The sequence below is a fragment of the Liolophura sinensis genome, chromosome 3 (genome assembly GCF_032854445.1).
Source record: "Liolophura sinensis isolate JHLJ2023 chromosome 3, CUHK_Ljap_v2, whole genome shotgun sequence".
NCBI classification, from domain to species: domain Eukaryota; kingdom Metazoa; phylum Mollusca; class Polyplacophora; order Chitonida; family Chitonidae; genus Liolophura; species Liolophura sinensis.
The window spans coordinates 18,940,998-19,001,494 of record NC_088297.1 but is presented as its reverse complement, the minus strand read 5'-3'; the positions used below and the strand labels follow the sequence as shown (position 1 = coordinate 19,001,494).

General features: G+C 40.0%; 3 protein-coding genes across 3 annotated transcripts; 2 read left to right on the top strand and 1 right to left on the bottom strand.

Moving 5' to 3' along the window:
• Positions 1–9,459: 9,459 nt before the first annotated feature.
• On the bottom strand, positions 9,460–23,999 carry LOC135463565 (YTH domain-containing family protein 1-like). Its single transcript, XM_064740866.1, has 5 exons — positions 23,808–23,999; positions 23,596–23,620; positions 21,255–21,331; positions 18,473–19,822; positions 9,460–11,479 (listed from the first exon to the last, which is right to left on the bottom strand). Exons 1-5 carry the CDS (start codon positions 23,826–23,828, stop codon positions 11,444–11,446), a joined length of 1,509 nt encoding a protein of 502 aa, XP_064596936.1. The 5' UTR covers positions 23,829–23,999; the 3' UTR covers positions 9,460–11,443.
• Positions 24,000–26,692: 2,693 nt separating this feature from the next.
• LOC135463444 (uncharacterized) lies at positions 26,693–53,443 on the top strand. Its single transcript, XM_064740704.1, has 8 exons — positions 26,693–26,831; positions 27,397–27,598; positions 28,031–28,142; positions 28,945–30,280; positions 34,222–34,229; positions 40,615–40,797; positions 44,715–47,647; positions 51,080–53,443. Exons 3-8 carry the CDS (start codon positions 28,052–28,054, stop codon positions 53,102–53,104), a joined length of 6,576 nt encoding a protein of 2,191 aa, XP_064596774.1. The 5' UTR covers positions 26,693–26,831; positions 27,397–27,598; positions 28,031–28,051; the 3' UTR covers positions 53,105–53,443.
• Positions 53,444–55,562: 2,119 nt separating this feature from the next.
• On the top strand, positions 55,563–57,263 carry LOC135463443 (zinc finger protein 239-like). The gene is made up of 2 exons (XM_064740703.1): positions 55,563–55,623; positions 56,197–57,263. Exons 1-2 carry the CDS (start codon positions 55,563–55,565, stop codon positions 57,261–57,263), a joined length of 1,128 nt encoding a protein of 375 aa, XP_064596773.1.
• Positions 57,264–60,497: the final 3,234 nt, after the last annotated feature.

Sequence of the window (60,497 nt, the reverse complement as noted above, 5' to 3'; positions counted from 1 at the left end):
ATATATAGTTTCAAAAGTAACATCAAGATCAAGCACTTTATGAAATACTAATTAAAATGTAACTGATAACGCATGGAGCCTTTTACGACGTCGACGTACGTATACATATTACGGGATATACAACTGTTGTCATTCTGAACACCATCTTCTACTGGCAGTAACTGCGAAAAAAATGTGCTATCCCATTTTTTGTAGCGTACCTGTTTATATAGGGCTTACATGTATATATAGGTCTATCACAAAACTGAATCTCTCTACATCAGTGTTAAATTATAAAGTGCAACTTCAATTTGTGTCTTAATAACCACATACACATATACTTAGTCTTCAATAACAGGTCAGGCAATATAGGTATACCTCGTACGTTGAATTCTATCTGGGATTAAGAGACGCCTCTCATTCCTACGTTATTTATACCCTTCCCGTTTTGTATTCATTTGTATTGACCACAGACTCGTACATTTACATACAAGCTTGCCAGCATATAATGCCTTTGTTGGGAACAGCACTATAAATAGGCACAATATTTGTCACCTTCTTATATAGCCAGACACACAAATAAATAGGTGTATAACGAATCTCTGTGAAGAACAAAAAAAGCAAATAAAAAATCGAAAACAATAGAGTAAATAAACAGCTGTTCACAGATTGCGAGAAACAAAAAGGAAGCGTGAACTGATAATTACAGATCATAAAAGTCATTGTATACATGTTCACTATTTAGGAATATATAAACATCCTGTACACTAAATATAATAGACCTACACATGCAAAATATGTAGGCTATACATATATCGTTTTCTCATACAAAACCAGGCAGCTGTATATTTATAACTGTACATCATGTGAACCTTAGCTATGATACGAAATAGGCCAACAACTGCTTCACAAAGACATGCGTCTGTGCTAAGTAGCTTGTATGTATATATCAAATAGATATATCTTCGTTGAGGAAATAATATGACATATATCACATAGTTTGTAATTTATGTATTTATATAAAGGTTAGTAACTGGGTGTCTGTTGTATGTATAGGCCTATGTATTACTGACTGAAAGATAATCACTATTGAAATATACATGTACAACTATGTAGAATAGTTTGGTGGTGGTGGGGGGGTGGGGGTGGGGGGGCTGAGGAAACCATAATGCCCCGGTGGGGTAATCCACCGACCTTTGGCTGACAAACTTTTAACTCGTGGGATGTACAGACTATTCGTTGCATGTACGTCATGTTGGTTGGAGACTGTGTGTCATGGAAAGTGCCTGTACATTTGTGCGGTTAGATGATTAATGCATGACACATCTTTAACATACAGCCAAAATTGTATATTCCCTATTAAGTTTCTTTTACAATCGTGTTTTCGAGAAATATCCAAACGAACTGGAATCCCCTCTAGTATCTCTGAATATGAAAAGTATAGTTATAAAACAGATAAAGAGGATGTTTATACTTTTAAATCAAGTGGGAAGGTCTGACAGCAACTTGCGGATGGTTCCTCAAACCATAACACATGCTGTCGTCGTATAAGTGAAATATTCTTGAGTAGGCCCCTACGGCGTAAAAGGGCAATCAAATAAATATCAATACTTTTAAATCAGGTGTACACCGAGATGAATTCCATGTTAAATACTACAACACATATCTGCAATTATTTATAACCTTTCCATGATTCCAAATTTTTCAGCATTCACTTTGGGGGGTAAAAATAGTTTCAAAGTACAGTTTTCGTAAGGCCCCAGCGATCAGTCCGGAAATTTGGTAGCTTGCAGCAGTGACGTCAACGGTGATACCCGTTTAGAAAGAATTCTGCAGGGGCCAGACTGAACGGGGGCAGAAGTGTGGGGAACGAATGGGGCCAGGTGTCGGGACGCGGAGAGGGCCCTAAGCTGACCCGAGGAAGCGACGCAGTGTCTGTGTACGTATCACCCTGGCCACAGACCCCCATTAATTTTCCATAAGCGACAATGTTAACGTTTAGCGCTGTACCTCAGCCCCAAACATTCTGTGACCAATAAGCTATTGTGCATACCTGGCCCAGCAAAATTGTCAAAAATCTTGACAAAGGTTAACCGTCAAAATCTGGACCTTTCTATACCGGCGGCTGGCAGGGGTGCCTAGCAACGCCAAGGGGACGTCACTCGCAGCCTCATCACCACCTATCCCCTTGTGTCCTCTCGCCCAGAATTTCAAACTTTCATCATTAAAACTTACACCTGCCCAAATCTTAGACAGTTTCCATCATTTTGACACCAAGCATGCACCTGTACAGGCTGGCAGCAAAAAAAGACTTTACACCCTAAAATACACAGAATTACATTCGCTCTCCCGCAAAACGGAAGTTATAATGGGGGTCTGTGTCCACCCTTCCTACGCTGTAGCGACACGGCTCACAGGACTCGGAGCACTTCGAGGGTGTTCACCAAGTTCCGAGAAATATCAACGATGATGTCATTTCTGGAAAAATCCCACCGTTGACGGAAAATATGTATAATATAGAGGGGTGATAAAATATTCCCAAAGTGAAATTTATTTTTAACAAAGGATTCATATGTCCTAGCTATTTCGCTTTGCCAAAAGTTGAAGTTATATAAGAAATATATATCCGGTTTCGGTGCGTATACATATACAAAGCCACATGCCTGCTTATACATCCCTATACATGTATCTAACCACATCACATAGAGCTAAAAATATTACATTTTCTGCAGTGAAGAGAAAGTGTGTAGCAGAAAAGAAGGTTTAACAACAATACAAAAAGAAAAAGTTTCTTCAATTTCTGTGCATTTATAGACGTGTTCGACTTGTAGTTTCGAAATTTTTGCTCCCTCGGGGGCCTGTGAAATACAGAAATAGAGAAATGTCTTTTCTGTTGTGTGATGTATGTAGTATACATATACATATATAGTTCCGCAAGATAGGGGAGGGTGTATCTTGTCAGGGTCACATGTAGTCTGCTCACAAAAATGTGTAATAAATATATGTATGACGGACAAGTGAAGGCATGTCTATAGTCATATATATTGGATATTGGCGTTGAATATTTCAATTCTCTCCATACATCTTTTATGTACTTTTACTTGACCTTTGGTACTGGGTAATCAGCTATCAAAGGCTGCTATATATAGAGTGGTCTATAACACTGTTATACATACATGTTATATAGGTGTGCCTAGCTGATTATACATGTAGTTGACATGGTTTGCTCACTTGGGGCTTAACACGTGTTCATGTATAAGCCACATGTCCATATAAAAATTGAATTAAGTATATAGGTTGGGGGTCTTATTTTCTAACTGTCTGGCAACAGGAGCAGTAGGAACAGCTGAAAATTATGCGCAAAATAGTTGCTTTTATACTGTCTTTTAAAATGAAGGAATGCTTGGGGTTTAACGTCGTACTTAACAATATTTCAGTCATATGACGACGAGGATTCACAGTGCATACTACATATACTGGGTCTTGTGGCAGGACTTACACTTACACCGGGCCAACCAGTATGTTTTTTAGAAACTTGAATCATATAACTTGGGCGTTTTACCTACTCTGAACACAGATTTTAACTTAAAGGAATACCTCTAAAGAGATTACATAAATATTTTCACAAAACTCTTGCTTGTATAATAAATGCAACGAAAAGGAAGGCTATGCATGCAGTGCTGTCATACACGGGTAGTATGTTTCATAAAGCCCATATTTATTTATTTGAATGCATTTAATTATATTTCCAAAGTCTACAAATATGAGAAAAAGTAACCTTGTAGATATAGATTTCAGCAGTCTATCTGTCATTTCCTTTATTCTGTTTTTCGTAATTCACTTCCTGTCCCTACCGACCCGTATTTCCTTTGTGACATTCGTCACTTTTTCTGGTTAATATTTATTTATTTGATTTAAAGACGTACTCAAAAATTTTTCACTTATTTGGAATGACAGTAATTTCAATGAGTGCAGGAAACCGTAGTGTCACGGGTAAGCCACCGAACTTTGACGAGATACTGGATGACAAATTTTCCCAAATTTGACGCCATATATGTTGATCGAAGACAAGGGGAATATTATTAGGAGCAAACGGTCAATTCTCGGGTACCACGGGCCTATTTTTCTGGTTTTTTTTAAAGTGGTTATTGTTACAGTACCACAAATATCTTTGTTACAGTACCATAAATATCTTTGTTACAGCACCACAAATATTTTTGTCACAGTACCACAAATATCATCAACAAAGACTGTATACATTTTCCCAGACAATTCAAGTGTAAGCTCTTCGGCTAAGATACATTGTTTACAGAAAATTACAAGACGAGGCATGAATTGCCATTGTAGTTTCTTAGTCCAGCTGTTTTTCTGTGATGAAACAATAAACCGTTAAACACTGTTTCTGAACACATCTTTATTAAAACGTGTGTCAAGGTTAAATTTGTATAATCTTTGAGCAAGATGTGTATAAATTCGTGCGTTGATTTGGGGGTGGGGTTGTGGAGGGGGCGAAAGGGGGAGGCGTAAGGGGGGGGGGGGGGTTGGGGGCCTTGCTTATATCCCTCTAAAAGAATATCCCAAAATATATAGACAGGCTTTTTAAAACACAACATGGTGTAAATAAACCGTCGTATAAGTGAAATATTCTTCAGTACGGATTAAAACACCAATCACGCAAATATATAAATAAATAAATTTAATCAGCACCCAGCTACAAAAAATGTTCCTGTGCTGCTTAGAAACATCTTGTAAACACTTGAGGTGGTGGGAATGCGTGTGTATTACGTATTATTACAAACAAAGACTGAGGCAGAGTTTTTGTGTGTTTTTTGTCATCACTTCCTGCCTCGTGGATGTGACCCCAACGACCTTGGCTTTATTCAAGATTTCTGACAGAAATTTGGTAGTGGTGTAGTGATGTAAAGCGAACGTAGAGAGCGGCGCATGCGCTCAAAGGAGTAGGTAGGAATACAAGGTCATTTTCCAAACGAGGTTGCGTGTTCGAATCTGGCTGTTTCGGCTGCGGTTTTAAGTCAGGAGTTTGTCGATTTGATACCTGGCTGTAATGATATCTTGGAAGATATGTCTAATTCCAGCCTTTGTTAACTTTGCTGCAATTGAAGTAAACTGAATTTCAGTGAAATTATCTTAGGCTAAGATCCCCCCTCCCCTTTTCTGTTAATTGTGTTACGTGCAGTTATCCCTTGATGCAACCCAACTGAAGGAGTCTGTGAACTGTAGATGTAGAAAATTGTGAACTGTAGATGTCAAAAATTCAGTTTGTCGTTCATAACGTTTACCGTGCCATGCATTTCTACTGATGATTCGTTTGTTTTCGTTGTTTCATTATTGTTTTCGTTGTTTCATCGTTGTATCATCGTTGTTTTCCATCGCGTTTATAGGTCTTTATCTACATTGTATGTGTTTTATTCCCTTCTGCTCACAAGGCTTTACTATCAGACAAGACGTTACATACAAGGATACATGTGTCTAAACAGACATTTGTACACAAGCAGCCAACAAATAAGGATGTTCCAGGTTAATAATCGCAAGGCCAATCCCCAAAACGACGTATAACACAAACCACCAAAGAACTGAGAAAGTATAGAAAGTACGAAAATAGAACGGAATCACGCAGAGAAGCAGTCAACAGTTTTTAATGATGCTGAAAGACGTACGGTATGCTCTTCGCGACTCAATGAAATTTGTATTCAAATCGTGAACCATGGCAGAATACATTGTCGATAACAAAATACCTGTGTATCTCAGTTATGCTTTGATTACAACTGTTCATATATCTAACGCGTGCTATCCAATTCAACACGACGCATATAGCGCCCATAACACAGGGTTAAACTGAATCATGACGCAGAGCGCCAGAGATTGCGGACGCTTTGTCTATATTCACTTACAAGAGAATTATACTCATTTTAAAACTTCAGAAATTTGGAGTGAACGCGTTGAATGGAATGACTTCGGTAGTTTGGGGGGTATTGACTTGTGATGTTGATTGTAATCGTCCTATAACACACAGGATCTAACAAATGCTATACAAGGCGTGATATGTACACGCCATAGGTTGGGCCCTTCGTTACATTGCTGTCCAAGTAAGGATAACTTGCAATTTTCATATTGAAACTATCCCTTTTGTCGTAAAGCCTGCGAGAGAGGAAACCGTCTTTGTCTTTGTACAAATATAGGTCTAGATAAGATGTACTATCTGGAGAGTCTGTGGTTTCTTTTAAATCCAGCGAAGGCGGGTAAATATCTTTCACAACTTTGTTAAATACGGATTGTTTAAAGTTAGCAGATCATCAATACACCGTTTAGTGAATTAGAAAAATTGGGTCTGGTGAGGATTATTTCTTCATAGTTTCAGTATACAGCTGTATTGATACAGAGCAGGTATATAGACCGGCAAAAAGGGGGCGGGGCACAATTTGTACTCATCGGAATACCTATACACTGTTGATATGTGGTTTCTCCGAACTTCAGGTAGATGTTATTAATGAAAAACTTAATGTTATTAATGAGAAGCTTAATGTTATTAATGAGAAACGAAATATGTTAATGTTATTAATGAGACACGAATTATGTTAATGTTATTAATGAGACACGAATTTCACACTGATGTAACTAATGAATATATATATATATATATATATATATATATATATATATATGGCGGGTATATGGCCATCAGAAATTGACCGCGTAATTATATGTAAAGGACTTATCCTTGAGAACATCATTCAACCAATCAAACCCACCGAATTCTGCCATACCATATATGTAAACAGGACATAGAGATTTGCTGATGTACATGGACGTTCATTTAAGTCACGGATGTAAGCCTAATTCGCATAATTAAATTGCTCTAAATTAGTCAGCCTGTAATACACAGGGTAATATAGGATATCATAAATGGAATCTCTCCATGGCCTCACTATTATTACTTCCTCTTTTACAATATAGAAATGCGTATATTAGTGAGTGAGTGAGTGCTTGGGGTTTAACGTCGCACTCAACAATTTTTCAGTCATATGACGACGACGTATATATATATATATATATATATATATATATATATATATATATAAAAGACTACAGTGACTATAGTGATTGGCAAATGGTAACACGTAACCTGTGAAATTTGGTCTGTCAATTTACCCGTGTTGATAAGGGTATTATTTCATTCGGTAGCCTAAACTCGCCTGTAGGAGACACGTGAATGCAAAACTTCAGCTCAATACATAAGATACTGAAGTCGTGAATTTGGTAATTGACGGTAACTAATGTGCACGCCGAGTATCATCGATGGAACACCCCCATCATGTCCTTGTGCTATATGCATGTAAAGCAGCACGTCAATACACGCAGTACTTGTTGAAGTACCACCCCTAACATGTTTTCGGTGTATACACACATTAGAAAGTGTTTTGCGTAGTAACTCTTGTGAGAGTTAAAATTGCAGCTTCTGCTGAGTTAGTAAGAACGTTTGGGTCTATTTCTGGACGAGATCCCTGTACCTACCCTACTTCTAATTTTAAGTTGAAGTGATCATGAATAATCACAGTTGGTATTGTCATTCAAGTGGAGGAAACAAACTGCTATTCCCTCAGTTTCCCTTTATGGAGGGCTGGTGAGCTCCATTGCTTAAATTACCTGTTCAAGAATTTATTTGATTGGTGTTGTAGGCCATACTCAAGCACACTTCACTCATGCGACCTCGGCAAGCATTATGGTGGGAGGAAACTGGGCAGAGCTCGGGGAATACCCACGACCATCCGCAAGTTGCTGCAAGGCTTTCCTACGTGCGGCTGAAGAGGAACCCAGAATGAGCTGAACTCACAGTGACGACATTGGTGAGAGGCTCCTACATGGATGATTTCGCCGCACTGGTACGCTAACCACCCCGGCCTTATTAAGAGACTAAACAAAACCAAACACAAAAGAGGGTTACAGTCGTATACAGTACAGTTTTATTCATAGCAAGAATCAAAGAAATGTAACTAGCCAATAATCCTTGGACAACATGAGAAGCAGATCTGATTCGATCTGAAGGGCCAACACGTGTCCCTCTACACCAACGAGTCCATTCTGTTCTTTAACTTAGTTGGCATGCGCGAAAATCAGTATAGTTCCTTTAACAAGTTCCTCTGCGGCAAACGGTACATCAAAATGTGATCTTTCGTGCTGTCATTCGTGCCAATTCTGGGTCTCTCCAAGGTTCTGGGGCACCAATTAAGAATTTACATTTTTCGTGTCAGTCATGTACCACAAATTTGGAGATTTTACGCTTAAGTTGTTACCTAGGTTTTAAAATTTCCTACAAATTCAACAGAAGACAAGCACTGGAACAACCAAAATTACGTTATTAACTGGATTCTTAACTTTGATGGGGTAAATCGGCTGTTCTAGTAGTTAGGGGGAGACAACTGTTCATAATAACACATACCATTAAAACCAAGATTGAAACTTATCTCCCTTTGCAGTCTGAATCCAGTATATATTTCAGGTTTGTGTAAACGTTTATCTTTTTTTTTTTTGCATAGCGTACAGTAATACACGCTTAGATTCGAACGTTTCCCAAGTAAAATGCTCAGATGGTATTTGCACACTTATGAAGTAAAAGCTTTAACATAGAATTAGTTCAGATTTGATGAATCACAGATGGTAAATGCGGCTAATTAAGGGTGGCATTGAGACTAACACCAAGATTCACAAAAATGCCTATCATTTCTTCAAGCCAATTAGAAGCGCAGTTCTTCCGGGAAATGATGTCCACTCGCATATTTTTTGAAGTCATAACACTGGGTCATGCAGATAAAAGGAAAACTGTGTACATATCAAAATCACCAGACAGCTGGGAGAGTTAATTTCTGCGAGCAAGACAAAACACAAGGCAAAAGGTGGGTGGGGGCATAGTAGGGTGAAACAACCAAGGGCTTCATTATTAATGAAATGTCACTTTGAAGACAGTTTGGGACTAGATTACAAGTCTGCAGGCAAAGACTGGTGTTTTCCAATTTGGTGCACAGCAAGGGTGGGTAGAAATTTGACAGGTATATGTAAACTACAGGATTGAAGTGGACGCCTTGGTCTTACTTCTCATTGCTTTGAATTTACCTTGTCGCCTATGCTTTGTGTATTTTTAATCGTTGAGATCTATCAGCAGTGAAAGTATCGTCCTGATACATTAGGACGATACAATACTAGACCTCTATAAAGCCTATGGGCTCCATCAGGTATGGCTTTCACATTATCAACATGGCGAATCTTCTACTGGCTAAGGCAGCCTTGACAAGGATGTCTTCTATAAATTTTACCTGCTCAATCTGCTGACTGTATGTAATTTTAGAACAGTTTGTTACCATGTAGTAACCAAGGACAATTCTTACTCTATTGCTCTTTGCAGAACTAATTGAAAAGTACATGTACTAGTTATCGAGTATTCTTTGTTGGTTTGTTGAATATGAGTTTTGGTGGTGGGGGTTGGGGATCGGGGTGTTGGGGGTCGGTGCTGGGAATTGCCACAAATCAAAACTGTTTCCATGTCCTCAAAAGTATTGAAAGTCAAGAGAACTTAAAAGAAAATTTTTTTTTCATTTTCTTGATTGGATCATTGATTACTGCTTGCAAAGTCTCTTCCTGAGGCTTCTGACATTTTTAGACTACATTTACTTGACTTGGCTTTAAGTCTTCAAATGTGTTTCAAATAAAAAGATCCTAAATTAACGATTGTTTTAGAATTACTAAAACAGGAAATCACATGAAGAGAACCTGCAAGTTTAAGTGGATTAACGGGTGATAATCTGCACTCACATAGAGTAGCCTACCGCGTTTCTAAATGGCGTTAAATGAGAATATGATCGTCTATTTTGCAGAAACTTACAACATTTCACTAAAATCACAGGACTGTTTTACACTTTAGGATTTGGTTGAGTTATAAAAACTATGAAAAACCATGAATTGCTCCATGTGGTTATAAACACTGCTTTCCAGCGAACCATTTCAGCAAATTTTAACCACCCAAAACATGTTATTCGTTTATCTCAACAAGACTGTACATCACTGGGACTGATGAATTGACAGCTTTACACATGTCCCATGCAATTTCACAATGCACCTCCAACTGGCTCTTGCCTATCTACCCTGCCACCAAGAACTGTCGCAGTTTCTCGTGTTTATATTCAGTCAGAGACATCACAGTTTTTGATCAGCCGGTTCTGGTCTCGTGGAAACAAGCAACACAAGAGTTGCCAGGCACACACTCCCTCACTGAAGGTCATAATTTTTCACCCAAACCACTCTACATTTACGGTGTTCAACTTCCCTGGAATGGGCACACACAGAATCCCCATCCAAGCATTGGAGGGCAATGTTTCCCCATATGTCAGCAAAGAAACACATTTTAAACCAGATGACTGTCTTATATAAAACCGGTTTCCATTTCCTTTTAGTATGCAAAGCAAACCAGCAAGATGGAAAACACAAGAAATCAATCCCATCCAGCTTCTTTCCCTTGATGTGAAGCTGTGCACTAAGGCTGCAACGTTCTTGCTCATCTGTAGTATTTGCTTTGCAGCGCAATTTTGAGCAGATTTATATCAATGGGGTACTTCTTGTTGAAATGACAAAGCGCTTTCCAAAAAAATCCATCCTTTAAAAACAACAACAAAAAAAGATGAGAGCATCACAGTAGTTTTCAGTTTTAAACAGTGGTTTAGGCTAGAGGCTGGTCCCATGAATGCACTGCCAAAAGGGCTGGTTGCCAACACCAGTCGGATCGCGGAATCGAAAAGCACTTATTTCTCCACATCAGATTTCCTTGAACCGACAATGTCCAATTGGGTAAAACAGATACACAGAATTGTAAAAAAAACCATGGGCTTCACACACAGGCAAGCTCCAGTAAGTTTTTTTTTTCTGAACACACAAAATTGTGTGAGTTCTCGCCAACGCAACATTTCACTCACATTGTCAACGCAGAAATACAAGGCCATAAGTTTTGCCCATGTCACTCCTTCTGGCCTACCACGAAACAGTGCACATTTGCGTCCGTGTCACTGCCAAGACAAACTCCGGCAGCAATTCCCCCAGCTTGCTTGAATCTCTCCGTTGCACAAGGAAAATGGCAGCTAACATTTCATCATGTCATTTTATAGCTATCGAGGTCTGATCCTCATTCTGTCACATTAGTCTTCCAAAGTTTTCGTGATATAGAATAATATATATGTATTTATATAGTTCTCAAGTCTATTTGAATGTCACATAGTTTTCATTTTAAGTCTTGTCTTTTCAAAAGTTTTCCAGCTTCTATCTGTATACACATTTCTCTTGTGCACCCGTCTGTGACTCCTGCATTGTAAATGTATGCTTAGAGTTGTCAATAAACGTTCTTTTCTGAAAGATAATATGGGTCTTTAACACATGGAGTCTGTGCAGCAAGAGTTGTCTTTTCTTAGTTTGGGCGAGGCTGTTGGCTCCTCTTCTCTCCCTAGAACAGAAAGAAACATTAAGATAACTCTTGAATACAACCCTATTCCATCACTGTTATGCACAAGTCTAACTCTTTAAGTGCTTGTTTTCACAAGTGAATATCTGGGCCCGTAATTATCAAACGTCTTAAGGCCTAAGTCAAACATTCAAACACAGCTGCAGCTAAAATGTTTTGCTCTACAAACTTTATACTTCATACACAGATTCTTTACTGCAGAACAATGTACTAAGCATCATTTGTGCTCCTTCCTGTTCTCAGTTTCGCCTTTAAAGACTTGCAATTTACGACTTAAGGTAAAAGTTGCTTGATAAATACGGGCCCTGAACTTCATCTCCATGACAACTTCCTGCTGTCAATCAAAGACATCAGCCAATCCAAGCAAACATTAGCGGACATTTAACTCGTTACATGTATGTTATGAGGTAAGTTGATTATCAAGCTTGGAGTGAAATATTTCAACTTTACAATCTGAAAATGAATGAAGTTTTGAAAACTAGGAAGTCAAGCAATGCAAATATGAGTACTGACACACACATGTGTATATGTATACAAAACTGATCTGTCACACAAAACAAGAAAAAGTTGACCCCATATCCAACATTTACTATGTATACTAAATTGATTTGTCACACAAAAACAAGAAAAAGTTGATTCCATATCCAACATTTACTATGTATTCAGCAGCTCTGGCGAGGCCAACCCAACCCTTGAATTTTTTATTTGGCATCACCTGATTCTGTCTGTACACAGGGAGGGGGTGACAGAGTTGATAAATCTATTTTTTATTAGTGCCAATGAAAAAGATGAGCATTTTTAATAAGAAATTAATGCTAACACAGAAATAACCAAAAATTCAATGAAAATGCCTACATGTATTATAATTACAGTATACCCTGACTATGGCGCGCCACTTTGGGGACAGGTTCCGGAGCGCGTTCAAGGCTACCTCACCTTGGGATCCACTATATATTATTTATTTATTTGATTGGTCTTTTAAGCCGTACTCAAGAATATTTCACTTATATGACGGCGGCCAGCATTATGGTGGGTGGAAACCGGGCACAGCCCGGGGGAAACCCACAACCATCCGCAGGTTGCTGGCAGACCTTCCCACGTACGGCCGGAGAGGAAGCCAGCATGAGCTGGACTTGAACTCACAGCGACCGCATTGGTGAGAGGCTCCTGGGTCATTACGCTGCGCTAGCGCGCTAACCAACTGAGCCACGGAGGCCCCGATCCACTATATAGGGCAACAGTATACAGGGTTACAGTCTATGATTTTGACACTGAACAAAGTTTTATCGATGTAAAACGCGTTTCATCAAGTGCTTTCTTATTGTTATTTACTTGATTGGTGTTTTACGTCATACTCAAGAATATTTCACTTATACGACGGCAGTCAGCATTATGGTGGGAAGAAACCATGCAAAATCTGGGGGAAACCCACAGCCATTCGCAGGTTGCAGACAGACCTTCCCTCTTATTGTTAGTTTAGTATAAATGTATGAGATTTTTTGTTACCCAAGGATTCAAGCATTTCAGCACCATTCTACAAGTCATATCTGGCAAAGCTAGCCTCGCATTGTGTAATCAGCTGATCTACAAAACTCGGTGCATGTTAAACATTTCCACAAGCTGAATTCAAGTAACCTAGTTTCATCCACTTCATTTTCAAATGAAAAAAAAAAAAAAAAACAAAAACAAAGCTACAACACATCTGGTATCCAATTTGTCCATGTCTGCTTGTATCAGTAGTAACTCCTGGAGCTTACATGCCTCATATTCAAAATGGCGGACTGCAGATGACTGTCAACCCGATCATGTTACCGCGTTACAGCTACTCAACAAAAGGAAATAATCATGTTCACCATATTAATGTATATCATGCTAAATCAATGTATTAAATGGAGAGAGAAAAAAATATGAAGAAGCCATTCTCAAACGTTCAGAAATACAGATCTGTACTCTGAGAGTTTATCTCAACTCTCACACTTCTGCATGCCTGTAAGCCAAAGCTCACTCCCTGCAGTTTCACACCTCTCTTTATAGCCATTCAATAATCTAATTAAAGCTATCAGCATTTACTGAAAGAGTACAGATATGAATCCCTTTATGAGGTATGCCTGTCAGTGTTCTGCATTGCTGACGAAGCCACACACATGTGGAAGTAATCCTGCAACGAGGCCCTGATGGCTACTTCAACTCTTCTCTTTACATTGGACTGGCAGAGTATCGTAGTCACAGGGAGAATCAATGGCAAACCGTACACTGATTCACGCCATGTCCGATAAGGTCTTTCCAAACAATGGCTGCAGTCCAAAAGTGGTGTCAACTTTGGCTCTTACCTCTCAGCTCGCCCGCACACACATTATGCCAGGTATATTCCCTTCAGTAATGGTACACCAGCCCCGTTTTCACGACAAATGGCAAACCACTTCTGTACAAGGTGGCCATTAGGCTCGTGTTTTCAGGTTTAACGCACATGTGCCATCTAGGAACGATAACTTTTTCAAGACCCATAACTGTGGCAAAGGCAAAATGGCTGCCACTTTAGCGATGACTGTGAGGTTAATTTGGGTCTTGTGTGTGCTTACCCCGTGGAATATACGCGAGATGTTGCATGTGCGGGTGAGTAAGAGCGAAAGCTGAAACCACTTTGGACCGCACCCATTGTTTGGAAAGGATTTATCGGACATGCCGTGAATTGGTGTATGGTTTACCATTGGTTCCCCCTGTGGCCATGATATAAAGAGAAAAGTTGAAGTAGCAACAACAACATCACACATGCGTACGGAATCAAACTCGCTCACAAAGAAAATATAACCAGTAACAACCTCTTCCACTACTCATAGAAAAATCCATTTCTTTTTGCTTATACTCACATATTATTGAAAAGCTTAAGCCTAAAATATCAAATAACACGAGTCACACACCAACAGTTGAAAATGAAGCATATGATCTTGTGTTATCTACGTATATTTCTTGGGGAAAAATCTTTATCCGTTTGCAGTCTTACGTGTTCTCGCATGAAAGTACACCACAGATTTTAGGGGGACAAGATTTGGGTCGTGATATATCCGATTGCACTCCATATAGAGACGTCTCTTTTGGAGAGGAAGTCAGCCAGTGTCAGATTATGCTCAATGATCACACTTTTAATTTTACACTCATTCTACTTCGACTTCAGACATATAGAGTATACAGAGAAAATATGGAGAGAAAAAAAAAATGTCACTAGGGCACATGCAAGTCAGAGCAAATGACCAAATGTATTCTATGGTTATATCCCAGTTATCTCCCATGGCCCAGTAAATGTTCTAGTCTTCACGAATTGAAAAATTAGGATACCAGAACACAAATGAAAAATGTCCTAAAATGCCTAACTATATTTTTGTGACTTCTGACTGCATGAACACATGCTACATGCCTACAAGTCAAATTTATTGCCATTTATGTATTGTATAAATATAACAGAGAGTCAAGGAAATAGTGTCCTTGACTTAATCATAGCACACAAAACATCGCCGCTGAATCATGCAAATATTTTCTATATAAAAAAGTCAGAACTGTACTACATACCATAAAATGAAATGCAGGGAAAATGATCATACATGGAGATACACATATACATGAATGATTAAAGCCTGACCAGACATCAATAATGTCAACAAAAAGTTTAGGGGTAATGTCGTTTTGACACAAGTCAATTATTTTTAACGTTCTTAACACTGCACAAAGAATGAATGTTAACTACACTTCATGACTGAATGGTTGACTGGTTTAACACCTGGCATGCTCTAGAATTTTTCACTTATATCATGGTGATCTATTTTATGGATGAAGAAACCATTGTGCCAGGGGTAAACCACAGACCCTTGGTAAGTCACTTACCAACTTTCCACCTTGTGACATACAGGAACATGCACAGACTTGCACACCATATTGCTGAAGGACAAACAAGCGGTCTTCTTTGAACATTGTGTACATGGCCATACCAATGCCAAGGACTGCTGATTTGAGACCTTTAGTTAGAAGTTACAAGTTGTAACTTCTAACTTTAAACTACAATAAGTTTACTTATTCTACTTTGAAGATACAAGCTGAACTTGTGACTTCTAACTAAAAGTCTCTAATGTCAGCAAGGCCCCTACAAACAGTGAGAGGGGAAAGGGAGAATCTACAAAGTCTTGGCTCAAGGCAGGCATTGAACCCCAGTAATCCTGTGTATTATGGCTAGAAGATGCGTAGAAATCTACATGAATACCCTGCCCCAAGATCCATTATTTATTTACTTGATTGATGTTTTATGCCGTGCTGAAGAATATTTCACTTTTACAACGGCAACCAGCATTATGGTGGGAGGACACAGGGCAGAGCCCAGGGAAAACCCACAACCATCCGAAGGCTGCTGGCAGACCTTCCCATGTTCCGGCTCTAAGAGACTGCACTGAAGACTCTGATAAATGTGGCCACGAAGATGTACATGCACTCTGTCACTGCCATGGAAATGATGAAAGCATCCACAAGATATTGGTGGCATGCCAACGCTGTACAATTGTCAGTGGAGCAAACCTTTAACATCATTAGCGCACACATGTACTTTGAGGGTCAGCACCCTTTCAGTTTCCATCCAGAGACATTTTTATCATTGCAATCTGAAGCTTAACCTCATGCAACGGAGAGCTCTCCAGAGTTCACAGCTGTTCACAGCGGATGCTGGTAATTTTAACACCTTTCAACTTCGAAAGACATTATTTGAAACTAACTTGAAAGTCAAACCCACTTTCTCAATTTTTGCCAGAATTTTAACGTTTACACCAAGCCAATGAAAAACATGCATTCTTCCATTTGGCTAGGCTTTTTACACTGTGACACGCAAAATTCTACAGTGTACTTGTACTTTTTAAGTGAACTAAACCGAGTTTGGCAGAAAAGCAGCTCTTATACATTTGGGTACCTGATAAACCTTATGTACAGGCATAGGTTTGGAGTCACATTTGAACATGTGGAAGGAGTCAAAGACATGTCTACATGTAGCCTACATGTACATCTCCTAAATCAACTGAGAATATTCGTAATTTCCTAGCTCTGAGATTGGATGGCCATGTTCCCAGCTTAGCTTCCACATTAACAACTCATTACATTTACTAACCTGGAACTCAGTCCTGTGCTGTCTCCAAAGTGTCAGTGCTGTAGGCCACGAAACAAGGTGTCCTGTGATCTTAAAGTAATTCTGAATTCATATCACCTTATTATGTGGGAATGTGCTAGGGTGGACTTGGGTGCTCTTATGCACGGTACCAAGTGCAGCTGATTCAAGAATATTTCACTTATACGACAGCAACCAACATTATGGTGGAAGAAAACTGACCAGAGCCAGGGAGAAACCCACAAGCATCTGCAGGTTGCTGTCAGACCTTCCCACGTAGAGCCTGAGAGGAACCGATTCTAATTGAAAATGGTGGTAAGTGAAGTTTGGCTTGTTGCCGATGTAACATACATGTGTTAAATGTGACGTTATGGTCTTTATTATTCACAAATAACCAGGTCACATGAAGCAAGAATTACTGATCATTATGGGAAACATGTTTTGGTAGCATACAGCTTGGACATTTTGAGGACAGCACACACGAAAAGACCGAGTTCCAGGTTAGTGAATGGAACAGATCTAGATTTCTGAGAGCTAAGCTGGGAAAAATGAAACGGATCTCAGATCCAGATATTCCCATACATGTACATTTACTTTATGATTGTTGTGTAGCTACATGTAGCACCACAGTCAATGATTTCTCACTTATACCGGTACAACGGATGTCAGTTGTATCACACCGATCATGGTGAAGTTAATGACCAATTTTACAGTGTGTGGTGTGCAGATATCCACACCATATTGACTTGGTGGAACGTCAGTTTTCAACAAGCATTAAATTGGGGGAAAACAGCCTCACCACACCACAAGTATCATAGAGTGTTTAATGTTATCGAAGCCCAACAAACAGGGAGACTGTGAAAATACTGATTTGCTTCAGTGATTGGTGATTTTCGAGTACTGGTATTTCACTTATACGACGGTGGCCAGAATTATTGGAGGGAGAAAACCAGACAGAGCTCAAATAAACCAATGTCCATCCACAGGTTGCTGCAAGAACTTCCCACGTACGTCCGGAGAGGAAGCCAGCATGAGCTGGATTTGAACTCACAGTGACTGCATTGGTGAGATTCATGATTCATATTCTCATACTGATTCATACTCAACACTTCTTTATGCCATCTGAACTTTTAAAATACATTCTTCCATATATACAATTTGAACCATAATAAAACGCTGCATGTACATGTGCCCAGAGGCTTAGCCAGAGAGGAGGATTGTTGGGATAGGGGACGGTGGGGTTGAAGGAATGTTTCACTGTTTATGAGACACACAAATATCATGACAAAAATTACATGGGAGAGACAGGAAATATAGGAGACAATCTGGAAATGAGGCACCCTGATTTCAAATTTAGGCTAACTAAATATGTACATGGGAATTCTTACCAGAGCAAATCCATGTCTTATTATATGCAAAATCAATAAATATGGTTTTACCATGACAAATAACACGATTCCAGACAATGACAAATTTTCTGAGAAAAGCAGGTCATGGCTATCACACAGACATAAGTATTTAACAAAACTATATACCCACCTACCAAAACATTCACCAGAAACAGTTTGCGTTTTCATATTTAACACAGGACCATGCGTACACGTTTTATAGCTGCAAAATGATAGCATATAATACTTTTCTAAAACCAGGAACTGTAAGTACATTTACCACATATACAAAACATTTCCCAAACCTATGGGACATATCCCCAGATTAGGACGGGAAATTTTCCCCAGTGTGATGGGACGTACCACACTAGCGAAAAATTTCCAGACTGACAGAAAATTTCCATCAGATTATTTTCATCAGATGGGACCTTCCCCAGCCTATGAAGCATTTACCTTAGCCTTGGGCATTGGCGCCGGCGGCACATCCTCCTCCTGACGCTTCTCGTAGTGACTAAAGTCATCAAAGATTGACGTCGTGTGGCGATAGTTGTGTAGGATTTTCAACACCTGTTTGCCCTTCTCAGGAGGGACCTCCTGAGTGTCCCTCGAGTTGGTCACAGGTTTGTTTTCATTGTTTTCCAAGCGAATGTGCCGCAGTTGGCTGTTGGGCACGTCCTTCACATAGATCCACTTCACCTCGATCTGTCCTTTCCACTTGTCCTGAGCCCATACCCGGCTGTTGGTATGATAGTCCACACCAGACATCATTTGGGCCATTCCACAGAAGTGACCACTACCGTTCACACTGAAAAACAAGAAGATTGGTCCTTTGCCCTCGCGTTCCCGGTGCGCTGCGTCCAGACGTTTATTACCGTGCTCCGTACTACACCAAATGCTATATTTGATGGAGCGATGAATGTCGTCCTCAGAATAACTCTTAATGATGAAGAAACGAGAGCCTTTTGGGTTCAAGTTAAACTCCTTTGGATTGTACTGATTGGCGGATATCAGTTTTTCCAACACCGGATGAGCAATGACGGGATTGGCGTTAGGCTGTCCACTAGGCACACCTGAGTTCACCCCGCCAGAGTTGCCCATTTGGGGCCCATTATAAGGCCCAGATCTACCTCGAGGGGGGCCCCAAGCCTGTCGAACAGTCACGGGCATTTGCTTATTCCCTGGGTTGTTTTTATTGTCCCATGTCCCAATGTCCATATGTTTATTGGGATTGACAGGTGCTCTCGGGATAGTTCTTGTCTTGACTGGGGGCTGCGGGCGCGCTGGTGTACTTGCAATGGCCGCCCATGATGCTTTCTTGGGAGCTTGAGAAGAGTTTGACACAGGACCTCCAAGGTCACCATTGCCCAAGTGGACCACGTCATTCGGGATTGAGCCGTCCTGTTTGTCATTGACGCTCATCCCTTTCAGGCCTTGCTCCATGCTTTTCATCATGGCGGCCTGTCGGTCCATATCCCCATTCATTGCATACCCTTCCATGGGCGGCATTGCGTCCGTACGATAATAGTCGTTATAGTCGCGGCTGTCCTTGCGAGTCTGACCTGGGTTGCTCCAGTACTCGCTTCCGGGGAAGTCCCAGCTGAACTGTGGGTATCCAAACCCTCCAAACATTCCATTGTAGTCATAGTTGGGCATGGAGAAAATCGCATCTCCACCGTTGGACCAGGCACCATCTCCGATTCCCCCTTGGCCTAGGTAAGGGAAGCCCATGGAGGCGTTGTAGTAGCTCGACATGCTGTAAGGATCTCCTGGGCTGGACATGGGAGGGGCGTTGTATCCTGTGGGCTGTTTGTCAATCAGAAGTCATCATGACAACACATCAGCACAAGCACACCAATCCAAGGGAGACACATGGGAAAAGACAAAACATAGAAATTAGTTTATTTCATATAAAGTTATAACATGTTTAGATGAATTTGAGGCCGAAAATATGCTTGAATATGGGAGTTCAGATACTTGGTGTGAAAATGTTATGGTGTGCACCTTTGTCCATAATGCTACTGATATACCATAGGGCATAGGAGGGCTCATCAGCCCATTTTAACATGGATAAGTACAAACAATATTGAAAATAATCCACAGAAGAGCATTTCAATCTTTTGAATTACCCTCAAAATACTTCATATTTTTAGGAAATAAGTCATCAACTCAGAAAAATAAATTTTCTCTGTAAACCCACCTATGTTAATGCAATGTTGTAATGCTGAAACTCAATATCCCCACCTTGACATATCAAATCATGTCAGACAACTTAATGCTGTAAAAACTTCTTCGCTTTTATCATAAACTATTTGACCTTAAAAGAACATCAAAATCAAGAAGTTGTATTTGGCCTTGGACTTGGATATATACATGTACATGCTACATAAAAAAACAATATGTTTTTACTCATTACAATGATTACACCCCAGATGGCATTCATGATAAAATAAAAATTTTGATACAGTGTAGCCTCGCTATAAGGCACCTTGACATAACATGAAATCAGATATCAAGCAGTCGAACCCAAATCTTTTCCCACCGAAAATCTGTGGTCTACTTTCATGAGAGAATGCTTACATTTAGAATGACAACAGGTTAAACAGCAAAGGAACAAGGATTTTCACGAAGAAATATATGTAAATATCTCTACATCGTTCGCTTCGTTTCCTACTGTTGGTGTGTGATCCACGAGTTATATCAATATTTTAAGTTTAAGATTTTGAGTATCACATCAGCACAAGCAGAAAGAAAAGGACTTTGCCATGAATAATGGAACATATTACCAGTGAATTTGAGTGAATTTGATTCCAAATGCATGTGGCATCGCTGTTGTTGCAGAATTACTTCTGAAAGAGTGTGGCTTCGTCAGCAATACATTTTGTGACAACCACCTGAAATATTTATTTGAATGGTGCTTTACTCTGTTCTCAATAATATTTCACTTATACAACAGTGGACCACTTAAGAGTGCAAAGGGTTTAATGTTGTACTTGACAATTTTTCAGGGTTGCATAACGCCAAGCGAGGAAGTTACAGCTTCCTCTTTTAAGGTCTTAGGTGTGACACTCAGGATTGGTTCGGGATCTACCACCTCCAAAGCGGACGCTCTACCAAATGAGCCATCGGGGTCGGGTTGGACCATTTGAAATAGGTTAATGTGTGTAACTACATGTACGTTGCAGATTCAAGTGCAATTTACACACAATTTCATAAACAAATAGAAAAAATAGTTCACCTGATGAGGCTGGCTCTGATGGTAGGGGTCAAAATCTTCATCTTTCATTGTCTCTTTTCCACCAGGGCCATTGGACACTGAAAACGAATGACATCACAATATTGGTTATCTTCCTTCAAACATCATTTAAACTGTGCACAGCATAGCACAACACATGCCTTCAGTTAACTTTCAAAAACCAAATACTTAAGTGGCTTCTCAGAGCTTCCCTGTTAGTAGAACCACAGTATATTTTCAGGTATGACATTGCATGCAAAAGACATTAAACTTCTCCTTTCCTTGCCGTATAAACCTTAAACAACAAGCCACTTAAACTAAAAGCTAGCTCAAGAGTTCAAATCACAAAGATTGATTTTAGAACACTAGCATCATTAGGCAGCACGATAGGCAAATAAGGTACAATGACAGGTTGGTTATTTTATATACTCTGGTAATAATCCAACAAAGGGGAGGTAATTGTGTACAACTGTTTTTGAAATGGAGATCAGCCTAAGCACCAGGAGTCTGTTTTAAACCTCCTGATGACAATTACATGAAGTATAACATGTGTATACACATCAACGCATACATGTATAAATAAAAGCATACAACAAACTAAAAAAGAAAAATATAGCCATACGGTGCACAAATAACCAAAACTTTTGCACCACTGTGAAAATTTCAACTGCATTTAAAACATTATCCAAAGCTAAATCATGCAGGTACCTGTTCACTGGTCATGAGATCCCCTAAGCTAAAAATATTTGCTACACCCACCCTCTTGCGTCCTAGGTCAGCCTTGACAAACCACATGCATTTCCCTGGCACAGCTGTGCCACGTCTTTTCATGCTCCAAAACATTTGCGCTAGATCTCCAAATTCACAAGATTTGAAAGCTAAATTATTGGTAGCTCTAAATCAAGACTTAGTGTTGAGCTGTACGAATAACTTTTCTATCAAAGGAAAAGCAAAAATTTGAGCATTTCTTGACAACACATACAGTTACTGGAAAGCCTCGATTTTTTCTCTTGGCATGGTACGGCATCATTGATTGATTGAGATCAAGTAAAAGGCCCATTCTCAGGGTGAATGTCACCATGCTGAAGAAAAATTTACAATGCCAACAACAGAGAGAAATGCAACAAAGGGCAAAAGACCACTGTCACACGTTGCGGAATCTTACAAATCTATACAAAACTTCCTTCGATCAAATTTGAAACCATGCAGCAAGAGAGGGGAAAGATATCACGAGGAAGAGGAACAAACAACACTGGATGATATTCTGAGAACTGCTGGAAATTATAGTATGAAGTATAATATTACTTAACAACCTGAATAGCATACTTTTTAAACTTATGAGGCCATGAAGCAGAGTCTTGTATTAACTTTCATCTTACATGTATGTAGATAATGTTCTTTACCACTGTGTCTATAAGTTAATCGAGAAATGCTCAGATGTCTGCAGTCTTAAATTATCAGCTTATTTATAATGGTCAACTTAGATTTATTTGCTGTAAAATTTCACCACATCTGAAGAACCGTCACACTGCAAATGTCGCTGATTAGTATATGTAAGCATATTATATGCTTGAGGTTTTCTGTTATACCTAACAATTTTTCAGTTATTATATGATGGCCAGACGCGTACAGTGATCAGTGAACACAATTTTCATGAATAGGACAATGTTTACAAACAGCTTCAAAAGTTCAGAACACTTTTGTGTGAAATCCATACATTTCATAATTCAGTGCCAAGATATCCTCTGACAGTGAATTGTACTTGTCCAACACTAAACATTTAGGCTCTAGTCTATTTTACAGAGAATAATATAACAATTTTTCTTCAAACAATATTCCTGATGTAAAATTAGAAATTTATTAGCTTTGAGGACTTTAAAATTGCAGGGATTGATTTAATTGGATTAATGAAAATATTCACTTTCCATATTAAAATATTCATGTACCCTCTGCAACAATAAAACTCAATACACACAAAAAATAAACTTTTGACAAATATAACCAATATAACTTGGAAGATGCAACCGCTAGGTAAATATGGCGACAACACTCTGATTCGTTTTAATCCGGTTTGATATGAAATATTTGGTGTTCATTGGTCATTGTGTTTACGAATCAGGAGATCCCAGCACACTACCTTCTCTTGAAAAAAAAAAACAAAAAACAGGCCAATTCTTGTTACTATTCATGTGTCTCCTTCTGGCGATTGCAAACCCGTTTCATAAGGCGGAACTAAAAAGGGGAGTTGGCAGCGGAAGTCGAGAGCTGAGTTAGTAGGCCACGTAAGTGAAACGCGTCGGCAACATGTTCAGTCGAAATCCTAAAACTCCACTGCAAAACCTACCTGCGTTTTGTTGGCCTTTCGTTCGCTGGACAGTCGAAAAAGGCATCACATGAAAGAGAAAGAAAAGATTCGTTAAATCAAAGAAGTGTCGGTTGTGCAACGGTAATATCCGTAGGCAGATAAGCTTTTTTTTCGAAGCGCCATAATTCGGCGCTCCCCGAAATCTTGATAAAGGGACACGGAGAAATGGCGCATGGCTTTCACGACCGTACCTGATCCACACTCGTAGACATCACACTAAATGTTCTCCCGAAAAAGTCCGTAAAAAGTCCACGGCTTGTGTCACACACAGTCTGTTCAAGTTCACACAATGGTCTTGCACAGTTATCCTAGCCCTTAATGGTATCTTCCAAGGTAAAATGGTCTGTAGTTTCCTCCGAAATCAAACACTACGACCCCCAAGAACAATGGCCGCCGGTATGCATGTGCCTCGCTCCCGCGTCAGCTCACGTGATCTTCACGCTGACGTCAGCATTCCGCATATGGCTTATTGACCTCGCTTTGACCTTTGGTACGGATTTCGACACAGCAGTTTGACTCACCTATCTTGCAATGACAAAACACACCAAGGAAGAATGGTTAATTGTCTTGGTGCATAAACCTTTTCCATAATGGGAATATATCTAGTCCTGTACCTGCATTTATATACATGTCCGTCGCTGTAAGGAACATCCTCAAAACATATCAGTGTACTGTAAATGCATACCGTTACAATTCGCTCTTTCAGTTTCATATTGCTATACAAATTGGCTCACGTATAGAAAAAGAAACAAAAAAGTTTCCCGTAGAAGTGTTATGAGTTAGACTAGTGCCGTAAGTTACATGTGAGGTATATAAGAATTATCTAGAAATCTGATGTTAAAAAAAAAAAAACCCGAGAAAGAAAAAATCTAAGGCCGATGTTGTCATGCCTTTTCAAGGCCAACACACAAAATACGAAAAGGAAAAGGTCCCACTCCGTCCTATACATAAACACGCTCAATAAATGCGGGCATTATAAATCATTTATCATCCAAAAAAGGTTACTCAAAATACAATTAATGTTCATATATTATGCTTTGAGCGTTAGAGTTTATATTGTATATAGTCAATAATATACAGTGCAGCTTGCACAATGTACACACAGATTTGGCTAATTATTACAATCACTTTCCGAGTAGTTCTTGTGACAAAAATAAAAAACAAAACCTTCACGCATCTTAACCCAATCGTAACGCCCAGCTTCGGGTATATAGGCTTCCACGCGGAAAATTTCACTAAGAAAAAAACCCGGCTCCAACCCTACCTTATTTTCGCTATCCACCGAAATGTCAATGTATCAAAGCCAGAATTGGTAAATCATCTTTCAACAGTAATCCTAATCCAGCAGTTTGAATCGGACAAGTCAAATTAACATCCGCCACGTTTGGACTTTGTTTTCAACATCCGGCAAGGTGATGGGCCGCGAAAATTTGATCCAACGCAACATTCTCTTTCAGAATTGCATGCACTGTAAACAAAATGTTGGGTAGGATAAATTTTTTGCGGCCCGTCACCGCCTGAAGATGAAAAAAAAAATCCAAACATGACAAACATTGATATGAGTCGTGCGATTCGAAAATTTAAACGGCTGGATTACTGTGTAAGGATAGTTTATCAATGCTGGCGTTGACATATGACATTTCGGGCGTTTATGGAATTGGTAAATGGCAAAAAAAGGTAGGGTTGAAGTCGTTGTTTTTTTTAGTGAAATTGTCCGCGTAGAAGTCTGTCTGACCTTTAGGGTATCACCCATCACGTCCACGTATAGCGTAAACTGCACATCGATGCACCAAAAGTCTATGTACAGAGCTTGGAGAGCGAGCTGCTAGGGCCTAGACCCCGGAAGCTCAGATATACCTCTGGACGTTCAGACACTTTCAAGCTTTAGGATAACAGGGAAACGGGATAAATTGCATATTCGCTCTTTCCATGTTTTCAACATTTGGCTTATTTATCACAATGTATAGTCAAACTTATACAAAAAATATAATATTTTATAGAATGTTTCAGTCCACAATCGCTAATATGTAGTACACCCACGCATTTACGTCTCCTTTGCCGTGCTACATTTTTGTTAGGGGACTGCAACAATGTCAAACTTATACAAAAAATATAATATTTTATAGAATGTTTCAGTCCACAATCGCTAATATGTAGTACACCCACGCATTTACGTCTCCTTTGCCGTGCTACATTTTTGTTAAGGGGACTGCAACAATGTTGATGCCTTATGCTTTTATTTTAAAGTTGAAATCAGAGGCTTCACAAATTCCGGGATCGACATGCAGGAACTAGATCCATACGATCTGTGACATTTCTGCTGAAGCCCGGCCCTCTGTCGATGCATACACTGTGTCTTTTCTTTTTTTTCCTTTTTCTTTTCTTTCTTTCTTTAAAAGAAAGAAAACACCATAATTTCACTCCAAATGAATTCATGTGAACATCCGAAATTTTTCAAGTAGCATGGTAAGCTTCACAAAGGCTAGTTAATGCCACTACCGTCACTGATATGTACTTGTATATAAAATATAAAATTACAGTCGAAAAACAGTAAGATAAATAATTTTTCAAACTACTTCATTAATTACAGACTTTCTCTAATAAGGAAATAGGGTCTCTTTTTTTTTTTTATTGTCCAAAATTTTATTTGGACTAGTAAAGTTAAAGTAGTTAGTACTGGTGATTGTATTTGCATTTTCCAATATCTGAGTTATTTGAATTCATCAATGTTTTTGCACTGGTTGGGTATATGCACTGGTGCTGTAGTGACTGGAATGAATTTTGCATTTTCTCTGTTGCAGTGTAGTACCGGTACATATAATACAATGCCGGAACGTCCAAGATGCTCACAATTATATGTTAAAGGCGGAACTTCACGTGTACGCGCTTTGCAATGTTTTGTTTCAACTGTGAAACAAAACGAATATAGTCGACCATCAGCATGATGCGAATGGACAGCATACAGCTGTACATACATATAAGTACAATATCTATAGGCACAAAAAAACCAAATGTGCAGTCAACAAGAAAATAATGATACGATGTGAAATTGTAAACAATGACTTCTCCCTGTGACGTCATGGCTGTGCAAGTCTCCGGATTTCCGCGAGGCACACATCTGCGCAGGAGACTCTCGGCGAACTTGTGTTGGACCGAAATTTTCCAACTTTTTCTTCATTATCCATTTATGTAGAAGAATATTAAAGATTTTTGAGGTGAGTATCCAAGTAAGAAAATGCACCTAAAGTAAGATAATGCTTTTCTGTGTGGAAATATCGCCTCTATTTGCTTGTAACAGGTTGTTGGCCTCTCCGTAAAATGGGTGTTAAAATTACCAACATGGCTTCTGTAGGAAGACGCCTGACTCGACAGCCCTGTGAAGGAGTGTTACCCGCGAAACACGTGGTTAGGCAGATATGACAGATCAGGTGTTGTGGGTTTTCAAATTCAGGATATGATGTTTCATGAATGATGTTGGAACTGATCATTGGTCAGGTGATGGTAAAACAGAGGTCATTAATTTGAGTTTTAGAAGAGATGCTCACGACAAATGATGAATGTACCAACCCGCCAGTACCGCCACAAAGCAGTATTTATTCATAGTTTTTGAAGTGATGTCATAGCTGCTCTGAGCCAATCACCAGCATGCTCTTGAATCACGTGACAAGAGTGAGTGAGTGAGTGCTTGGGGTTTAACGTCGTACTCAACAATTTTTCAGTCATATGACGACGAAGGAATCATTAGGGTGCATTTGCGTGTAATGTGCCTTCTTGTTGCAGGACGGATTTCCACCGCTCTTTTATTTAGTGCTGCTTCACTGAGACGACTTACCAAAGGCAAGTAAGCCGCCCCGCCCGAGCCATTATACTGATACGGGTCAACCAGTCGTTGCACTATCCCCTTCATGTTGAACGCCAAGCGAGGAAGTTACAACTCGTGACAAGAGTACTGGGCGGTGAAAACAAACTAAATTTAACCCAGGTGAGATAGGCCTTGAATAAGATTCTAGCAGGAATAATGAAAAATGTAGCTTTTAGGCAAAAACTTTTTTTCTGGAAAATTTATGAGTGAACCTTTAAATATGATAATTTCACAGTCCTGTAGTTCTTTAAACTTTAGAAATCGGCAAAAAGCAGCATTTCGCCCATTTAGCTTCTTATTATCACTTCCTGGCCCTTGTCGTCATTGTCACCAAGTAGGCGCAAGCTCGTGTAGATCAACTACACTGGATACAACTTTTTCGTATAAAATATGACTTTGTCTTTTATAGTTTTATATCTTGAAGTGCCAAGATGTGTGCAGTCAGAAATAAAAGTATCTGTAATCCTAAACTTTACCATTGGTCAACACAAACGAAAAGTTTCAAACTGTGAAATTTTATAAACATTTACTCACGTTTTATGACGGTTTCAGGACTGACCAGTGGTAAAAAAAATGAGTGTCCAGTTCCTGGTTCTATCAGATAACACTGAAGTTGATGTCTCTAGCGTCTTGGCCGCAGGGAGCAAAGATTTTAATGTGGAAGGTAAGATGTTATTATACTCAAACTCTCACTCGGTTTGAAACCATTAATTCACACAGCAAACAGCATTCTCATGCTTGCTGTAAGTTCAAGTTGAGCTTGCTGGATTCCTCTCTGCTCATACTTAGGAAGGTCTGCCAAGGTCTGTGGATGGTCGTGGGTTTTCCCCAGGCTCTGCCCGGTTTTCCCCAGGCTGTTCTCCTTTGTGTAGGTGAATTATTATTGAGTATGGTGTAATACACCAATCAGATAAATAAATAAATCCAAGACAAACATGAGTGTATTGTGAGAGGAATTTGAAGATGATCAGATCATTAAGCTGTTCAAAAAGTTGCTCACTCAATTAATGAAGACAGCACTTGAAGGCTTTGTGAATGTGTCAGTTGCTTAGTAGCTGAAGTGATTTCTATTTGGTTTTTTTCTTTTTGTATAACCAGGAGAAGAACAGTGAGATGGATGTTTACTAATTGTTCGTCAGTTTCTCTCTGTCTTTCTGCCCGTTACACTTTGGTTTCAGTGCTATAACTGCTCCAAATATTGTCACAATTTGATAAACTTTTCTCACATGTTAACTCCATACTACTTTCAGGTCAAGCTTGAAAACAAGACAGCCGATACATTTTATATATTTAAAAGAGTTCCGGGACTCACATTGCTAATTGGTCATTGATTTCCATGCAATAACTGCTTCAAATATTATCTGATTTGCTAATATTTTGTGTGCAGATTCACTTTTGTAACACCAGCATATTTTGTGTAGGATACAATTTCTCTGAATTTGCTTGTTTACATCTTCGTTTCACAGGGAACCAAAAACTACTGATTCTGTCTGAGGCCAGCACTCGTCTCGGAGAGTTCACAAATGGCAGTGCCCAGCAGAACCTCATGGTCTTATCAGAAGCCAGCTCGCAAACTGGAGAGCCGGGCCAGCAAATCATATTTGCAGATTCGACGGAAGAAGTCAGGGCTGAAGAGCTGGTGTATGAGGATTCTGTGGCTGCAGAAATAATTGCTCAGACTACATCTAATGGAGAAGTGATACCGACAGAGGCGAGCAAGACACGCAAGACGCCTAAGCGGCGAAACCAGCAGAATCGCAGCTATGTCTGTGATGTCTGCAGAAAGAGTTTCCCGACTGCCAGCAACTTGAAGCGCCATTACAGAATTCATACAGGGGAGCGGCCATTCCAATGCAAGATTTGCAACAAGTCATATGCCCAGGTGGATCATCTTAAGCGTCATATGGGGATACACTCTGATGAACACGCATTTAAGTGTAGCTTCTGCTTCAAGACATACAAAGAGAAGCATCGTTACATCATCCACATGCGTTCTCACACTGGAGAACGCCCGTTCGAGTGCAGCATTTGCAAGAAGTCGTTCACATACAAAGTCGGCTTGGAGAAGCACAAGAAAGTACACACAGGTGTGCGAAATCATGAATGCCTGTACTGCCTGAAGAAATTTACTGAGTCGCAAGCGCTGCGCGTGCATATTCGCATTCACACGGGAGAACGTCCTTACATCTGTAAGTTTTGCGATAAAGGCTTCAGCGTGAAGAAAGCGCTTCGGAATCATGTTCGTATTCACACTGGAGAACGGCCGTTCACGTGTAATCTTTGTTTGCGAAAGTTCATCAGTAAAAGTAGCCTGAACAACCACGAGAAAACCCATTCTGAGATTCACAGCTTCCAGTGCAAGTTCTGTGGGAGGACGTTTGCCCAGAAAGGTGGGCTTCGCGCCCATGTCAAAACGCACCTCAAGTTGAAGCCATTCCGTTGTGAAATCTGCATGAAACAGTTCAGCCGTAAAATTAACTACAACATTCACATGAAGTCGCACGATGGCATGAACATGGAGTGTGGGGAGTGCGGCAAAAAGTTTCAAGTGTTCGAGGACTTGAAGCTCCATGCTAAACATCAGCACGAGAATGGTGAAGATTCTATCGAGGAGGGGCCTACAGAAGTTGTTCTCGATTCCGCCTTGGCAACTTTAGCGAGAGCTACGGAGCTTGTCCAAGTGTCTTCTGTCATTGATGAGGATGAAGTTGATCCCGATTTCCCAGATCGTGAAAATAGCTTCTTGTTAATGAAAGTCCTTGCTATGAACCGTCCCCCAAAACGTCAGAGAAGACATTCTGTGTGAAGAAGTGCATTTTGTGTACAGTACGGCTACCAACATACCATATTGGTAAATCTTAGTTTTGTAGTTCTTGAGTCATGGTGATGTCCCTTTATGCTGCAAGGTCTCTGTTTTACAACACAATGCTCTGACTATATTGTCATTTTTTTTTTATAAACTGCACTGGCAAGTGTCCTGATCATGTAGTTCAAGTGGTTGCAGAAAACAATAATGTGCTTACTAAGCACACGCATAGGCGGCAGAGCCGGGAATGTTTGTGAGTGTGCGGGAGGGTGGCTGGGGGTGGGGGGGGGAGCGTGAGCTAGGTGTGAATAAAAGTGCTTAAGAAATGAAGAACGATGTGCAGTTTATCCTGGATTTATCACAATTTTTTCACCAGAAATCGCCTAAATTGGGTCTCCAGCAATATAAATGGCGAGAGCTTGTAGTACTTAGGTGCCTCTAGACCCTCGCCTGATGGGCTGAGATACTACTTCCGCTGCCTCAGCACCCCCAAATTTTATAATATTTTGCCGCTTCTAAGATATCAGTTGAACTAGTTAATTTAGTCAAAGTATTATTGACAGAGGCACAACTCATTTAATAGAAGCGTGCACTAAGTGGAAGCTGTAAATTGTCTTTGAAAATACTGTACATTATTTTGCCTTCCTTTTCTCAGGGTAAACTGGTGAAATAATTTTATGAACTTCATGTGTATCAATTTACAGGTACATGTCCTGCACTTTTGGTTACCATGGGAACCTATTGAAAATGTGTTAACGTTTCCACTTAGAATGTAAATTGTGAGTTGTTCTGATCCCGGTGGTTCTGTTATTGTAACGCCACATTGGACAGAGTCTGCCAGGAATTGTAATTTTTGTTTTAAGTGTGGACAGAATAATAATCATTTCATCTAAGTACTTGAAATTTGTGATTCTGGGGGAGTATTTTGAGATTTAGGATTCTGAATTGTACCTCTATATTTCCAATATTGTATAGTTATTAGTTATTATTATTTATTAGTTAATAAATGGATGCTGGATGCATGTTAAAAGTTTATGTTATAAATGGTGTATGTAAAATATTCTATCAGGAAAGAAGCTGTGGTTTTGTCACAACAAAGTATTTATTCAGTGTTATATTACATATTTCATAACGCGATTGTTTGAGTGTGTATTGGCTAATGCTGGTCATCTTTTTCAAATTTTAGTGAAACATAGCAGCCATTGCAGTTATCCAAAGACAAAGCATATCTGCAGAAGACCTAGCTCATATTTAGTATAGTTTTATGCAGTTTTATTTTAGGGCAACATACAAATCTGAAAACTTGGCTTAAAGTTAAATCTGGCACTAAGTTTCAACATGGTTTTGAACAACGGGACCCAGAACTAGGTTTACACCTTTCTTGAAAATTGTACATCTGTATAACAGGCCTGTGGTTTGTTTTTGAGCAGGCATGTGATTATCACACCCCTTGCAAAAGACCAGTGCCCAGTTTCACAAAAGCAGCATAGGATATTTTTTTGTCATACATTTGCCGTACGATATTTTGTTTGTCTCAGGAGTGTGTTAGTCATGGGAGTGTGGTAACATGCCTCAAATTCGCAGGCCTGGTATAATATAATTATCAAAAGAAAAAACAGAAGAAAAAAAAAAACACTTGCTGGTAAATCAACCATTAAATGCCGAAAGCCTGCAGAAGCTAAATAATGTAATGTACTGTGAAATATTAGATAGACCTACATATGTACATATCTTATTTTTGTTGAAATATTTTCATGATTGATACATGGTTATTTGTTGATTAAAAACTAATAAAACACTTCAGAGAGCAATACTTAAACTTGATTTTTTTTGACTGAGTGTGAGTCATCCTTCCCCACAAAAAATGTCTTTGTTGACAGTCACCGGACCCTATTAGAAGAAAAATACTAGGTCAGTATGGAATTCTTATTTTACTCTGGCGAATGAAAATGATTGAGATTTTCAAGCCTTCCTTGTTTTTGAACAGGTGTGTGATCATCACACTCCTTGCAAAAGACAAGGGCCCAGTTTCTCAGCGATGTCATACATGTACGATAATCGCACATAGAGGACAATGGTACGGTAATAGTGACGTACAAAATATCATAATAGCACGGTTGGTAGAGCGTCCGCTTTGGGAAAGGTAGATCCAGGTTCAATCCTGGGTCGGGTCACACCTAAGACTTTGAAAGAGGAAGTTGTAGCTTCCTCGCTTGGCGATCAGCGTGAAGGGGATAGTGCAGCAACTGGTTGACCCGTGTCAGCATAATGGCTCGTTCGGGGCTGCTTATTAGCCTTCGGTAAGGCGTCTCAGTGAAGCAGCACTAGATAAGAGCGGTGGAAATCTGTCCCGCAACAAGGAGGCACATTACAAGTATATGCACCCAGTGAACTCCTTCGTTGTCATATGACTGAAAAATTGTTAAGTATGTTAAACCCCAAGCACTCGCTCACTCACTCAAAACATCATACGACGAATGTACGATAACAGAAATGTTGTTCGCTGCTTTTCTCCTAAGACTTCAAATTATGTCAGGTGTGACTAACGAGCACACAGATGTGTCTTACTTTGTCTCAGGAGTGCATTAGACGTGGGAGAAGATATGAAAGCCTAGATTTTAAAGAAATCAACTCAGAGAAATAGAATGTATGGATGCTTGGGGTTTTACGTTATATTTAAATTTCTCTCATGATGACGATGAGTCATTAGGCGTTTGTACATACACTGTGCCTTCTTGTGGCAGGGCCAGTCAATGCCACCAAAGTTTTGCTGCCACTGAAGTATCATGCTGGAGACACCTGACATGACACTCCACCCAGGCCAACCAGTCCTGTTTTCTTGCTCTAATGTCTCAGTGCTGAGTGCCAAGTTATGTAGCAACAATTAACATTTTTAAAAGTCTTTACTGAGAGAAAAAGAAAAAACAAAAGAAAATCTGTCAAAAGCCCATTGTGAGCTTACTAAAAGCTTAACCAGACCTTTGTTGTTGACCCAGGACTTTGCTGTGAACCATGTGAGAAATATTGTTTCAGGTGGTGAAAACTTAAACATTACTTAAAGTTCAGATGAAATAGTATGAGAAGATAGCTGTAAATGTGATCATCAATATTTTGTTTGATTTTTCTTTAAAGAGAAAGACACATGAAATAATTTTTGTATGCTGGATATTTGGGATCCCCTCTTGGTATATATTGTCTTTGTGTAAAAATTTGTTATAAATGAGGGTGTAACTCATGCTTCATAAATATATTTGCGCTATTTATTGGTATTTTCAGCTTACACGTGTTCGACCTGGATTTTGATCATATTTATATTTACCATAAATATTATCAAAATTTAGATTAAAAGGATGTGTTTGGACAAATTTACATTCAAGTAAAATATTACAAATGCATCACATCCTTATTTAGAACGTTATTATGCAAGAAGTGGTTCCAAATACCAATCACACAAAAATATTTTAAAATACCTTTTTCTCCTGGGGGAAAAAATCAGAAAAATATTAAAAACCACATTTACAAACAAGTTTTTATGTTCTTTCATCTAATTTTGGCATCATGTTCATGTCTTCTTTAAAGTACAAATGTATATGTACAAAAATCGGATTGAAGGGGCTGTATATGAGAAATTTTCCTTTACAGCTAAAGTAAATACATGTACTTAATTTGGTCACTGGTAAGAATGTTTCACCTTAATGACTTTTATCACAAGAAACTGCAGAGTCCAGTCGTTGGAAACAATCAGTCGTTGGAAACAATCGGTCTTTGGTAAATATTTGACAACCTTTCTCGAGTTTGGTACAAATGTATTCACCTAGGGAGCAAGCCTGTAGTGAAAATCATTGATGAGAGGCAACTGGCTCTGGTATCACAAAGTGATCTCAGCCTTGCGTTAAAATTTCAAACATTAAATTTGGTATGTTTCTTGTCATTTTAGATTTGAGTGTGAGGAGACTACCACCTCTTTGGCAAATATCTGAGTCTTTCTCCCATTTGACAGATATATTCAGTCACCCGAGCCTGTGTAACTCACTAAGGTCTGCCAACAACCTCGTGGGTTACCTCCGGGTTCCTCTGCCCGGTTTCCTCCCACCATAATGCTGTCCGCTGTCACATAAATAAAATATTCTTGAGTATGGTGTAAAACACCAATGAAATAAATAAATAAGTCATTGAGGAAAAGCAACTCTTCTCTACCAATCGTCGATTACATGGAGTCTTATGTAAGATCATATATAAGACTTCATGTAATCGATGTTGATGATTGCTGTCAATCATGCAGCCGACATATTGCCAACAGAACAGTTTAAAGTGAGAACAGTATCCATAAACTTCTCGGAAATTACTCAAATGCTCATAACCCAGTCTATCCTGCAACTTTCGGGGCAATCAAAATTGTAGTTTTTTTTTCATTATTCGCACATTAATTTGTAGCTTACTAGACATATGAAAAACTCAGTCTTTGAGCCAACCAATAATCTTTGTGATGTGGTTTTAACTCTTAATTAACTAACATGTATGATATTCAACTATCGCCGGATACAAGCCTCTTTGAATAATGAATTCTCCCTACGAGAAGACAACGAATTTCATGCGCATGTGTGTGTAGTTCATAGTCACGCGCACATTCCTCGACACGGTGTGCAGTTTGGATGCTGTCGAAAGCGTTTCCGAGCGTCTGGACTTGTCTTTCAGGTATAACATCGCCTCGTTTGAACGAAATGTTGCGATATTTTTTTAAACTGTTCATAATTGTGACGCACAGCCCTCTTTTGTTGCATGTAAACACATTTCATGAATGACCTATGTTCCTGCTAGAGGTGGCGCTTGTCGGCCATGTTGAAAATAATTCCGATGTGTGAGGAGTTCTGCGATCAAATTTTGATTGGAGTTTGTGATGTTTGCATTGTAGACTAGTTGAAGATTTGTCTACATCTGGGGTTGTGATAAAAATTCGTAACAAATTTCTGTTTGTATAGATTGAAAATCAAACTGAAATGCGCTGGGAGAAGTTAAAACGGGCCCTATTGATTCCATATTTATCCTTGACAGAAGTCATAGTCCGCTGAAAAGATATCAACCTGCAAATTAGTGGGAGCACACAGAACTAAAAGATTAAATATCGCTTTACAGTGTAACACGACATCATTTACTACAAGTTTGTCCATGAATATAATGTCCTAATTGGACACAGACCCCCATTAGAACTTCCGTTTTTTGGTAGGGACGATTGTAGTTCTGTGTATTTTAGGGTGTAAAGTCTTTTTTTGCTGCCAGCCTGCCGTTTTTGGTGTACAGGTGCATGCTTGGTATCAAAATGATGGAAATTGCCTAAGCTTTGGGCAGGTATGAGTTTTAATGATGAAAGTTTGAAATTCTGGGCGAGAGGACACAAGGAGACAGGTGGTGATGAGGCTGCGAGTGACGTCCCCTTGGTGTTGCTAGGCACCCCTCCCAGCTGCCGGCATGTAAAGGTCCAGATTTTGACGGTTAACCTATGTCAAGATTTTTACAGCTTCTTTCTCACAGGCTGGGCCAGGTATGCACCAAAGCTTATTGGCCTCGGAATGTTTGGGACTGAGCTACAGCGCTAAACGTTAACATTGTCGCTTATGGAAAACTAATGGGGGTCTGTGGCCTGATCTGTCCACTTGTGCCAAAACATGTAATATGTCACTGTGTGCTCAGATTTCGCAGCAGCCTGATAATATTTGGTGGGTACATCTGCGATGTAGTTTGCATTGACATGGAACTTGATTGAGCAGTTTTAAAGCTTTTTAATTCTATATTTTCCCCACCTATCCATTTTGTCTAAAAATCGGCTAAAACGCTCTGTGGTCAAGGGTAGTACAGTAGTATAAACAGATTGGAACAAACACAGACAACGTTTCATTGTTCCTTTTTTTTAAAATGTCTCTTTTGGGACTGACATTTGATAAATAATGCAAAATTTGAGTGCTGCGAGTGAAATTGGAGTATGTGGCTGATAGATAGGGTGTGTGATTAAGGATGGCCAATGAGGCCTTGCATCACATATAAGGGCCCAACCTCACACAGGTGGATAAAAACACATCAGCAGATTAATTTACTTGGGTACAGTAGTAGAGAGGGCCAGTGTGCATTTAATTTACAAACCAAGTCAGGTTACTCCCATGTGTGCCACCACACACTAGATAAATGTGCTTCAAATCATCCTGTAGTCACAAAACATTAAAAACAGGCATCTCTGCTGCAACACTGTCTGCTGTTATGGGCATAGACTTGAAGTGGACAAGGTAAATTTTCCTCTTTAAACTTAAAAATAAACCACTGTAGGCATGTAGTTTTCATTGCATGTGTATATTCATTCCTCTGTCAAGTTACATGTGCACTCACACAGTATGTGTGGCATTGGAACAGAAATGATCAATTTCAAGTGTCTAGCATACATGTAAGTGTGATCTGTTGGAATATTGCCCTTGTGAAAATGAGTCTCTGCCCCACCAGGTGTCTGTTTCTCCACCAGAACATAGTACGCTGTTCCTGCGACATCTCTAGGAGTTTTTGTTGTAGTATCTGGCCCAGTGTGGCATCCACCTCCCTGGGCAACTGGGATTTTTTTTTATGTTTCCAATGTCCTCACACACAAGTTTAGAAAATAGACAGCTACATATGGCTTTCACATCCTAGTTTAATACCTACTGAGCTTTCGTCTTGGTTTCCCTCTTTAGATCTTGTCTCCCAAACATGGTGTCCGTGAACTTTGCCTGGTTTATGCATATATTGAACTGGGATCTACCTAGGTGAGTGAGGTCTGCTAGCCGTTCAGCTTCCTCAAAGGCCTGACCAATTGGATGCAGTCTTCCACTCCCTTGGCCGACCTAGAATCCCCGTCATTGGTCCGGTACTACACCATGACACATACCCCTCCAGCCCCCCCCCCCCCCCCCCCCCTTCTTCACCAGGGAAAACGTCACAGGTTTCTCATTTATGTACGGACAGTTTGAATGTCCATTCCTCATGCCCACCCAGGAACACCCAGTGTGGAACCTGATTACGGATGTAATTTCTCACTGATTATTTGAGGATTTCTGTGTTGTTACAGGTTAAAAAGTATAGCTTTTCCCCTCTTCTTGGGTCCCTTCAACATGTCTTGGGAGGGTTGCCTTGGTGACTGTCTGAATGACCAATGTGCATGTACTGTGTGGCTTTATTTTTGTAAGTGGCAAATTCATATTTCTCCTTTCTACTTATCTCTTGTAGATGCCAGTGTCACACTTTGGTGTTATGTGGAAAGGACTAATTTAGTCTGAGGCAACAACACAGGTGGTGGGATTCTTTTGCACTGTGAGTTGAGGTAAGCCAGCCAACCAATGGCAGCCATGGGGGAGGCGGGAAAGGGGGGTAGTGGGGGAGGGGGGGGGAGTGGGTGATCTTTTAAAGGGTTTTATCATGTGAATCACTATGTAAAAATGATACTAGTCTTTTCTTTAGCCCTATCCATGGAAACTGTGCCTATGAGCATTTCTATATCAATTTGGATGCATACTGTATGTTTACTTTGATGGTGATCAAAATGTACTTTTCTGGAATTTTGAAACTCGCTTTGCTACCCACTGTATCACTTTAAGTCAAATTTTGCACAAAGTTGCTCAAAGGTATGTCCTATATTTTGTAAGTGAATTGTCAGATAAATTACCTGTCTTTTGATATATATTTTGACACTTTTGGCTTTAAGTATTTTCTTAACACTGCTGTAAACAAGAAAATCTACTTGAAAATCCATAATTTTCTAAATGTTTGTCAATGGAAAATGTAAAATACTTTGTCATTGGAATTTTTTATATTTCTTGCAGATATACATACCAGCTTTCCAAAACATTTGACCTGGTTGAGATATTTTGAACGGTATGTGCACTACAGAGCTTTGAACTTCGTGCTTGAGGACAGACAAACAGACACATTTCCAAGATAGAGGTACCCCAAGTTAAATTCCTCCTACTCAAAAGTTTTTGCATGTATCAAGCTGTAACTTTATGTGTGAGGTTTAGAGGTAGTAAGCATTATGTGGTGCAAAAATTATTGATTTTGAAACAAGTTGGCTGGTGTGATAGGACACAGACCCCCATTACAACTTCCGTTTTTTGGTAGGGACGATTGTAGTTCTGTGTATTTTAGGGTGTAAAGTCTTTTTTTGCTGCCAGCCTGCCGTTTTTGGTGTACAGGTGCATGCTTGGTATCGAAATGATGGAAATTGTCTAAGCTTTGGGCAGGTATGAGTTTTAATGGTGAAAATTTGAAATTCTGGGCAAGAGGACACAAGGAGACAGGTGGTGATGAGGCTGCGAGTGACGTCCCCCTTGGTGTTGCTAGGCACCCCTCCCAGCTGCCGGCATGGAAAGGTCCAGATTTTGACGGTTAACCTATGTCAAGATTTTTACAGCTTCTTCTTACAGGCTGGGCGAGGTATGCACCAAAGCTTATTGGCCTCGGAATGTTTGGGCTGAGCTACAGCGCTAAACGTTAACATTGTCGCTTATGGAAAACTAATGGGGGTCTGTGGCCAATTGGTCTGGACTGCGAATCAGTTTGCCCAGACAGCAGGTCTGAATTGTTTGGCTGTGGGTTTTAGTCATGAGCTTCAAATTTAACTACGCTGAAAAATAAGCTGACCCCTAGTTAGGTAGAGCTTCGGCGCCATGGAACTCCACGCAGAAAATTTACCTTTACAACTGTAACCTGTCTTTATATTTGGTATACACCGATGCCCAGATGCCGTCCTAACTGGGGCGTGAAAGCCTACATTGATAAACCACCAGCTGAAACTTTTGAACCGAAAAATTCGAACTAATGTCTGCCAGGTTTCCAACATCCGCAAAGGTTGGGAGAAGAACAAGCTTGTTATTTGAAAGGTACACTGTTGTCCACGAAGTAACTTTTTATCTCTACAATAAGTCCCGTGGAAGGGTATTTTTGAACCATCTGGATGTCAAAAAGTCTTTAACTTGCCAGTACACTGTACTTGTGTCAAATGGAAATATCCAGAGTAAAATGTCAGTTAACAGTCCTGTGGTTCTTGCGTGACAAAAACTGCTTATCAGCAGTTAAAATATCATAATTTCTAATGCTTTTATGAGATTATAGATCAAGTTACTACTAGTCAGCCTGGTGTCACAGTAGTAGTCTGACAGGGTGGGTGTCCTGTCTGGTGTCTATGAAATTGCTTTTCAGTGAGGCAGCACCATAAATACATATATAATATATATATATATATATATATACATTGGGATTACAAATCATGGCTCAAACAAATATACAAAATTTAACTTTTGATTTATGTACTTCTGTAATTCTTCAACCTTTTTGCATGGTGATTATTTAAACATATTCTGAGAATATAAATCTGTGGACTGATAAAATTATACTGTTTGTGAAGCCTTGAAACTGACCTACCCAACCAAGGTTGATTTGTGTCCAAAATCAAGTGAAAAAGGTGCATAAATTGCACATAAAGCTACTCTTGTATATGCAAAAAGGTTGAGGGTTTGGGGTGTATATGGGCTCAAAAGGAATCCATGTATTGGTGTGTGATTTTATTTCTAGAACACCATATGGCTGATCGTGTATGAAGTTTGACCATCATGAACACACCAATTCCCCGTTTTGTAATTGTGACTGAGGGTGATGATACAGATGAAGACGAGGCTATTCATACAGCTGTCACTGATAAGACAGGTACTTTATTTCACACACATCAGTTAGAATCCTGGGGCCCCCGGGGCTCATTTGGTTAGCGCGCTAGCGCAGTGTAATGACCCAGGAGTCGCTCACCTATGCAGTCGCTGTGGGTTCAAATCCAGCTCATACTGGCTTCCTCTCTCTGGCTGTACGTGGGAAGGTCTGTCGGCAACCTTCAGATGATCATGGGTTCCCCCCCACCCAGGCTCTGCCCGGTTTCTGCCCACGTAATGCTGGCCGCTGTCATATAAGCGAAATATTCTTGAGTACAGCGTAAAGCACCAATCAAATAAATAAAACAAGTTAGTATTCCATGTTGTCATGATATTAAGGATACATGAAACGCTTGATTTTTACATCTTAATGTGATACGTGGTTCAAACTAGAAACTGAAGTGTTCCAGCTGAACTGCAAACATTTACATAAAATTATGTTTTACTTTGTAGGAATTGTTAACCATCTAATTTCTAAATTCCTAAATACGTACATGCACACGGTCACTTTTTTTTTTTTTTTTTTTGAAACTTGCACAAACTGTACTAAAATCTGTACCAAAATGTTTTGACTAAAACTGTCCTCAAATACATGTGTATCTGTTCCTAATATTTTGCAGGTATACAGAAACTGGTGACACTGTCTGAAGTAAGCAGCATGCAGGAAGAACTTCCCACAGACGGTGCTCCTGAAAGCAAAGCCAGCAAGGGACAGTTCCAGTGTAGCCATTGTGTCAAGTCCTTTGTCCTCCTGAAATCCCTGAAAAGACACAAGAAAAAAGCTCACCCTGGAATACCTGATGGTGAGTTTACGGTGATTCATCTTGATTAATTTTGGGTTATTAAAAAAAATCCAGAAACTAGCTACCCGGTTTCAACATTTTGCTTGTCTGCAGCCAATTCTGGTCTTGCAACATTAATGTTGTCTTCGTCAACCAATCAGCGTGTATGGAAATGTCATGTGAGTAGGTACAACATGGAAGCCTAGACACAACATTTTGGGGGTCAAATGACCTTGAAGGTGTCATGTGACCGTCTTTCACTGCTAGAATCTTAAAAAGCGGACAACAAATATTGCTTGTGTTTGGTAACCCATATCCCAGATCATTTTACACTGGGACATGAATATGATTTCTGACAACAAATGTTCTCTGGGTTCACTAGGCTTAACATAGCTTCATGATCATGGATCCTGGGTCCCAGTTCACAAAGTGCAAGGAATTGTAACTCTTGCCTGGGGCCATCCTTTAAAACTGTTTGTTAAGCATAACCCCACCTCTTGTTTTTTAAATTTGAAAAAAAAAAAGTTAAAATTTTAAAAAATTAACGTATGGGTAAGAGTATATAAATTTTTTCTTTCATTTTTTTTATTTTATTACCACGTTCATAATTGGGAACCTGACAATGAATCACAAATTCTATCAAGAACAAAAAATTTACCAAGAATTGGGATTCCAGCAAGATGGAACAACTCGGCCCTCATGGCTTTTTCTTGGAAATCGCCAAGAAATTGCATGAGACCAATAAACTTTTTAGCAGGGAAGATATATAGATGGGTCGGTCATGTTACGCCCAACAGACATATTTTTAATGATCGCCTGTGTCAAGTCCCTAATGACATAATATTGTGATAGAACATGCCTATCACACAAGGATGCAACTGCCCTGCTATACACGGGGATTAGCTTTGGGTAGCCCCATTCACAAATCTGTGTACAGCCAGATGTTAATAAGTGAATAGTAAAGACAAGGAATTAGCATATGCAAGCATGGAAACTGATGCCTGGGTGAACAGTCACAATCTGCGTGGGAAAGTTTGAAAGCCTGCAGATGGTCGTTCCCCTTGTGCTTTGTCAAATTTCGTCCTATCATAATGCTGGGGGTGGCCACAAGTGAAATATTCTTGTGTACCAGTCAGATATGTAAATGGATGGACAATCTGATGAAGTAACAGGCACCTAAAAGTGATGGATGAATCAGAAAGACAACTTGCAACAAGATATTTTAGATGGGAAGTTATCTTCCAATGGTGCAGTAGTGAAATGTAATATTTTTTTCAGGTAGAAAACAAGGAAAATCTTCCTTAAATCTACTCTACATTCACAATACAAAATTTGTGAAAAATTAGAATGTTGTGAGACATTTTTTTACTATAGCAAGACAGAAGTACAAGTAAACTCAGGAGCAGATTTCGCAACATTCATTTCTTTTCCTAGTGAAACAAGGCCACACCAAATTACCTTCCTTTAGGTTACCCTCCCGTTTTCTACCTAGTCTGAAAAACGTACATATTTAAGACCTTCATTGGACTTTAAATGGTTGATGTGATGTTTTTCTGCTGTTTGTTTGCTAGTACATAGTTTGCCACTGCCGTGACATAACCTGCATATTTAAGTAGGCAATGTCCCATTTCTCCTAGTTTTGCGTCTCCGAAACTAAGCTTGTATTACATTATAGTTTGTGTCACAAGGGAGTTAAGTCAGATGAGGCCTATTCCCATCATATCGAAAAATATGTTTAGGGGAACTAAAAGTATTTGTCTAGATATGATACCAGCTTAGATTTTTGTAAACATGTCTTTGGAATCTCGTGGTTCTTATGGTGTATGTTTTTATATATCGGGGTGGGGGTGGGGGGAATGAAATATTTCATATTACCATTGTCGCTATACATTCATCATAATACATGTACAACATTACTTTCATCGCATTGTGTTCTCCAGAGCTCTTCCCAGTTTCCTCCCACCACAATGCTGGCCGTCATTGTATCCGTGACATATTCTTGGACAACACAAAACACCAAATAAATAAATATATTAATGGACACAGTGTTCCCCATGACAAGATGTAGCATTAGCAGCTTACAATACATCGGACACATGACCTCTTGTTTTCGATTACTGTGGCGGGTTCTTGATTTTTATTTTGCTAGTCCATAACAAGAAAACGATTAAGTCAGGTAAAAAGCTAGTTTTTTTTATTTGTATATTACAAAGCTATATATTGGAAAAGTTTCCATAATATGCACCCAAAAATATGTATGTGGTGTCTATTTCATCAACCCGATTTGATATGCCAGGTGCTAAGTGCTATTTTACAAAGAATTATGGCGATGCTTAACCACAAGCATACATGTATGTACATACATACAATTATTGGTACCAAGTATTTTTTAGTGAAATCCAAGAGTGACTTAAGCTCTGTCATTTTCATTACTGATACATTCATTTATCACTGTTGATTGTTGTTGTAATGTTGTTGAAACTGTTCAAATATTAAAATGTTCTGTAACCTAGAAAGCAATGTCATCATATGGGTTATCAGGCTTATGATGCTATACACATTTTTTTAGTTTTACCATGCCTACAACTTCCCTGTCAGAGACAATTGAATGCAGTCAGATGACAAACAGGATCACTTTGACTTAGCAATGTCTTAATATTATTACATATATCAAATGTGATGACAACACAACATTTTGAGTAATTCTAGTCAAGTGATGTCTAGTAAATTGCAATTAACATCACTGGATTTTTTTTAACCTAATTCTGCTTAAGCGAGAACTGTTCCTAGTGCAAGCATGTTGAACTATCCTTCATTAGACTTACAACATAGCAGTCCTGTGCAAGTAACTCATACTGATATCACCTAAAAGTAAGCAAGTTTGAGTGACACTTTTTGTTGTTGTTGTTGTTTTTGTTTTTATTCTGGGTCACTTTTTTGAGGTTTTACTAATTTCTTATCACAAAAAAAAAATTCAGTGCTGGCATCAAAACTACCATTTAAGGCCTGTCTATGGATCTGAAGGTGCTTTATTTTCATTTGCCAACCATTACCTAGGTGAAATACTGTATATTATATGTGCAACCTTAAAGCATTAAGCTAGGGAGACAGGGCCCTAAGCTAGCTCCTTACCCAGGGCCTTTGTTAAGAGTACAATTCGTGTACATGAACATTTGTGACGCGACTGAGGCACGGTGACCAGTGAAATGGTTATAATGGAAAGGGTGAATATTTTCTGTATAACTGCATTTGTTGACAAAGTGAATAATCAAAGATTGTTATGTGTAATGTGGCATTCATGCACTTGATGGCGTAAATCAAACCGAAGTATAGCTATATAGCGAACTATAAAACGATTTCTATCACGTATCATGTTAAGAATTATATGTATACGTGTTTATTGACTTGCTTCTCTTGGGCTCTGCCCAGTTTCTTCCCGCTATAATGCTTGTCACCGTCGTATAAGTGTAAACTCCAATCAAATGAGTAAATAAATCATTGACTTTTAAGTATCACGGAGTCCATGGTCTACCGCCGAACAGCTTTGTGGAGATGAAACCGAATCCATTATCTTTATGTGTGTAGTAATAGATGTGTGTAGTTTTCTTTTTTACACAAAGATATAATAGTATATATTACAGTAGTTTATTATTTTCCCCATGGACAGAATTGTGTATGTACAAAACACAGCACTCATAACTTGATTTTTGGACAGAGAGTGAAGTGGCTGGTTACGTCAGTCGTACCAGGTGAAGGTCACGTGTTTTGCTACAGTAGTTCCTGCTTAGAAAACCACCATCTTTTGGACAACGTAAATTGTGCTTGGAGAGCAATTCAAGAGTTCCCGGATGGCGTTGATTGAAATTTGCACTGCTCAAAGAATGGACGAAAGAGAGAGTAGGTCAAACTACATCGCCGGTTTTATTTGTTGGTTTCAGACAAGGAAGGCGATGTCCTCTTGACTGATGCTGCCAACCGAAGCAGTGAGCAGTGTATAATGGTTCAGGATCTGATAGTACCCAAGGCTGGCCAAACTCGTGGCAGATTGTTGGTGAAGGATGAGGCATTGGCAGCTAGCCTGGCTGAGGAACTGAAAAGTCTGACGAAAGTAACCACCAGAAAGAAACGAAAGTATGAGATTTCAAAGGAGCACGAGTGCCCAGTGTGTTCAAAGAGATTCGCCACACCGAGTTTGTTGAGAAGACATCGCGTAGTTCACACTGGAGAAAAACCATACCAGTGTCAGCAGTGCGGGAAGAAATATTCTCAACCGGAGCGTTTGCGGAGACACATGGGAACCCATACAGGTATCAACATCTTCAAATGCAAAGTATGTGGGAAGCAGTTCGAAGAAAAGTGTCGCTACATTGATCATGTTCGCTCTCATATAGAGGAGAAACCGTTCGAATGTGAAATTTGTGGCAAAGTCTTTGCGTGTAGAGTGGGTCTTTGGAAACACAAGAGCATTCACAGTGGAGACAAACGGTATTATGGAGAAAGCTGTGGGGCTTATCGCTTTTCTTGCCAGCAGTGTTCTAAACAATTCAGGTTGAAGCAAGATCTTATCCGTCACAATCGCACACACACAGGTGAGGCTCCATCGAAACTCTTCCCATGCCAGTTTTGTGAGAAGAAATTTTCCAGGAAGGTCCTTCTTGAAACTCATATTCGTGGACACACTGGAGAGCGTCCGTTTGTCTGTCAGTACTGTTTAAAACGGTTCGCCTGTAAAAGATCTAGAGCTTGTCACATCAAACTTCACAAATTAGGCAAGGCTCAGCCGTTGGAGGGCTGCGGCCTCGAGGAGACATCACTAGCCAAAGAGCCCAGCCATCCACCTGCTGACACACCTCGATGCCATTGCATAGATTGTGGTGAACATTTCGAAGAAAAGCAAGCTTTTATCCAGCACCTAAAGGATAAACATAACGTGATCTACCAAGAAGATCCGGCATCAGCCACCACATGCACAAGTCTAAGTTTTCAGACAAGAGGTGACGGAGTCCCGGAAGGATTTGGTAGTGAACAGTTTAACAACGTGCAAGACTTCAGGTGTTCTGAGCGGCATTCAGCTGAAATACCAAGAACCATATCTTTCACTGGGCATATTGCGCCTTCTGACAACTATGCACCACTTTCATGCTCTGCAGACAGTATGTTAGTTTGTGCAGACTTAGGGAATACTACTTACTTGGTAACTAATTCTGGCCCGAATGCAAAGCAGTCTTACTCTGTGCCAGTTACAATGACTGGAGTTTCGGCTGTGAGTGAAAAGTTAGGGGACGCTGCTCACGTGTTAACTAACTCTGCTCACATGATAACTAACTCTGCTCAGAATGAAAAGCAGCCTAACTCCATTCCAGTGACAATGACTGGAGCCTTTCCTGTCGGTCATGATCCTGGGTTATTGTCTACAACTACAGGAGAGTACGCATTGCACTATGTGCAACCTGTCACGAACGAGTTCACCGAAAAAGACTCATTCAAGCACTTCCAGCAACAGGAAGGTGTTGTGTATCAGGACGTAAGACACGGCTCTGCAGAACAACAGTCTTCTGTCGCATCGTTATTACCTCATGTTTCCAGTGTAGAATCTACTAACATACAAGTGTCATCACACGTGCCATTGTCACAGGTGTATTTCTGTCATCCTCCTGAAAGGACCGGAGTGGAACCAGTGCCAATGCGAGGAATGTCGATACAACCTGTAGTTGGCAGTTTGGACCATGCAGCTTTTCAAGCCCGTGGGCAGAATGCTTCCGAGTCTTCTCTCTCCAATCAGAACAACAAAACATCTGCCATAACGGTAAGAACAGCTGGCTGTCCCACAGATGGACACATGCAGACAATTGTCACCAGAAACACATCCAGTGAAACATTGCATCAGACAGAGGTACAATCAAGGGTAACTGATACTGTGTTGCCGATTTCAGAGTTTTCTGCTGGCGGTGACTCTGTTCCAGCACAGCCAGCGCCTTGTGCAATACAGTCGGTGGTAGAAACAGAAACCCCTGTGTTCCCAGCAGTGATGCAAACCACATCAGGCATTGAAGCAGTACCTCCTAAAGCAGTGTTGAATATCCCGATGTCGTATACAGGATTAGATCATGTGTGTCAAACCACGGTCATTGCTGCACAAACACAGATGGGTGTTGAAACAATAGGGCCACCACGACAACTGATGGCACAGAGGCAGATGGTGATGTCCCCAAACGAATCGTCATCTGACTTGGAGTCATCGCTAGTAGGGTCAGAAAATGTGATAACGATGTTACGCCAAAGTACAGATATTACCGTGAACCAAGATTCGACCATTTCACAATTGCAAGTGCCGCCAACGATAAACCAACCTTCGCAGCCTGTAGAAACGTATCAGATTGTCATTAGTAACGTTTCGAAAGACCAGCCCATTGAGCTTGTTCAGGAAGATGTCTCCAGTGTAAATGCAGACCAAGTCTTCCAACAAGAGAATGTTATCACCATTTCCCAAGAAGTTGCAGGAGATGGTCGTAACTTGCGGAGCTCCAGTGACTTCGTGTGTGATATCATTACCAGTGATGAGAATCAAAGGGGACAGAATGTGGCTGTGTACGAAGTAGATCCTGCCCGTGGAACACTACAGAGTAATGACAAAGTGAACCCTTCACAGCCCACTTCTCAGTCACTGGCCATGCACACTGGAACGTGTAAGGAAGCAGTGCTAAGTCCAGAAGGCTCCAGGAATGACCAGTCTCTCACTGGATACCCAAAAATCGAGGACCAAATCAGGAAAACTCTGAACGATGGCAGTTATCCAGACAGAACCAGTAGCTTCGCACCAGTTGAGCTTCTCGAAGAATTCATGCCAGCTAAACGTCCACGCCGAAAATCTGTTTGATTGATCTAAAATCTAAAAGACGATGCCAATTTATTTAATCCTTAAATTTATTACACATATGGATATGTAAAGCGTGCGTTTAAGTTTTTACTAATGGACAGTGGACTTTTATTCAAGTTTTCATGCACTGTTCAATGGAGATGTATTATATTTGTATTTATTCTTGGTTTCAGTCTAAGTACCTAATATCGAATTTACCTAATGATGGTTATATAATACTTGCTTTTTCACAAGGACTCCATTTTACCAACTGTTTGATACAAATGTCTGCAGCATATTTATTATTTGGACACAAGCTATCCAGGCGCCAACTTGTATGCCACTTTTTTGTTGAGAATATAACTCTTTATTAACGCACAAAGTCAGATATCTTGCTAGTAAATCATGTAATGTATTTGAATCAGTATAAGCACTTCGTACTTAGTTTTTTCCTGGTTTGTGTAGAACATTGTTTTCCAAATTGGATTGGAGATCATTATGGTTGATGGCTGGTATACACCCTGACTGACTACCTTCATCTTTTCACCATTGTGGTTTAGACTGTACAAAATTGAGGCTTGTCCTGGATATAGTGTACTAAATAGTCCCTTCGTGTCTACAACGGGTTGCCCACTAATGTTTGGATTTCTTGATGATATCATGAACCAAACAATGGAGCACAAATTGTAAGAGTGATAGGGAAGTTGTACCCAACGACCATGTTAATAGCAGGCAGAGATACCCCGTGACAATATCGCTTTGTGTCAGTATAGGTGAGTTTTGACGTAGAACGCTTTGTAGCTAAAGGAAAAAGTGTTACTGTGTCATGTGACTAAAATGTTAGACAATTTTGTTGACATTAATTTGCCGATCACTGACTGTCCATGTACCGGAAGCACAAATGACACCCTACCCTTTTGTTCAGAAATACTCTCCTCCTCAGTTTTCTCCATCGTTTCACTTCATCTACTTGAAATAACATTTTGTAAAGACATTGGCACATTTAGGCTTTTGTTTTTACCTTTTAGCGATAAGAGTTCGAACTCGAAACTCCCATATTCTCAAAGATATTTTGTGGCTGTAGTTATTGATGTAAAACGATACGCTTAGTAGTTTACCCATGTCTGGCCAAACCCAAGAAAATCCTGATCATCAATGTATGTTTTTATACGGTAGTAGATAGAAAGAAAATGATTTTTCACAAGAGTACTTGGCGAAAAATGGTGGATTACTCCAAAATTCTGCTTTCCTCGCCCATGAATTAATTAATAATTAAATTAATAATTGAACTGAGAAATAGGCATATTAATAGCTTTCTTGTGTCAATGGTTAGGTCAAAACATTCCTTTCACAGTTTTGCGAAAGTATGCCCGTTTTACCGATTTAACAAAGGTACTAAATAGGCCTGCTCCGTATATTTAGTGGATTTTCCTTCTTGTTTTATTAGACTTGCCATAGATTTAATCATGTTGTATCTGTTGTTAATGTGACGATGGCATTTTTGCGACCCAATGTAATTTGTTACTTATCCTGGAAAGAGTTATTTTAACGTAACAACTGAGAGTTCTTTTAGAGGTATGTTTTCTATCATTTGTAACATACACCTCAGTGGAAGAAGTCACCGAACATCTCGAAGTTGGTACTGATGCTTTGAGTATCGGAACTGAGGAGAATTTGGATTAAACGCACTTTGTTCGAAAGAAATGAAATACCTGCGCGCATGGGAAAGGTAAAACTGGTACCTGTAAGCCACACCTAAAGTTCTACTGGGATAGACTCAGACGCTTGAAGGAGATAATAGATAGGTACTCAAATTACCTCAAGTTGTGGGTGCATTTTCTTTAAAACGCGACGATGTTGCCGTTGGTTTCGGTTTCTGATTAAGCATTTTCATCAACCAAGGTTGCATTATGTAAGCAGCAGTTGAATGCAGTGCAGTGTTAAGGCATTTACAGTGAACATTTTGATAGGGCTGATATTGGTTTATTTAAATCCCATGCTTAAGAAAAGGATCGGTCAGGTTAAGCTGCCATCTTTATTTCACAGCTTCAAGTACTCAGTTTCGTAATGAAGTAATTCATACGTGCCAGTAAGACTGAGTTTCTCTCCAAGCTTGTTCCATGATCTATTATGACATGAGACTATAGCATGGAAAGTAAACCAGATTGGCGTGATAGTTGGCAAATACACGGAGAGTAAAACCAGATTAGCGTTATAGTTGGCAAATACACGGAAAGTAAAACCAGATTGGCGTGATAGTTGGCAAATACACGGAGAGTGAAACCAGATAAGCGTGATAGTTGGCAAATACACGGAAAATAAAACCAGATTAGCGTGATAGTTGGCAAATACACGGAGAGTAAAACCAGATTAGCGTTATAGTTGGCAAATACGGAAAGTAAAACCAGATATGCGTGATAGTTGGCAGTAAACACGGGGAGTAAAACCAGATTAGCGTGATAGTTGGCAAATGCACAGAGTAAAACCAGATATGCGTGATAGTTGGCAAATACATGGAGAGTAAAACCAGATTAGCGTTATAGTTGGGAAAAACGGAAAGTAAAACCAGTTAAGCGTGATAGTTGGCAATATACACGGAGAGTAAAACCAGAGTAGCGTGATAATTGACAAATACACGGAGAGTAAAACTAGAGTAGCGTGATAATTGGCAAATACACGGAGAGTAAATCCAGATAAGCGTGATAGTTGGCAAATACATGGAGAGTAAAACCAGATTAGGGTGATAGTTGGCAAATCGTCACCTCTGACGGGTGAAAATCCGGATCCTCCTTTTCAGTTACCCAAGATGTAAGTACTTACATAATAGCTCATTTAACATCTCGCAAGCTCTGTACCGCTTAAGCAGAAATAGTGCGATTATAATAATAGCAGTTTATTCGGCATCATTGCTCTCCAGTCTCTACGTGGAAAGCAATTTGATTATATTTGTCATATATTTTCCTTCCCATGTTCGCAAGTGATAAAACTTGCGTTGTCTGTTTTGGATCATTTAACTATGTAATGTATTGTTCTTCGTAGAATTTGTGCTGTGCAAATGTTGCTGTATATGGTCACACAGAGGTGATGAAGATATATATTTATTGTTATATACAATACATGCACTCAATGCATGATCTCTTACCACTACCATCGGCCTGTTTCTGGCAAAAAAGAATGAAGTTGGATGTGCCTAGGAGGCGTGTCAGATTATGAGAACACCGATATCCCAAGTTAGTCGATTTCCATGGCTGGAAATTAATTTCTTTTTTTAGCTTTGATATGCATGTATATCACAGAGCATTCCCTGTGATATTTGTACCTATATTTGAGTGCAGATTTCATAGCCAAAAATTCTTTTGATGCCTTCGTCACATGTTCACAATACATGTGTACTGTACTACTCTAAGTGGATCCGAACCGTGGGTTGATGTTGCTTGTGAGAATTAGACTTTCCTGGGGTTATCGGCGTTCTCTGATCCGAATTTCTTTCTCTACTTTTCAGATGAAGATCTAGGCGAGAGCATTGGATCGCAAGACTCGCCTGGTACGCCTGCTGAAAAGACCACAAGTATTGTAGTGAAAGACCAACTTGTAGTGGCAAGCATAGCTTTAGAACTTCAGAATTTAAATTCTAAGGGAGGTCGGAAAAGGCCGAAATATCAGAGTAATAGAGTTCACACATGTTCTACTTGTGGAAAGGAGTTTGCAACTCCTAGTATACTGAGACGTCACATGGTGGTCCATACTGGAGAGAAGCCGCACAAGTGCCCGTTTTGTGACAAAAGCTATTCACAGATAGAACATTTGCGGAGGCATAAGGGCACTCACACAGGTGAGAACGTCTTCACATGCGCCGTCTGTAAAAAGCTATTCGTGGAGAAAACTCGCTATACGGATCACATGATGGCCCACTTAGAGGAAACCCCATATAAGTGTCACATATGCCAGAAGGGGTTTTCACACCGCGTGGGCCTTCAGAAGCATTTGAGGATCCATTCTGGAGTGAGGAATTACGCCTGCGAAGTGTGCAATAAGCGGTTCTCTGAGAAGCAAACACTTCGGGTGCACCAGCGGATTCACACTGGCAACCACCCGTTCAAATGCGAGCATTGCAATAAGGGGTTTAGTCGCCAGAAACTGCTGACGACGCATCTTCGTTGCCACGACCCAACAAATCGTCCATATGCTTGTCAGCTGTGCACTAAGAGGTTCTCCTCAAAGCAGGGGTTCGTGATTCATCAAAAGTTACATGCCGATAAGGCGAACAAGCCGGTCGAAGACGCAAATGGGAAAGATCAACGAGATCTCGCGAAACCACAACAGAAAACGCTGGATGGATCAGCGACGAAGGGTGATGGACAGTTTGAATGCCAGTTATGCTCTCGGAAGTTTGACAGAAAGTGTAGCTTGACTGTACACCAGAAAGCCATGCACCCAACGATTAACACAAAAAACCTGACGATCAAATGTGGGGAGTGTGGCTTGAACTTCGAATCGTTACCAGAGGCTCAGAGACATGTTAGGATTCACTCGGATGGTAGATCTGACCCAAAACCTGACGCTAACAACACCAGCGAATCGGACATCATTGCGGCTGCTGCTTACTCGTTTCCAAAGTTTCCTGTTCAAGGCAGCACCGTAAGCATTCAAAGTGAAGTTGTGCCAAGTAGCAATGTTTTACCCCAAGTGAACGACCCCACTTGTAATGAACAGGTGGTTACTGCGACACCGCTTGTTCAGTCCTTGGCACATTCGCAGGTAAATGGATCTGCCTTTTCCCAGTACTCGGACATGGGTCGATATTCGGTGGCGGTAGATGTGGCCACGAGTGAAAGCTGTCCCGTCGCCAGCTTGAACACTAAACAGATAGCAGACCAGATGGCGTTACTGGAGAGCCTTGATGTTCGTTCTGGTAATCTTACTGAGATGGGCCAGGCCCAGGTAAATCCTGCTGGACAAGAAGAATTCACTATCAAAGACCAGGTAGACGTGACCAAGTCATCACACGGTAGGGAGCTGATAGGACAACCCACTAGAGATTCCAGTGGCGATGTTTTCACTTGTCCTTCGATGGATTTATCAGTGCAGAACATGACGTTATCGGAAGAGGATGTAATGAGTGATGACTGGTCAGCTGAGTTGTCCAAATGTCCGGCAATGTCTGGCGTCCACGGCCGCAGTTGGCTGGAGGATTCTCGGTCCAAAGGCTCCTCCCGTGCCGCAGGAGTGACCCACTGGCCCACGCCCAGTTTTACCCTCAGCACTGACGACGACATGTCGGCGTGTCCGTCTCAGCAGGCCGCCCAGGAAACCCCAGGGCGTGAGGAAACGCTCGAGGTTCTTCACACTCCTCCACCGGTGGAAACGCCTAAACCCGAAGCCGTTCCTGTGGATAGGACTTTTTGTTTTTTGGCCTCTGATATTTTGAAAGAGTATCTTCCCAGGAAAATGAAGAGACGTCGATCAATTTAAAATTACAAATTATGCCAGTTGCCACTACATAGTATGTTGAATACGAGGAGGCATTAGAAAATTCATATATAGGCCTCGTATTAATTTATTATGGTATACTCTTCCTATGGTCTTTACTTTCATGTAAATCGAATGACACTTTAGAGCGGATCAGAGAGAGACTTGTGTTCAATTGTCAATACATATGATTTAGCAGAAATTTAGGCTGTGAAGTGGAATTTTGCTTTACATCAGCTGTGTCCCAAACACTGTTAGACGTAAACTTACATATGAGGTTAGATGACGGAGCAAACGAATGGCTTCTGTCTGAAGTACATTCACCCTTAGTCAATTACGTTGCATTTTCTCCCGTTGATTCTACAGTGTCTAAAAAACAGAGTGTTTGCTATTGGACTCTGCTGTGTGGTGGTTTTCCCCGTTGAACGTACTGTGTTCCTCAACGTATAAACCTGTTCAGCACGACAAAGTAAATGCATCGCATTCTTATACAGGCGTATTTCCTTCTGTAGATGTTCTCCATTGGTAATATGTTAATGCCCATGGAGGTAACTTCGCAGTTCTTTTACTTTATGCAGATTAGACTTGTTATGGACATTAAACAAAATGTTTTGTCAGCAGTCGAAACAGGTCTAAAGTTGTTTATTATTTACAGTTAGGTTGTGGTAATTTTTCTTGGCCAAAATTCAAAGTTTGCTATTATTAAGATTTACTACTTTGCGTGGTCTTCCATAGATGTTTATGTTCAATTTGAATATAAATTGTTCCTGCTGTTATGTGGCATGACTTGATTCTCTTCATTTTCATGGTTTTCGTAAACCCTATAAATGACTACAGTATATATCCTGTCAATAAAACTATTTTGTATTTTTTTTTCGTAGGCTGTGTTATCAGTAAGAGTCTTTAATCATTAAACTTCTCATTCTAAGATTTTGGAATATTGGCAGTTAAGGCGCTCAGCCTAAGGATGTGGTCTAAGGGCTGGTCGACCCCGGTGTCTTAGGTGGTAAGTCGGCATTCGCACCCAAAGAACTAAGCATATATATAAAGTGCTGTAAATGGAACCAGTGAGCAATGTTCAGATGTTTGATAGACGCAAGTGATGTTCTAGGACTTAATTTATCCAATCTGTAAATCTTGGTCGGTAAACTTATATACTATAAACTCTAGTATATAAGTTCTTGTCAGTCGAATTTATCTCAGTCGCTCTTATCTGGTCATATCTCCAATACTGCTGGGTCAAATTCAGTGACACTTGACAGGCGAATTCACTGGTGGCTCCCATGAAAGATATTAAGAGTGGGATAAATGCAAAAGACCTGTGACGTATTTTCTGAGGTTAGAGTCCATATATCGCTTCAAAATGTGAAGGACTACAGAATATGTAACCTGTGAAAGAAAAAAAAAACAGTAGCTAAGTTCACTCTGGATTCATGCCGCTATACATATACGTATATTGCATTAGTATGAGCATGTAGGTGAAATGGTTCTGTTTTTATTCCAGAAAATGCAAGAATTCTTTATCAAGATTTTCTCAAAGCCTATATTTTCATCTGTGGAACATTCTACATTATACTTACTTAAATTTGTGGTAGAATATGTCGGTCATATTTCTATTTCCTTTGGTGTTGATGGATTTCTTACAGAACTGATGTGCCAAATATAAATCAAGGCCCTTTTCCACAAAGTGATCGTAGGTTAAATTAATTGTAAATACGATGGCAAAACATGTTACATGGCGGCAACCACATGTAAAGTCCTTGGTATGACCTGACCCGGGTTTGATCCCAGTTCTCCCGACTTCGAAGCCGACGCTGTAATAACTACATGTAGGTCACCAAAGCGGTCTTTTACATGTTGAATACGTGTAACATATGTATATATAATCTACAGTAGCCTGATAAGGCGAAGTCATTGAAGAGAAAAGCAACGAAAGACTCATTTAGGAAGTTTTGTGAAAGTGTGCATAGAGCCCCAAACTGCACTGGTTTATTCAAAAACGCTTTTCACAATGGAATGAGGGAAACCTAAGAAAATTTGTAATTAAAACAAAACAGCAGAGAGAGATGGTTTTAATTTTCAAGGATGTTCACTCAAATGTCTTCAAGATAGAGAGTGAAGCGAGCGCTGTTACGACAGTGTGATATTTGGCAAATGTTGACATATGTTACCGGCGAAATCCGACCTCTTGTTAGTTGACATCAGTTTTTTTTTTAAGTGCTTAGGCAACTGGTTAAATAATATATGTAGTATCTTGCACGCCTCTTGGCGTCACGTCTTAAGTAAAACTAGGTAAAAAAAATATACTATACGTCACCGGTCTAGAATTACTAGAAATGTGTTGTCATCACATTTAATATACAAACACATTAAACACTTTCCTACACGGTGACAATTAGATTTGCAAATTTTGTGGTTAATACAAAAGAAGTGTCACGATACAACTCGATGTAAACCTGTGATGCAGCCTCCGAATCTGTTTGACAAGGAACCAACTTCCCCCGGGTGCCCAAGACGATCCAGTGAGATGAGGTTCAATTATCGGAATAAGCAAGAGCACGAAGAATTGTTTTCCATAAAGGGGCTTCCGTGGTTGGCGTGCCAGCGCGGCGCAATGATACAGAGGTCTCTCCCCAATGCGGACGCTTTGAGTTTAAGTCCAGTTCATGCTGGATTCCTCTCCGGTCGTACGTGGGTCGTAGGTTTCCCCCGGGCTCTGCCTGGCTTCCTCCCAGAATAATGCTGGTCACAGTCCTACAGTCAAGTGAAATATTCTTGGATACGTAGGAGAACACCAATCGAATATTTCCTTAATTCCTCCATATCGCATATATATTTTGGTAACATCTTTCCGGAGGCCATACAGGCCAGACTGAAATGTGAATTGCATCCAACCCATTGGTATACTTTTGTCTGTCTATATATGTACTTCATTTAGGCCTATATTCTCTGTAGTTTAGACTGGTATCTAACTTCAGTCTCAAGAATTTTTCACTTCTACGATAGCGGTGAATGGAGAAAACCGTAGTGCCATATTTCAGGTGCGATGCATATATATTTAAAATCTTGGTCTATTTTTCTCGTTTTTCTTTCAGATGACCAGTCTTGTTTGGATCCGGTAACTGGTTTCATATGCAACCCAAACGCCAAAAAGACACCTACTCAACCACCACGGCCAAGCATCGTTGTGAAAGATGGAGAAATCGCTGCTCAGCTCCAACAGGAACTCCAAAAATTGGCCAAGAAAGTGCCGAAAAGACCACCATGGAAGCCTAGTAGACCTCACAGTTGCGAGACGTGTGGGAAAACGTTTACGACTCCCAGCAATCTGCAGAGACACTCGGTCGTGCACACTGGAGAGAAACCATTCCAGTGCCCCTACTGTTTTAAGAATTTCTCTCAGCTAGACGGCTTGAGGCGACACAAGGGTCGACACACTGGAGAAAACACTTTTACCTGTTCCGTTTGCCAGAAATGGTTCTCTGAAAAATCCCGTTATACAGACCACATGAAAGCACATCTCCAGGACGAGCCATATATGTGCGGTATCTGCCAGAAAGGGTTCGCTCACAGGATCGGGCTTCAGAAACATATGAAGATCCACCTAGGGGTAAAAAACCATGTGTGTGACGTCTGCCACAAACAGTTCGGTGAGCGACAGAAGTTGACGATTCATCAGCGAATCCACACTGGCAACTTCCCATACAAGTGTGGTCTGTGCGACCGTGGGTTCAACAGAGAGAAGTTTCTTATAGTTCATATGAAGCGCCACGAGAAGCTGGGAATGCTTCGATGCGATGCCTGCGGCCTCGTCTTCTCAACCAAGAAGAGTTTCGTGGAGCACCAAAAATCGCACGAGAGAGGCACAGTTGATGAGACCGTAACGAAACCGCAAGCAGAGGAACTGGCGTCCAACACGACTATTACAGCATCAGGATCAGCATCTGCTACAGCGACAACGACATCCACAGCAGGTCCAACTAAGACAATTGTGACTTTAGAAATTACACCAGCATCAGTGTTGACCACAGAATTACCACCAGCTCTGCAAACTGTAGCCGTTGAGGAGGTAATAGACTCTGAAGAATCTATCATCTCAATTCCCGAAACGTCAACAGGGACACAAACATCTCTTGTACAGGAAACATCGGAGACTTCGTAAACAGATAATTTAAAGGAAAAAATAAAAGAAAGTCGTCATAATCATGAAACAGACCACTGAAAACTGCATCTGAAAACCTTCGCTTATCTATTAAAGATTTCTTAAACCCTTTCTTGAATTGCAATTAACAAACAGTGACGAACAAAAATATGCACGGTTTGGAGCCACTTGATTTAGGTGCATCATGCTCCCATTCTGTTTTAGAAATCATTAAACCAACAGGCTATAGTTTTAGATACGGTTTTCACTTGTGTGTCTAAAAATGACGATTGCTTAATTGTTTCGTCCTTTCCTGTAATATTTGAATATGGGACTTTTGTTGTGCGGTTTTATCAGGTGATATTTCGATATTTTACATGCAGCTAGATAAATTAGCTGGTGAAAAGTGTAGATTGAAGGAAGTGCCTGTCATGCTTTATGGGCACACATATACATGTATGTTGCTTGAAATACATTATGGCGGGAATTCCAATTTGCCGTTTACATTTCGCCTTTGCATTTTCCTCGTGACATGTTGTTCTCACTGGAACAACCGAGCGAATTGTTTCTTTGTGAAAATGTGACGTCACGTTACCTACTTGTCGTGAACTCGTACCTGGAAAAATCGAACATTGGTTTTTGATTTGATGAAGTAAATTACTTTTAAACTATGTTTGCGTGGTGCCTTATTTCGTAAGTCTTCAAGCACGCAAAGAAGTGATGGAATCGAACATAATGCACTCCTGTATATTACCATTACTCATTTAGTATCCAACATGAAAACCAAACGGTTCGAGAAATGTCGTTCAAACTTGGAAATGGACTGTTCCATGGTACTGCGAAGATCTTAAAACTTAAAGACGAGAAAACCACAAGAGGAGGCCTATTATATCCTCCAATAACGAGCTATTCTAGATGCGGTCTAGTAAGTCTTCGTAGCATGATCTGCAAGAAACGGAGATTGTGGTTGGTTTGTTGTTTGGAATAAATGTATTGTTGCTTGACTCACTCTGTTGTACATTTTATCTGTTGGCGTCTGGGCCCGTTGGTATTAACGATTGAGGGTTAACGCCACATTGGCAGTATTTTGTCCGTATCGCGTTGAAGGAAACCTTTGGATGATTGATTCTATTGGACTCGTACTTTGTCGCATGCCGTGGTACACGGAAAATGGGAAAAGTGGTATACAGGGCATGCTTGTATTCATTTTCTAAGTGTAGGCCCTATGGTGAGTATGCCCGGCTGTGTCCATATTTGCAAACTACATACTTTAAACCATTAGTGAGTCTCCTTGTCATGGTCAGCTCATTTGATAGTTGCTTAGCGCTATACAATGTTTAGCTCATCTCTACGAAGTAAGGAGAGGTATTGTGAGAGGGGAATCAGGTGTTGTTGGTGGCGATGTCCAGTTTGGTTAAAGTTTTTGGCGAATCGTAGATTTGCAGTGGCCACTCAAAGTACACAGATAACATGAGTCCGAGGAAGTTTTTAACCTCATGCCCCCAACATTCTATTCCACAAAGACATTTCTGACTTGAGTCAAAATTTAAGACCTCTCCATAACGCTCAGATTTGGATACTGAAAGTTAAAATTTTGATACATTTGTGCTATGGAAACACAGTGACTGATAAGGTGGCCAAAGTTTTACTTTATAAAATTGAAAAATAAGTCCTAAAAGATACATGGAACGCTGTGTTTTTATTTCTTAATGTGCAGATTATCATGTGTAATAACATACAACAGTACAAACAGATTTTTGAGCATTGAGGGGGGGGGGGGGTAAAATTAAGCGCCTTTCAGCGGTGACGTCATCGAAGATCCGTTTAAAAAGGAACTCTGTGGGGAGCGGGGGGGGGGGGGGGCGCAGAGCGAACGGATCTGGCCGAATGGGGACAGGGTGTTGGAAACAGAACGAATAGGGGCGGGTGTAGGAGCGCGGAGGCCCGAAGAAGCCACATGTCAACTTGCACACACTGTAGCGACACGGTTACTGGGCTCTGAGCACTTTGGGGGTGTTCCCCGAGTTCCAAGCAAGATCAGTGATGACGTAATTTCTGAAAAAATTCGACTGTTGACCGAAGATCTGCATAATATAAAGGGGTAATAATACCACCAACATGAGATTTTTTCAACAAACTTTTCCTGGCATCATTTTCTTCATTTGGTATAGAAACATAATCTTAGTTTTACACATGTAGTAATTTACTTTTCATGTGTCCTATAAGATTTTATTTCAAATTCGGTCTTGAGTCAGAGTAGGCTTTGTTGAATCAGTCCCTGGTCTAATTGAAAATGTCTCGCGTATACGACATAAAACATGTACCGCAAAAGATGTATTTAGAGAGTGAGTCATTAAATTATAATTTTGGAATAGGACCTTTTCAAACGACAAATTGGAGCCTTCAGAGTGCAGGGGACATTCGTTGTGATTAATTTGATTGATGCTTCAACTTGAGAATGATTTTCCCTGAAACGATGGCGGTCAATTTTACGCGTGGAGGACACTGAGGTAAACCACCGACCTCGGGCAAGTTATCGACGAACTCTTCCACACAGTGACGTGGATGGTCATTGAAATTTTCGTCATTGTGGCACATCCGTATAATGGAAACAGAATACTGCTGAACCCACTGCTTCAAAGGATACAGTCGATTGGCTGGTGTGAGAGATGCAGGCTAGCCCAGACTGAGTTGGATTTTAGATACTCAGTAGACCTTTTTATATAAGCTTGACAAAGACTGCGCATTTAAACTCAGAAATCATATTTCAGCAAATCAGCGTCGATTCTGTATCTTTTCAATCTGAGATGAAGAATCCTGAATTCGACACATACTTATACCTAGAAAAAGTTTTTTACATTATTATTCTTTAACAACATATTTGGGAGCCTACACAATGCTCCAGTCTAAGCCAAACACAAAACATGCAATATATACAGTTTAAAGAATGTACAGTTTATACATTTATTCTGACAAAACAACAACAACAACAACAACAAAAACAGTACATTAAAAACAATCATCATATATACAATAAATAATTAACCCTAAATCTATATCTTAAAAGCACATACATGTACATAAATATTTTCTGGAACATGCTCCAGAAGCGTACCTTAACAAACAGCTGCACATGTACCTAAATTAAGTCCGTCAAATGTATACAATGGGACTTATGTGCCTATTTTGTTACATCAACAGTATGACAATTGAACGAAACAAAGTAGCCAAAAAAATGACTGCTTCAATTAACGG

Excerpts from the sequence above, each read along its gene's own strand:
- LOC135463565 (XM_064740866.1), bottom strand. The coding sequence starts at position 23,828 with ATGTCTACGAGTGTGGATCAG. Across the intron at positions 23,621-23,807 it reads TGTCTACGAGTGTGGATCAG|CGAACGAAAGGCCAACAAAA; the intron begins GTACGGTCGTGA and ends TCGACTGTCCAG. Across the intron at positions 11,480-18,472 it reads CGCCAATGCCCAAGGCTAAG|GGAGAGAAGAGGAGCCAACA; the intron begins GTAAATGCTTCA and ends TTTCTGTTCTAG.
- LOC135463443 (XM_064740703.1), top strand. The coding sequence starts at position 55,563 with ATGCAGCCTCCGAATCTGTTTGACAAGGAACCAACTTCCCCCGGGTGC. Across the intron at positions 55,624-56,196 it reads CGGGTGCCCAAGACGATCCA|ATGACCAGTCTTGTTTGGAT; the intron begins GTGAGATGAGGT and ends TTTTTCTTTCAG.
- LOC135463444 (XM_064740704.1), top strand. The coding sequence starts at position 28,052 with ATGAGTGTCCAGTTCCTGGTTCTATCAGATAACACTGAAGTTGATGTC. Across the intron at positions 28,143-28,944 it reads CAAAGATTTTAATGTGGAAG|GGAACCAAAAACTACTGATT; the intron begins GTAAGATGTTAT and ends TTCGTTTCACAG. Across the intron at positions 47,648-51,079 it reads AACGTCCACGCCGAAAATCT|ACTTTCCTGGGGTTATCGGC; the intron begins GTTTGATTGATC and ends TGTGAGAATTAG.